Genomic DNA, 72,089 nt, shown 5'->3' with positions numbered 1-72,089 from the left:
ATTTGAGAGATCGGTGATCTCTTTCTCAGTTACTTCTGTTTTATTTTTAATGTCCTTAATGAATAAAGAGAATGTACAAAGTTTATGAAATAAATAAAGAATGTGCTTTAGTTGAGGGGTCAACTTAGCAATAAATTTGACAAGTTTAACTTTGCCAATAGCTATAGCCTTTTGTACCTCTTCTATCATCTTAGCAGTGAGCTCCTTGTCCTTCAATTTGCTCAAATATTTCGATGCATCTACTCCAGATGTCTCTAGCTTGGTTAGGAGTTCATCCAATTGAACATGGATGGCTGCATCAGTTGTCACTGTAGCTTCAGGTAGCATATCAGTTAAGAGTGCTTTCACCTTCTGAAGTACTTTATTTTTCTTTTGAATAGCCATTTGCTTCTCTTGTTCGGCTTTGGCTTTGCAGAGTTCACTGAAATCAATGAGTGCTTGCCCTTTTAATTTAGATATATCTACATTTGGCAACACTATTGGTTTTGACAAATCAACTTTGAAACTATGTTTCTTCATTTTCTTTTCTTTACCTTTCACCGATTGAACTAAGACAATGGCTTGTGAGGCTTGATGACCCTCGGTAGGTTGCTCGGTAGAGGCAACACTTTGGTCGGTTACTTTAGCCTCTGAAGTGTCCTTTGGTGCCTCTGTACTTGGTGTCTCGGTTGCAACATTTTCAGGTCTGGAAGGAGCTTGTGAGGTCTGCTCTTGAGAAGTACCTTCTCCTGTTGTAGACTTGTGACCTTATGTGCCTTGTTCCATATCTTGAGGGGCCTCGGTTGAGATGGGTTGATTGACCGAAGGATAGGGCTGAACTTGTTCCAAAACTGACTCACTGGATACAAGTTGGGCATAAACGTTCCCTTCCATCATTTCCTATTCAAGTGCCTTTGTATCCATGATATCTTCATCTTCTTGTATGGTGTCAGCAGGGTCTTGTTCGGTGACATCAGGATCTTGCTCGGTGACATCAACTATTTCAACTTCAGCTTGCTCACCAGCATCCTTGATGCAAAAGATTTCCTACCATTTTTCCTTGGTCTCTTTCTCTACAGCTAGATAAAGTCCATTCATCAATTTTAAAGTTTTTTGCTTGACTAGGAAGTTTTTGTGGTAGTTTGTCAGATTTTCTTTGATTTCATCTACCGACATGTTTGGAAAGAGATGTACCAGACTTCTTTCTCTAATCTATTTTTCCGAGTCCATTGCATATTTCCACCTGTTATCAATATGCACATACAATTCTTTTGGAAGAGAATTAGATACTTCCAATGGGACCAATCGGAATTTCAGAAGTGTGCAGATGACAGCTTCTTCTATTTGTCTCTTTTTGGCATCATTTATGGATTCATACTTAACATATCTGAATGATCCAAATCCACCATATTGCTTCAGATTAGAACAAAAATTTTCAACACTATGTACATTTACCTTCTTGCTCTTGACAATCTGATATTTACTTGCATCTTCAGATTCGGTGTCACTGGACTCTTTTGCCAAAATGAGTCTCCGAGTAGATTTCTTGTAAGTTTTTGTTACCTTGGGTGTGGCAACACTCTTTGTTTTCTTACTCGGTGAAGCTGTAGATGCTCTTGTATTAGGTCACTTTGCTGGAGGATTTGGTGATACCTTTGATGTATCCAGCTTCTTCCTTTTCAATACTTTTCCCTTAGGCAATTCGGTGCTCAATGTTATAGCTGCCTCTTGGGCTTCAGATTCCCCTTCGGTAATGGCTATAGTGCCTTTGACAGGTGTGGAGGAAGAATCTTCTCCAAATTTCTTCGTCAATGCCTTTATCATCTTTGTTGCTTTCCTTGTAGCTTTGGGTACTACAATGCTCATTTTTACTTTTTCCTTCACTTCTTCATATGTTCCATACCTCAGCTCGGTAGCATGCCTTGGTAAAGTGAGGAATGCATCTATCTATTGTTGTGTGATGTCAAAATCAATCGCATAATCCATAGGTGGCAAAGATTGAGTTCTTGGTTCCATAGCATTCACATAGCAATAGTCAGTGTCCACTTCAAAACATATGTCATCCTTGTATTTTTCCACTAGCTGGGGTGGAATTCTATGCCTGTTATGCATCTTCTCTTAAAACTTGCTGAAATAATCATCCATAATATCATTAAAGTTATCACCTAGACGTTTGATGTAGTCATTTATTTGATGGGTGATTGGTCGGTGTAGTTCCCAAACAACTTTACTGACTGATGGAAAGAATTTTTCAAAATAGAAAAACATGCAAACTAACAGTGATCCAAACTTCGGTGTATTGGTCGAATTGTTCTTCTTCGGCTTCCTTATGGTGTTCAGATTCTCAAATGGGTTTTTCAGCAATACCTCACATAAATCAATTTTCATGCCTTTCTTCACAATTTTATATGCTAGGTCAACTGTTGCACAGGCTACATTGTTTTCCCTTGCCGATTGGAAGAAATAGTAACCTATTACTCTAATGGAAAACTTTAGCTTTGCATCAGTGACATTGTTCAATTTCAGTCCCCTGTAATTAGATTCTACTCTGGTTAAACTGATCAATTCTTTCTGTGATATCATTTTCTAAGCTCGGGCATGATCATAAATAGGGTAACCGGTGATCAAATGAATAATTTCCTTGGTGATCTTAAACGGTTGCTCTTCTAGCCACATGAAGTTATCATGAACTCTGCTCAGAACAAACTTGACCCACTGGGGTTTGAATACACGGGGATAGGTTAGGGCTTCAGTCAATCTCTTTATCTTAATGTGCTCATACTTGCTATCCATTTTACCATTGGTGCATAATTCATCATATGTATCTTTGATTTCAACATGACCTAGTTCTTCAACTCGACATTTAGTAAAAAATCTCACATCCTCGACTAATAAAACTCTATCCGGAATGAGTGAAAATGCAGTTTTGTCATCCGATTCAGATGCAATTTTTGGAGTTAAAGAGTATTTCAGTGAGGGCTTTTCAACATTCTTAACAATAACGGGATCTTGGATCTTAGGTGTCGTTGTAGATTTCAGATAATAATTAACACAAGATCCTTAGGGTTTGAATATTTTCAAATGGTAGACGCTTCACACTTAGCAGATAATAACAACTTGATATGATCGGTAAACCAACTTAACAATGTGTTGAGATTGATGTAAATACCTTTGAATTTTGCTTCGGAGGAGGTTTGATCACCTTGGAATCGCTTGCTCAGCTCTCTTGAAAACTTGGTAAGTTTAAAATGACCGCGTAAATGTTTTAAGTACACAATATACCTTATCGAGCTCCGTGCAGTTTGGTTTAAAACATTAAATGCACTCGGTTCCACTAAACTTTCTTTCTTTTTTGCGCTTTAACCGAGTAACCAGACTTTCTTCATTTACCGACTTGACAAGCTTCCTGTATTTACCGACTTGACAGTCTTCCTGTATAGTGCTCCAAAACACTTTGATAGAATTTCAAACTTTCTAATGCATCTTTAACTATGCAGATTTTGAATTCAATGCATGATAAAATAGGAACTGTTAAGACTTAATCTTTGAGAGAATGCAGTCCCTTCATTCCTTTACTGATTAATTTGGAATAGGTGCACCTAACTCGGTAGGTAAGGTGCTTTCTTCATTTGACAAAATTTCCTTCTTTTTCCAAATCATCTGGAGTTTGCTTTTTATCTCTTCAATATCTCCTCTTGGTTGATCTCTGCAATCTCCAACCAAGTGTCCAACTTTGTGACAATGAAAACATGCCATACCAGGATTTCTCCATGACCTTCAGTTTTTCATTCCAAACCTTATAAAACAGTTGGCACTTATATGTCCATATCTTCCACAACATTCACACCATATCCTTGTATTGTAATCCCATGGTACTGCAGAATACTGTCGGTAAGGATCTGTGTGAGTTTGGTAGCCTCTAGGATTTGCTCGGTGTGCAGACCACATATAGTTCTTTTGCTTATACCAACACTTCTCGGTACTATATCCATATCTATTGCAGTTTTTACAAAATCCTTTGAATTTTGCCTTCTGATAATTGCTAGCAGACTTTGTCCTACATTGGTTAGATGTGTGACCATAATTATTGCAATTGTGACAATAACCATTAAAATTTGTGACATTCGGTTGCTTACCTTTTCTGATTTGGCACATGTTAGCAGTATGACCTTGATTTCCATAGTAGTTGCAAATGGGCTTCTTTCTTTTGATGATCTTCTTGTTTCTAGCTTGCTTTGATGATTCTCCTCTCTCAATAGTATGAATTCCCTTCTCGGTAGAGTCTTTTCCTTTGTAATCGAGTCCTGCAACTTTGTTGGGTCTTCTTGTATTTAGTTGCTCATCCAACATCTTTGATTCTTCATAACTCTTCTTTAGTGTTTCCTTGGATTTCTTCTCTATCTCAAGTTCATTTGTCAACCTTGATACTTCAAGTTTCAATGTTTGATTCTCATCATCTTTCAGATTTGCTTCATGATGTGCATAACCCAATTGATCTGACAAATTTTGTTGAATACCAGTTAACCTTATGTTTTCATCATTCTTTTTAGATACTAATGCTTCAAGTTGTTGTTTCTCTCTTTCTAGATCTCTTACTTTATCCTCAGTTGTCCTCAATGCATCAAGATTTTCAGTCATCTGTGTGCTAAAATGTACATGTTCTCTTTTCATTGCTTTTAGTTGATCAGTCAGTGCTTTGTTCTTTTCTTTCAGTTGTCCAATCATTTCTTCAGTTTCTTCAAATATATTGTTCTCAAATGATGTTTCAATTTGTTTCACTAACTCTTGAGAGTCCTGCAAATCATCAGACAATCTTCTTCTAACTTTTAGAGATTTTTGCATTTGTCTTTGCATGTCTGCAATCACCTGATTAGCATGATCCAACTCTTCTTGCAGATACACAATCCTCCGAGATTGTTTATAGCCTTCCATTGATAAGATCTTTCTCTTTAGGTTGTTAAACCCTTTTCCAAGATTCAGGCTCTGATACCAATTGTTAGGCCCAATATGGAAAGCTAATGTACTGAGAGGGGAGGGGTGAATCAGTACTTCAAATCCTCTCTTCAACAATATCTTTACTGTTATGCATAAACCAAAAACTATTGTAACATAACATAAAGCTAAAACAAATAAATAACAATCATACATGATTCACTCCATAACACATATATTTTGGTTACGCAGAAACTCTTGGTTAGAGACAAAAACTACGGTGGGGATGGCACCCACAACTTCACTACTGCAATAATAAAGGTTGCTCGGTTAGAGCTACATGTTTAGCTATTTCTGATAGCTTACCCTATTAGGAGTATCAAGATCTGTTAGATCTACCTTGCTAAAGGATTTTACAACACTTAATCTAAATGCTGCACTTGGTTAGAGGCTTTACAATTTATAGACATTGTTAGAGTCTTTTACCCTGTTAAAGGTTTCTCTTACAACTTCAAAATATTACAATAAAATCATTACAAATATCTGCAACTTTACATCTGAAATGTTATAGCAGATTCTATGTGCTCAAATAAGATTACCTTGCTTATAGCATACCTCGGTAACCCATAAAGTAACTCGGTAAACCCTTTTGTTTACTCTGTTCTTTGACTGTTCTTTGAAATGCTTCTCAGTTGGTAACCCATAAAGTAACTCGGTAAACCCTTTTGTTTACTCTGTTCTTTGACTGTTCTTTGAAATGCTTCTCAGTGACCTCTGTGTCTCTGTAACAGTCATAACACTTAGTGCTTTCTTATGTATCACACATGTCTTGCTTCATACACTTATATTGGATCCTTATTTCATGCTGTATAAATAGACCTCTTATGACGGTGATCTGATTCATTGCTTCGATCTTACAAACATGATTTATCAAATGAATAACTATACAAAATATTTCATTGGTTAAATGACCTCGAAATCATACAAAATCTTGAAGTGCAATTTCCAATGTGATAACGGTTCTATGTTCCTCGATCTTGTAACACGTTTCCATATGTATGTCCAGGTTCAATGAATCTGGTAACACGTTTCACTCGGTGTATCATCTTTGCTGCTCGGTAGACTGCTTGGTGTATACTGGGCTCTGTGACTACTTTCTTCTATAACCAACTCTTCTGTGCATACCAACTGAATATTTCGGTAGAGGTAACCGACTAGAGTATATAGAATAACTTTGGATATAAAACTAATGGCAACTTGATAAGTAGTAACAAACTACGCATTTATATATCATATATCATTTATTGGCAAACATACTATAATGCTTATAAAATAGTATTATCTATTGAAAGTGTCAAGGTTCTAAGATAAAAGTATGTAGAAATTAAAACATAAAATTCTATAAAAGAGTCATAAAACAGGCTCATCAAAGTCCTTTAGGCATGTTTCCAAAACCCACTGAGTGGCGATGTTGCAAGAGCATCGAGTCACTGTGGGCTTTCTATTTTGCTTATTTTGGTTGTGGTAGTTATTGAAATGGAAAGGAACGGTTACTGAAGGTAGGCTCGATTTGAGGAGAGGGAATTCATGTAGGGGGAAGAGTTCATGAGGGGTTGGAAGACTTGGAGGTCATTCAGATCAAACAACACAAAGAAGAGGTGGACGCCAGACTGAGAGGAGGATTGAATGGGACAAGAATCACTTGGTTTTGGCAGAATGATTTGGGTGAAATAAAAAAAAACACAAGGAAAGCAAGGAGAATCATAGACGACAAAGAGAAGAGAGCGGTTGCATGGAGATAGAGTCAGCAATTCACAAATGTGGGTAGAGATGACATGATCGGTAAGGAGATTATCATCTAACGAGGGGGTGTCATTGAACTCTGTAGAAAGTAACACATAGGAGAACTAGTTTTGTTTTACTTGTCTTGTTTGAATCAAGATTGTTGTAATTACTCTTTTAAATGTTGTAGAAATATATTGATCATTATGTTGTTTGTTTCCATGTTTCATTGTTGGTCTCAAAACTTATGATGTGCAGGTAGTTAGTTGCTCTATTTAGATCCAAAATTAGAGACAAAAATAGTTTGCACTGTTTATTGTTTGGAAAATGTTGTTGGCATCATCTTGTCTCAGAGCGTCTATGTGAGGGTGTGAGTTCAACTTACATCAAGTGATATTAATTTCTTGCAATCCTGGATGAGTAGGAGCATTTGATTGATAAGATTCTAATAAAAATAATTGGGTCACAAATCCATTATTAGATGGTGTGAAGACTTTTAATGCAAACCTCTTAGCTCTACCATCTTTCTAATTGAAATCTCATGAATAGTTCTGGAAAGTTCATCTCAATTATTCTCAAAGTAGTAAACCACTATACTCCTAGAAAAATGTCTATTGCACCCATGGCAATATCATACATTCGGCAATCAAGATGATAATCTCTAATGGATAATTTAATGTTGCCATATTTTCTCTACTAATTAACAATACCTCCATCTACAATCAAGACTTGAAAATCTACAGTTAGATATATAAAATTTAGTTTAGAGGAGTAGCCAACATCTTGTTGATGAAATTATGAGTACCACCCAAGTCAATCAACATTTAGCCTGTAGATTTGTTGGGTTTTGGCCTTCTCTTCTAAACCTTCATCGTTGGGTGAGTGATTCTTGGAAGGCTCTTGTTGCTTATGACATTGAGCTTTTCCCTTGTGCTAAAGGTTTTTCTGTTGCTTCCTTTACCTCTACTCATGATCGTGATTTGATTTTGGGAAAGCTATGGACTTGGGGGGATCACTCTCTCTCTATTAAGCCCTGGACTCCTTCCTTCAACCCCCTTACTGAATCTCTCTCTATTCGTCCGGTTTGGGTCCGCCTCCCCAATCTCCCTCTCCATTTCTAGGAGCCTTCTTGTTTTGAGGTCATTGGTAACTCCATTGGCAGCTTCTTGAAGGTTGATGATGCCAAGGTCTTCATGGGTCATTCTACCTTTGCTCGCCTATTAATTGATGTCGACATATCTCTGGCCCTCCCCAGGGATGTGGTTCTTATGGTTGGGGATAGGGCATGGACTCAACCATTGGATTATGAGGGCCTCCCCTTTCACAATTGAAGGTGTTTCTCAATGGGTCACCTTGCTTCAGACTATTCTCTCTCTCATCGTAGAGGTGTTGCTACTTGGTGGAAGGATGCTACGAAAGACCACTTGACAATTAATGCTTCAGACCCTATTTTGGTTGAATCCTCTCAAGACGAGGTTCCCCTTCCTACTAATGAAGCATTTGTTGATGTTACTGTGGCCGTGGACTCTTTCGCCCCCTTGGTTCCTACATTTGTTGCTCCTACTCCACACCTTCACTCTTCTCCTAATAATTATGCTCTTGCTATTGTTCTATAGCAACAGCCTGTTGTTGCTCTGTTGCAGCAGTCTAGCAGTGACTCTGCGGGGTCTTCCTCGCCTGATTCTTCTTTGAAAGTTCCTAATGATAGTGTTGCCTAGACGGTTGTTTATCGTAGGCGGAAGGGAAAATCTATCCCCCTTTCCCAACACCCCCCCCCCCATTGTCAAGTTTTGGGTTTTTCTCCCCTCTCTTGAGTTGGGTTGGGTTGTTGATGGTTTGACAGGTTGGTTTGGCCTATCCGCCTTTGTTCTTTTGGGGTTTGCACCCCTGCTTGGTCTATTTAAATTTGATAGCCATTGACTATGTAAAGGGTCAGCGCCCTAGTTAACATTGTTTTTTTAATTAAAAACATTGTTACTCTTTACTTCTTTAAGAAATCCACTACCTTGAGTGTTTGTGAATCTCTAAAACTTGAGAGTGCATGACAAGAAATGATGGGATGTGAACCATGTTGTCCCTCATCTAACTCCCTATCACCATCTAATAGTTGTTCCTCATCTTCTACTCACTCAAACCTTTAATATAGAACAATTTCTTTTCACACCGATAACTTTAATAAACCCACCTCCTCCCCCCTCCCTGCTCCCCCCTCCCCTCCCTGCCCCCCTCATCCCCCCCTCTACCTTCTTGAAAAAAGATATAAAATCCTGGCAAATCTTTCGGAAAAAAATATTAATTTATATTGACGAATCTTCCCTTTTTTGAAAAAAATATTAATTTTATTGGTAAACTTTTTTAAATCACTAGAAATTTGTAAAAAATCTTGATGGATCTTTGACAAAAAATAGAAAAATACATTAATTACCATGGTGAATCCTTCCTTTAAGAAAATAAATAAATTATTACAGAAAATTAAGTGCATGAGGGTGGCAATGATTGACTAGTTTAAGCTTTAAGGTGTAGTACTCATGTCTATAATTCCTTAATTCTTTAATGTTTTATACCAAATGTTGAATATTTTAAATCAGCCCTAAATTCTTTTTTTACACCATTGATTATATTTATAATCTAATGTTTGGGTTCTATTTTGGACCCCATGAGCATTGGAGCTCTATAGGTACATTTTGACCCACAAAATTTAACCCCAACAATTATATTATAAATCTCCAAAGACAGATATAATTTTGGGTTCAATGGATATTAGAGCTCCATGTGTACATTTTAACCCATGGAATGTCATTATATTATAAATTAAATCAATGGTGGTGATTAAAAATCAGTGATATGGTCCTAAAGTAATTAATAATTATATAATATGATTGGTGAATTAGGCAAACTTGATATAATTAGGTATCGAATATTATGGTAAATTTTTTAGCATTAAAGTTTAATTAAAAAAAAAATTCTAGCAATTTAACTAGGACCCAAATCAAATTTTGCTAAATTGTGGCGATTCAGGTTGCCTTATAGCTTGTACTATAAGCCAATTTTAAATCCCCAATTTCAATTATTACCCGATTGGCAAATATTAGCCACTAAAAAATTATTTCTTTTCACAAAATTTATGTCTTTGACTATATTTTTCATCACAATTGAAACATAACCCTTTTTCTCTCTTATCCTCAATTTGTTGTGGAGTCAACCTAGTAGGTTGAGGCAATGATCGTGCAAGAGGGCTCTTATCTTTTATGTTTACAATCCCTTGTCACCTATTGGCCAAAAACTTCTCAAGTTGTCTTGCCATAACCATTTTGCCTTACATAAATTGTGGTTTGAACAAGTGTACCTCATATTTTATGTGGTCCTTTAAACCTCTTAGATATGAGTCCTTAAATTTTCTTTTGTAACATTCTCTATTCTTAGACTAAGGGCTCAAAATTGGTGAGCATAGTTCTTGATTGTAATTCTTTCTTTTAATTTAGTGAATTGGCAAAAGTAGTCCATAAAATTTTCTCCATAACAAATAGTAAGTTCTTGAAAATTTGACCATGTGACCACACAACCCTTCTTTCTCTTCTCATCGAATAACCAACAATACCAAATAAATTGGTCTAGTTCCAAGTATAAGGATGCCATATCCACCTTTTGTTGAGTTGGAACATGATGAAGATCAAAAAACTACTCCATTTGGCAAATCCAATTGGTTGGATCCATGTCAATATCATTTAGTTGCTTATAGATTTGATTGTGTAACTTTTTTTATGCTAAAAAAAAGTTACACAATCAAATTCAAATCCAGAAGTAACTAAATGATATTAGCATGGATTATGGAAATTCGATAACATTAACAGATCCATGTCATCAAACTTTCCCATATCCAACTTTGGAATGAATTGCCTAGGCATATGATGATTAAAGAGTTGGTCCTTGAAATCTAGATTTGTCCCCTAAAATTTATGTCCATTAAAAGCATTATCTTTCACCTTATTAGGAACATCCCTTCAAAAAGCATGTCCAACTTCCTTGAAAATTCACTAATGTCAACTCCGTCCTCACTAATGAAATTGCTTCATTCATCTCCATTTTCACTGATGATATCCTTCAGCCATCTCCTTTATTGATGAAAATTCACTCTTGGTCTCATTTATTTCCCTATTAGGGCTAATATCCTCAATTTATGTACATCATTCTTGTATATAAATTTTTTAGTTGTGGTGGCATTCTTTTTGCCTTTTATTAAAGGCCTTGTCAAGATGAAATAATTTTGCAATATATCATAAAAATAAAATCTAAAATTATCTTAAAATATATTGTAACTTAATGGGGCAAAAATAACACTTATGTAGAAAAATTTCCAAGCTATGAGTATATTTGCATCCTTAAGATTGAATTTGTTGGAAACCCTAATTTTGTAATAATTTTCCTATTTCTACTCCAATTTTTTTGAATTTTATTGTACTCGCCAATAAGCCTAAAAAATCAAGCAGAAATTCACTCAAATTTAGGAGATATAGGCTTCACACAAAAAAAAGGGCAAAAGCCCTAATTCTACAATAAATCACTCAATTCTACTCCAATTCTTCTAGAATTGGGACTAAAGATGCTTCAATATGTTCTTAAAAGACCCTCCAAAATTATAACAAAAAATTCCCAAATTTTGAAAGATATGTGATTTCCAAAATTACCTCCAAAATTGAAAAAAAAATGACTTGCCTTCACAATGCCAAGATCATGCTCTAATAACACTTATTATGAAATAACTTGCACAAATATGAAGATAATATGAAATATGTTGAATCTACATTATAATAGTTGAGAATAACAAGCCACTTTGAGGGAGAAAACCACCAAATATCTCCAATGAGAACACAATTCAAAATCTGATGATGAAATGAAACTAGCTACCTCTTATATATATCTTATTTATGCCTAGGATATCAACCGAGCTGACTTAGATAACCAAATACAATATGTAGGTCATCCTAACTAACTAAATGACAATATAATAATAATATTATGACTTAATTAATAGTTAAGGTAGCCACAAGATAACTACTCATAATCCTATGTATACTCCAAGATTGAGGCAATAGGACACAAACACGATAAATAGTGGCCAAAGAGAAATAAGAATTGTCCAACACAAAAATAAAGATTTAATAATAGAACCTCCAATTCATTCAATCAAGTGATAGATCCTATGTTGTTAATGGTAAACTTGACAGAGAAACTTGTAGTAGTACATATGGAGCTTCTCGGAAAGAATCTTATGAAATACAATAATCGATGAAGGTATTATCAAGAGTAAATGTAAAGTTCCTACATATACCTGAAAGAGTCTAGGAAAACCAACTATCTAGCCATCAAATTTTCAACTAGCAAGTGAAAATCAATAAGGAATGAAGGTGTTATGGGTTTTAAGGTCAAAATGGTATTGATTTGAACCCAGCCATGATTTTTGTAGTCACTTCCTTACTTAAAAGAATCTATGATGCATTGTTGGTTCACAAATGGTTAATAATAGCCAAAGTCGACCATAACTGAAACATGAATAAAATGTCAAAAAAGAGGTGAAGGAAAAATATAATTGATCTAAGGAACCAAGCAATGTGTAAGAAAGTAGCTTCATCGTAGTAAATTTTAAACTCAAAAGAAACATGGTCTAAGGAACAAAGAGGCCCTATTGAGATGAATTATAAGGGCATTCTAGATTTACGACCTTGCTTCAAAGATCAAAATTCATTAAGCGGCAACATGAATGCGATAAGATCCAATTCTTAGAAATTGGAGAGGAGCGAGACAAGGAGAATGCACAAGGTGATATTTTGATGCCACCAACTTTTTTTTTTTCCACCTAAACATATGGAATACAATATAGGGAGTGTGAAACTAGATGATACAATAATCAATGAAGTCTTTAAGAATCCCCCTCTCAAAAAATTGTATAAAATCCTGGCAAATATTTAATTTTTTAAAAAGAAAAAATAATTTTTATTGGCAAATAATTCCATTTTTAATGAAAAGTATTAATTTTATTGGCGAATTTTTTATATCAAACTTTTTTGATAAAAAATATTGGAAAATAAAAAGAGTATGCATTAATTACTATTTTAAATTCTTTCATTTAAAAAAATAGTTTTGATAGAAAAGTAGAGACCTAAAGATGGAAATCATTAATGAGTTTAAGGCCCATAGACTCTACTTTATTTAGTTTCTAACATTAATTTAAAATAATCTAATAGCCCTCTTTGTATTTTGTGAGATAAAATGTACCAACAATTTTCATTGAGGTCAACAATTCAAAATAAATTTCAACTCTCATAGCATTACAACTTGTAGGTACAATTTATCTCATGGAATACAATGAAGGTTACTAGATTATATTCTAAATCAATGGTGGCAACTAAAGATTGTTGATATAACCCTAAAGTAACTAATAATTATGATATATTATTAGTAAATTAATTTAGATTTCTACAATAAATTATAAAGCGTTGGCAAATCTGGTCCAATCATGTATCAAATATTGTGGCGAATCTTTGAGTTAAAAAAATTAATAAAATAAATCTCTGGCGATTTAAATGACACTAAACTAAAAATTTATAAAAAAGTGGCAATTTGAGTCGCCTTAAAAGTTGAACTTAGTCAAATTTTGATTCCCAAATTTCAAAAAATAGCCAATTGGAGAATATTAACCACTAAAAATTTTGTAGGGGTTGCACACCCACATAGTTGTTTGTGTGGACTCGACAATTGAATGATAGGGATAATCGATTCCTTCCACTGGAGTTGGTGAGAGAGACGAGAAGGTTCGTCGTTAACTCCTCGAGTGATAATCCTACTATGATGTGGAGTGGATCGAATCCCCTGCATGCCCCTTGCCATTCTATAAGCTATCAAGTTGATTAATTTAGTGGGTGGAGGAGATAGTGGAGCCTACTAACAAAGTTCATAGGATTGAAGATATAAAAAATTAGGAACATACAACCATAAAAGTAAATTTAGGAGAAGGTGACACAAAAATAACAATGGTTGGGGATGGTTGGAAACCTATGTTGGAAGTAGTCGTGTTCAAAAATTTCTTGGTATATAAAAGATAACTCTACATTAACATGCATGGATGTAATGGAGTGTCATCAAAGTTGTGTGTCCACATAATCCCCCTAACAAGTAGAGCATAATCAATGAGAAAAAGCATATAAAATTAATCAAAATTATGTAAACAAAGTACAAGAAGAAATCAACAAAATGCTCGAACCATGAATTATCGTCAAAGTAGAAACAAATGATTGGGTTTCACCTAGAGTTATTTCATTGAAGAAAGATTCAAAATTAATCAAAATATGTGTAGATTTATTAAATATTAATGCAATAAGGATCAATGATCCATTTCTAATTTTGCTTACAAACTTCATTCCTAGAAAAGTGAAAGGACAAGAAAATCTATTCGATTATGGGTGGGTTCTTGGCATACAATCAAGTGGGTTCTTGGCATACAATAAGACATACTCGAGATCGAGGACAAACTATATGCTTATAATACAATGTTGTTTGGTCTATGTAGTGTTCCTACTATATTTTAGAGATTTATCTTTCAAATATTTGACAAAATATATGTAGAGAACTTCAAGGTATTCATGGACAACTAGTCTATTTAAAGCAGCCAAGAGACACAACTAAAGGATTTAGCATAATGCATGGGACGATGCAAATCAACACATTTAGCCTTAAATCCAAAGAAATATTGTTTTATGATACTACATACTTCTCTGCCACATTATTTGTAATATTAGATTGAAAAAAAAAACTAACAAGCTAAGAATAATTGTAGAAATGAAAGGCCCAAAGCATATCAGGGGAATAAGATAATTATTTTTTTGTGAGAGCTACTATCATCAATTCATCACAAATTTTGATCAAATCTCACACCTACTGGATATGTTCACAAGGAAAGGAATATCATCCATGTGATTAAAAGAACATAAATAAGCATTTTAATGAATTACAGGTATGACTCATTAGTTCTCCTATCTTGGCCTATCCAAATGGGATAAAAGAATTTATGTGCATGTGGATGCTTCTAACTTTGCCATTTAGCCAACATTGAGACAAGTAGAGCCTTAAGGACTCATTCATCTATTTTATTTACACGTAGATTGTTATCAAATACAACATGAAACTATAGCACTATGGAGAAAGAAACTATTGGCATGGTTTATGTAATACAAAATTTGACACTATTTCTTGGCTACACCATCTACCTTTTAGTAGACCATCAATTGTTGATGTACCTAATGAACAAACCAAACATTTAACGCCAAATAGATAGTTATAGTTATTCTTACTTCAAGAATTTATATCTCAAATCATTGTAGGGCTAAGAAAAAGACACATCATCAAAGATTAACTTTCAAAGATTGAATCAAGAGAACCTCTGCATAGTATGAAGGAAGAATTTCCTAATGCCCACTTGTTCTAAATAACAACAGTACCAACATGGCATAGAAACATTTCCTAAACACATGCCACCAAATGAGAAGAAAATTAACAATTAAAGCCAGGAAATTTAAACTAATCAATCTTTATGATTGTCGTATAAGATGGACCCTTAGCCCATTTCGAGCAGATGTTTAATGTAGGAAAAGATAAGTGGTGTACGAGAAGAACATGGAGGAATTGTAGGTAACTATATGGCCCCTAATGCACACATGTAAGGTTCTTTGGTGGGCCTATGTTGGTTGAATCTTCACACAAGTGCTAGGGAATGGTTAGTCAGATGTAATACATGCTAACAAGTGGAAAACCCACCAGAGAGTGATTATGCCAATATCACCATCTCAACTGCAAGAATTGTTTGAATGATACAAGTTAGATTGATAAGTTGTCTAAAAATTAATCAAATATGTCAATGAAGATAAGCATTGAATAAAAAATATATATTTATAAACATTAAGTCATCAAGTTTGAGATTCCAATAGAAATAACTAGCGATAAAGGGCACTTTGTCAATCATGTAATTCAGCTAATGAAAAGTATAAACCGTAACGATCTCAAAAATCATGAAGGCATAAATAAAGTAAATTGGTCTATTAAAATTTTGGGTTAGAATTTATAGGTACTTGTATCAATGATTGTTATTATGGAGCTTATTCATGTTGCATATGTCAATACAAAATTGAATTTAAAAGGGAATAAACAGGAAAATGATGGAAGAAATATAAAAAATAAATGGGACCTCAATGAAAAAGGTAAAAGAGGAAAAGGCAAAGGAACACTCAAGAAGAAAAACAAACATTAAAAAGAAATCATATCATATAACAAATAAGGGAAAATATTAAAAGATCAAAACTTTCTTCACCATACAACACACAAAAAGGACAATCAATAGTGAAGGTTTAATTAATGCATCAAACTTCTTGTAGCCCAATGTACATATTTTCAACCTTGTCCTTGCCAACATTCTAACTTGTTTTAAATAACCTACAATCATCATATTACTTCTTAATCTTGTTTTTGTTTGTGTTTAAAAAAGCAGTGTTAACTAGGACACCGACCCTTCTACATAGTCAGAGACTCAAAAAAAACCTTGTCTAACCATCTGCGACCCATACCCAACACAAAGAGGGGCATTTTAATTAATGTGTCAAACTTCTTGTAGCCCAATGTACAGCTTTTCAACCTTATCATATTACTTCTTCTTAATCTTGTTTTTGTTTGTGTTTAAAAAAGCAGTGCATAGTCAGAGACTCAAAAAAAACTTGTCTAACCATCTACGACCCATAACCAACAAAAAGAGGGGCATGGGGGGACATGGACTTCCCCTTCTGCCTAAGACAAACAATAGTCCAGGCGGTATTGTCATTGGAACCAACATCAAGAAGTGAGGATCCCACCGGGTTATCAATAGTTGAGCTCTCAGAGAATATTTGCAGTCTTGTTTTTGTTTTTATTATTATGACTAGTAACTATTTTTCTACAATTGTGACAATTGACAATTATTTATATTGTTATTGTACCACTAACAAATTTGATTGATGTTAATGTAATGTTGTAAATTGCATCCCATGCAATTTCACATTACATCAGTTTTCCCTTTAGTTGCAATTAAGACAGTAATGCATCCTAAACCTTTTATACACATCACCACCTAACATGCATGATTCCTTGACCGTTAGGTCTGAACAGTGCTTGGACGAATGTGTCGCCAAGATGCCTGAGCGCTGCGCTAGTGTCCCGCAAATATCTGCAACTAAGTTAGTCATTGGGATGTTACACTTGCTGAATTCGGCAGTGTAACGTCTATATAAGCCTGCATCGACTTTGGGGGTCACTGCCTGTCAATAAGCTTGTTCATTTTTCCTCCTTTTCTCTCTCTAGGATCTTTTGAACAATATCGAACTTCATTCTTGCTATTCTTTGTTTTCCTGAACACCTTCTACACACTAGCACTCCATTTTTGCATCCTTCCACTCAGCAGCTTCTATCATCTTGTTATTCTGCCATTGTCTTGATATCCAATAAAGCTTCATCATCTTAAGGACTATTGTTGTTCTTCGTCACTAGCAGGCTCCATTGCTTCTGGTTTTTGAGGGTGGTAACTCCTTGGGTTTTTCATTTCATTTACTGTCTTATTATCAGCATATTATTGTTCATCTATGATTTATGCCATTTTCTATGGTGTTGTATAAGGCTATCTGTGGAGGTGGGAACACCAAAACGAGGGTTTAACCAAGGCAAACCTCTTTACACGGTCACCCAACCTTTTTGCTTTGGTCTTATGTGTGCAGGTTCAAGTGGAGAAGATCACCACCCTTGCTGAAACTTCAGAAGCATCTCTGCCTCCAGAACGGCATACAGATCGTTATATGTAATAACGATCCACAAACCTACTAGTTACTAGTGCCTCTGTAGTCTTGAATAACCTGCAAAAATGGGGGCTTGCATACCCCTTCTATATCTACAGTCGGCAAACTTTTCATCTCAGGGTCATCTCCCATGTATAGATAGAATAAAATAAGTGCATTATTGAAATTAAACCATTGTGCTTGTGCTCTCCTAAATAAACCTCTTTCAAAGCAAATTACTAACTGCCAAAACAGCAGTAAATAATGATTTTATATAGAAATTGAAATTTTTTCTTGAATACAGAAGTGGCAGCACTAATAATATTAAATGATTAACAGGCAGAAAAAGAAAACCTCAAAAAAGAAGCATTTAACTGTAATTAGTTGAGGTATAACCATGTAACAACAAATTAAAATCTCAGAATTTGGGCGTTCTTTGGCAACTTCTGAATTCCAGAAAGTTAAATTAATTTCTTGTAAGGCATGTCAACCACCTTCAAAGTCCAAACCACTTCAATCCAAACTAAGTCTAAATTCATAACATAGAAAAAATGCTCTCCATCCATGTCTTGCCCTGTAATGTTAGCAAAAAGTGCCATCATTAAGACCTATCAAGATAGACAAGTTACTTAAACTGGTCCACAATTAGCACTAGTCAAATCATCCTCCTTTGCTTACGAACCTACTAATTATTAATGCTTTGTAGTCTTGAATGACATGCAAAATGAAGGCTTGCATTACCATAACTGCAATCGGGAAAATTATCATATTGGGGGCATCTTCCATGTATAGGTAGAATAAAATAAGTGCATTATTGAATTTATATCATTTCGCTTGTGCTCTCATTCATATACTTCTTTCAAAGCAAATTACTAACTGCCAAAACATCAGTAAATAATGATTATACATAGAAACTGAAATTACTTATTGAATACAAGAGCGGGAGCATTAATAATATCAAATGATTAACAGGCAAAAAAAGGTACAATGTTATCCATCAACGAGGCTCATCTAGCATGATCCGGGCAGGGCATAAGTTCAAAATTCAATACTAAAAAAAGACTGCATGCAGCTTCAGCAAACTGCAATAGAAACCCTAAAAAATCATGTAACTGTGACTAGTTGAGGTATAACCATATAACCATTTAACAACACAATTAGAATCTCAGATTTCAGGCATTCTTTGGCAACTTTTGCATACCAGAAAGTTAAATTGATTTCTTGAAATGTATGTCAACCACCTTCAAAGTCCAAACCATTTAAATCCGAACTAGGTTCAAAATCTCATCATAGAAAAAATTGCCCTCCATCCATATATCACCTTGTAATGTTAGCCAAAAAATGCCATCATTAAGGCCTAGCAAGATAGACAAGTTGCTAAAACTGGTCCACAACTAGCATTAGTCAAATCGTCTTCCTTTGCTTAGTCTCTGTAGATGGTAGTTAACAGTACCCCAGGGCTTCTTTTTCTTCCCACACTGTTCCACATGGAAGAGCTTAAGTAAGACAACAATGAAAAATATCCGACGCTTCCAGCAACGAAGATATCCTTTCATATAAACTCTGAATGAAGCCCATATCATCAATACATAATCAGTCAAGACATAATGGCTTTATGAATAGAATATAAAAACTAGTACCTGTGCATCCACACATGCCATCAAAAGGTTCTTTTCCTTCACGCATTTATCATCATCATTTGAATTTGATGCTATGCATGACAGAAATGATACCATTTCTACTGTACAAGGGGGTCGGTTTTGGCCAAATTTTTTTGCATTTATGAACAAACTTTTTGCTTTTCGACCCATATACTGTAAATATGGTATGCACAGGTGATAAATAATGCTTCTTGTGTGACTAATGTTTCCTGCAATAAAGTACATGTGTTATTATGTCAAAAAAGCGATCCATGCACAAAGCCCCCTCAACCCAAAAAAACAAAATTAATACCCGTGCCCATTGCTGATTTCCATCCACCAAAAGAGGGGACAAAGAGAATAAGAGGACGAGGAGCAGTTTGTGAGATATCAATCGTATGATATTTTCAACTTCTAAGCATGTTGCTCAATATACCCCTGTAGTATGCATAACGTAACATTTCTTTTTTGGGTATCTCTCAATATAAATCGTGTTTCATATTGTGTCTATGATTATCATCCTATCAAATGGTCTATGGAATCAATAAATTGTTATTCTACTTTTTAGAATTTCAGTTTCTTCTAGTTTGTTTATGTTATATTTTGGTATTTTTGATTTATTTGTGTTTTTTAAATTCAAATATTAATTTTATCTATTATTTAATCACCATTCCACTCATCCGAAGAATCCCAATAAAATTTGCAGTCCCCAAAACCCAAACCCCCATCTCCAAAATTTTGAGAAACACTGGTCTTTCCAAATAATTAATCCATATCGCTTAGATTTCACAAAGAAAGTAACTCATTAATGCTTAAAAACAAGATTGGGATAAAATTAAAATCATCATAAAACAAAACTCTATAGAGGATATTATTCCTGCCAGATTTAATTGATCATACAACAACAATAGGACTGTGAATTTATAATAAATCTGACCTAAAGCCAACAAATAAGGAAAAAGGTAATTGTAATTTACACAAAAAGATGCCTGCATGCCACTTGTTAGCTGATGTCATTTGTAGAATAAATGTCTACTCACTTCCCCTGTTTTCACAAGGGATAAAAATCTACAACGCACTCCTGAATTTGATGACAAAAATGTATATCCACTGCATGGCCTACGAGTTTGCAAATTGGTGACCAAGGGAATAGACAGATGCCAAATTCCAACCGCAACCAAACTTATTGTCGCACAGGATTGGTAAATGTACACCAATGCTGTGGTTGTCTTGGTGATTTAGGAATACTCCAAACCAAAGTTGGAAAACTCTGCAAGTTCCCCCGACTTGCAAATACTAGTGAGTTTATATATGGCCAGCGGACTATTTGCAAACTGATTCCTGTCAGATAACTTGCCAGTTTCTCAGCAAGACTTGGGGAGTTTCAATCTCAGACTCCAAGTTTCAGACTCAGACTCTGTTGCAGAAGGAAAACATGGAAGGGGTTTCAAAATCCTTTTTCCTTCATTCTCATCTTCAGCAGATGTGAGTAGGTATGTTTGCCGTTGCACCAAAAGCTCAAGCTATCAACGCCCACTACAAACACTAGACTTACCCAGATCCACAAGAGGCGGTTAAGCCATGTCGTGAACCCCGAAGGAGGTGCTGACCACCAAGTCAACAATCTCCCCCTCAGCACCGATTGAGGGTTCCGCACCGACGGAATGAAGGAGACCTCCCGGGATTCGAACCCGTGACCCAAGGCTCTGATACCAATTGTAGGTATGTTTGCCGTTGCGCCAAAAGCTCGAGCTATCAACGCCCACTACAAACGCCAGACTTACCCAGATCCACGGGAAGCAGTTAAGCCATGCCGCAAACCCCGAAGGAGGTGCTGACCACCAAGTCAACACTTAGCACTCATGTTCTCTAAATACATTCTGTATGCTTCTCATGCATTAATTTCTGTTTTTTGGGTGATTATGTTTTTTTTTGGCCGAGTTTGTGAAGTTTATTGCAAGTCCCACGTCCAAAAAATATTGGGCAGTTGAACCTGAGTTTTCCTACTATGATCTGAACATGAGTTCAAAATGAGATGGATGCCTTTCTTTAAACAACTCATTTGCGTCAAGTTCGCTCTAAAGGTCAGCTTGCATAATCCCTCTTGTGATCTAAGTTACCCTACGTGGGTACCATATGCCAGTATGCTTAATTGGGTTTGGTATATCCATTCAAAATTGGGCTGGGTATATGTCCATACAAATATATATATAACATTCTTCATATATATATATATATATGAAGAGCACTCAGTTATATTGAGAGGGGGATGAATCAATATAACAACCACCTTTTACTTTTCAAAACTTAATGAATCACAATTGCAATACATCAAAGCTTAAACATCCACAGCAATAACATAAATGCAAGATCAAGCAATTAAGAACACACGATTTATGTGGAAACCCTTGCAGTAGAAAACAACAGCAAAATAGTGCTTTTGTATTAGAAACCCCTTACAATGTTCATAGGCACCAATCCCCTTTAGATGATTCATAGCCACCAACCCACTGAAGACACCAAAACCCCACAACTGAGCACCAACCCAGCAAGAGACACCAATCTCTTTTAATGAGAGGCACCAACCTCTAATAACAAAAATTAGGTTTCTTAAAAATATAACTCCTTCAAAAACTGCCTTAAATCTGCTTTAAATGGCTGCTCCAAATATCTTCAAGATCTGCCTTAAAACTCTCTCAAAGGTCTGCTTATAATATATCAAAAATTCTGCAATATTTCTACTCGAGATCTTGCAATAACTCTCCTTAAGATCTGCTCACAAATCTGAATTAAATCTGCACTTTTCTTCTTTAGATCTGCTCTGAAAATAAGAATGATCTTCAATGAATTTTTTTATTAAATGAACCTGTTGTGACCTTTTTCACACATCGCCCCATAGCAGATGGGGACCCTCTCTTTTCCTGCTTTCTAGGGTTTTGTTAGTGCCCTGTGACCTTTTGCTGCAGTTTCACCAAGCCTTGTCCAGTTTAGAGTATTTGAGGCCCTGACGATTGAAAGTTAGCCTTTGAAAATTATGTGATTCCAAAGTGCGAATGCCACCAGAGTGCTTAGAAAGGCCAAAGGACGAAGATCGCAATTGATTTGGACGAATTTGGACAACTTTTTATTTTTAGAAAGTTTGTTTTTTTGCTTTTTCCTATTTTTGAGGAAGTTTCGTTTTTGGCATTTTTAGCCCGATCCCCGGTATGGCTATTTTTTGAAAATTTTCCCTATTTTTTTGGGATGTCTGCTTTTATGCTTTTCAGGATGCAAACCTAGGGTTTACACTTACACCACTGACCAGCTTTGACCGGAACTCGAAAATTCCAAGTTTTGACCTAAAAAAGCTAAATCCCTAGATTTTAGGCTTTTTGCTTTTTTGGGATGCGAACCTAGGGTTTACACTTGCACCACTGACCAGCTTCGACCGGGACTCAAAAATTCCAAGTTTTGACCTAAAAAGCTAAATCCCTAGATTTTAGGCTTTTTTTTTGCTTTTTCTGAATGGGAACCTAGGGTTTGCACTGATACCATTGACCAGCTTCGATCGGAACTCAAAAATTCCATGTTTTGACCTAAAAAGCCAAATCCCTAGATTTTAGGGGGCGTGATGCCTTAGATGATCCACCTAAGCATGGATTTCAAATTTCAAGTTAATCAGGTTAAATTTGATTACGCTGTGAAATTTTGAATTTTTTTTAAGAAATTTGGCTAAGTCTAGAATGTCATCCTGATCCTGAAATTTGACTAAGTCTGGAAAATTGGAGAATCCTCCAAAAACTAGATTTTGCATTATAAGTCCTAGAGACCTGAAACCACTCTCAAACATCCTGACAATATATATGAAATATAACTTTTTCTTATACTTAAATGTTATATTTCATATATAGTCCGCCCTCTTGAGAGCCTCCAAAAGTCCGACCATGTTGGAGATGTCTAAAAGTCCGCCATGTTGGGAGGTAGACCAAAAGTCCACCATGTTGAGAGGTGTCTAAAGTCCACCATGCATGTTGGAGAGGCTATGAAGAGGGAGTATAGAACTCCGCCCTCAAGGAGACCTTCCTAAAGTCCGCCTTGAGAAGCTTCAAAACTCCGCCATGTCTTGTGGACTCTCCAAAGTCCGCCCAAACTTGTTGGAGAGGCTATGAAGAGGGAGCATAGAACTCCGCCCTCAAGGAGACCTTCCTAAAGTCCGCCTTGAGAGGCTTCAAAACTCCGCCATGTCTTGTGGACTCTCCAAAGTCTGCCCAAACTTGGTGAGGATGGTAAGGACATCAAAACTCCGCCCAAGCATGTCAATTGGTGGTCATGCCTCTTAAACTCCGCCCTATGCCTTGTGGAGTGAGAAAAGAAGATGTGGGAGCTTTGTCCAAATTCCGCCCTCCAAGCATTGAGAGTCCTTAGAAGTCCGCCCTACCCTAGCAACATGATGGAGAGGTCTAGAAGTCCGCCTATGAGGAGCAACCTCCAAAGTCTGCTATAGGTTGGGAAGATTTTTGAAGAGCAACCTCCAGAGTCCACCCAAGGTCTTCAAAGTGGTGGGAGCCTAGCCTAAAGTCCGCCACACATGTTAGGGAGAGCCATGAGGAGAGGCCTCCAAAGTCCGCCATGTCTTAGGACTCTCTAAACTCCGCCATGTGGGAACCAAGTCCAAAGTCCGCCCAAGGTAAGGAGACTCACCAAAACTCTGCCCATGGTGCTGGTCATCCAAAACTCCGCCCAAGGTGCTGCTGAGTGAATGGTCTTGAAACTCCGCCCTATCCTGCCATGTTGGTGGCCAACCCTTCAAAGTCCGCCATGTTTTGGAAGAGGCCATGATGGCCAACACTCTAAAGTCCGCCATGTGTGTGGGGTGCCCAAGGGGTGAAGTCCAAAGTCCACCCTATGCCTTAGCCAAAAATTCGCCTTGATTGAGCTTTGCTCAAAGTCCGCCCTCCATGTTGAAGGGACCCTTCAAAACTCCGCCCAAGGAAGTAGATGCTAAGTATGATGTTGAAGAGCCTTCTCAAACTCCGCCATGCCTTGGAGAGGTAAGGAAAGTCTGCCCAAGTTTGAGGAAGATGAAGGTAAGCCTCCAAAAGTTCGCCTACACATAAAAGTCAAATAGAATCAACGAAAATACAAAGTGATGTCATGAAAATCCTTCAAGATTTCGAACTTAAATCCAAAATGGAAAGTTTTTTTAAAGAGAATATTGGAAGATTAATAAATATTTCGAACTTATAGCCAAATTGGAAAGTTTTGGAAGATATTTTCTTCGAGTTTGGAAACATGACAACACTTTCCAAAAGAATAAAGTTAAAATTGGAAACATGATTTGGAAGATTTTAAGGGTTTCTGATTGAGGATTTAACTTTATTTACAAATACTTCATTGTAAACTTCATTTTTACACCACGTTCGAAAATATTAAGGAGAGCATAGTAAAATACTTTCAGTTTGGAGTTCATCTGGAGAAAGTTTTGGATATTGCTGGAAGTTGGATAAACTTTTTTGACAAAAGTTTCACAGATTTTTGGAGAAAGACAACCAATATAAGGATGAATTATTGAATCTCTCCTGAATTTTTGAGTATTTTTGAAGGTGAAATTAAATTCATGATGCAGATTTATGTATTTTCTGAGTTTTTCCGGAGTTTGAGAAATGATTTTTAGTGAATTCGTTCAAATTTCTAAGGGAGGAAAATCATTTTTTTGGCTAAGTATAAGAAATTTTCGGAGTTATAACACTTGGTGTTGGATTGTGATCACAGTTATCTTGACGGTTGGAGAATTTACATGTGAAAATCCCATTCTCATGGCTAAGTATGAAAATGAAGTGAAATTTTCCAAACACTTAGCCGTTCGCAGCCTCGATTTTCTTTAATCCAAGATAGATTTCTAACTTATTTTCCTTTGGTTTTACAGGTCGCAGGAGGAAATAGAAGCAGGATCATCATAGAGATCGCAGTTGGAGTTTCAAGCCAAATGAAAGATTGAGGACAAGTTCACAAGCAAGGTTCATCCGGGCGTGAAGATAGCCAAAATTTGGCTAAGTATGGGAAATGTTTCACAAAGAAAATTCCAATTTCCTCAATTATGATGAAGGCATGTCAGGGTATCGAGAAGAAGGACATGATCACAGCGAATGCCTGAACAACTTGATCCCATCATTTCATATTTGCAAGGGGTTATCTAGAGCTTTTACCCTCCTCCCACGCAACATAAATTGGCAACTGAAGGCAGGATCATCACAGAAAACACAAATGGAGTTTCGAGCCAAATTCAAAATTGAAGACGGGACCACGAGCAAGGTTCGTCCGAGTATATAGAGAAGGCCAAAATTTGGCTAAATATGAGAAAAAACTTCACGAGGGGATTTCTCCTCCAAATTTGAGGCACTTGAAAGAATCTCAAGGCATCAAGAAAGAAAAGTTCTCAGACTTGGTGAAAATATGGAAAAGTTAGATAAACTTCCAACTTCTTGAAGAATTTCATCTCCTGAAGGAATTAAAAAAAGACAAGCTCCCAAGCAGAATCAAATGGCGACAAGAAGGAATCAAATTTCCATACTTAGACGATTTCTTGACACAAATTGGAGAATTCAAGAAAGACATCCAACACGTTGAGGTGGCGCCTCGTCATTTTCCAACCAATCAGATCGCTCCAAGTCAGCATGTCCAGGTTCAATGAACCTGACTTATCCAAAAGCTTCTAGAAGGGCACACTTCACAATGCAACAACCTTCTATTTTCATTGATGGTTCATATTTAGCAAGAAGGACAAGTGTCCCAAATGTAATTGGCTAATCTGGGCCCTTGATCACTGTTTGATCTCGGCCGTTCATTTATTCTTGAAAACTATATAAGCCTACCTCCTCTCATTTGGAGAGTGTGAGGTTTTTGATGTATTGTTGCTTAAGGTCATTTCCAGATAATATATTGCATGTGCGCTGCTTTGTAATCTCTATTATTTGAATGATTTGCATGGTTTCAATTGCCTCAACACTTAGTTAAAATTAATCTAGATTTGCTTTCATTGTTGTTAATTTGAATGAAGGATTTGATGAGTATCGATTGATGGTGTATCTCTGCTCATACTTTTGGTAAATGGATGATTTCCATTCTACCGTGCAAAGTTAGTCTGAGCCCATCCCCTGTGCATCCCAACATCTCGATCATAAGCACAACCCATTGAAGATTGCACAGGCCTTGAGTAGTTGTCCCTAGTGTGGTGAAGCAAGGTTTGGTTTCTCGAGAGCACCCAGTTGATACCGTCTCCAGAATTCAGAGGATTAGATTAGCCTCTCCGAACCCAATCTCTTTTTCCCTTTCTTTTGAAAGTCTAAATCCCAGAAAATTCCCAAAAAAAAGAAGAGCCTAAAATTGTCAAATCCATCTAAGTTCAGCAGTTCAGGATACTTGTCAAACGTAAGTCCCCCTTGAAATTTCAGCATACACTACCCAAGAAGCTATTCCACTAAAGTCGCTTGTTCACACATATAGACCTTGGAATCAATAGTGATTTTTCAGGAGAGGATAGAATGCCTTCGGGTATCCTATCCTAATGTTTGGTAGATGATAAAACAGACACCAACAGAACCCCAAAAGATCTTCCTTTAATAAACCTCTTCACCAATGGTTACCTCTCTTCATACTGGTCAGACAAAGATCAGATTTAAATATTTCATTTTATTTTTATTTGCATACCCAAAGTGGGTGCAGGGGGCTTGGCCACAAGCAAAAGAATTTTTATTTAATTTATTTGCAGCCATCAAGCTATTGGATGTGAATGGGTCTTCAAGATCAAGTATAAGGCAAACAGTAACATTGATAAGTACAAGGCCCGACCTGTGGCTGATGGCTATCCTCAGAAAGAAGGCATTGACCATGATGAAACTCTCGCCCCCAAATCAAATCAAGACTATCCGTATGGTCTTAGTGATAGCAGCTCAATTTGGTTGGAAAATTCATCATATAGATGCCAAGAGAGCCTTTCTTAATGGAGATCTACAAGAAGAAGTCTACGACTCAACCAAAGGGATATGTTGCACCTGCTAGCAGCACAAAGTATACAGACTTATCAAATCCCTCCACGGTCTTAAGCAGGCTCCACCAAGCCTGGTATAACGAGATTGACGAGCATCTGCTTAATAATGTATTCATCAGGAATCCTTATGATCCCAATCTCTACCTCAAAGAGCAAGGGGGACGGAGCTTGTAGTTGTTGTGATTGTATATGTTGACAATCTAGTCATCACAGGGAGTTCAACACAGATGATTGATGCTACAAAGAATGGTCTCAAACGATCATCCGACATGACATCACGCGCTTCTGCATTATTGTCTTGGACTTAAAGTGTGGCACCAAAAGAATCATATTTATGTATCTCGGATGAAATATGCCAAAACATTGCTTGAGAAAGTCAGAATGGAAGATTGCAAACCTATGTCAACACCCATGGAGACAAATTTGCAACTTTCCCGCCATGATCCATCAGCTCACATGAATGCTGCCCTTTATCGTCAGTTAGTTGGGAGTCTTATTTACCTAGCTTATACCAGGCCAGATATCAGCTATGTTGTCAGCTATCTTTCTAGGTTTATGCAGGAACCTAAGGTTGTTCATCAGAAAGAAGCAAAGCGTGTTTTGAGATACATTCGAGATGATACAAGCAAAGCATATGATCTCAAATACAAGCAAAATGCAGATTTTTCTGTGTGGATACACAAATGCAATCTATGCAGGTTCAGTGGATGACAGAAAGTCTTATTCAGGCTTCATTTTCTTTTTGGGATCTGGTCCGATATCTTGGGCGAGCAAAAAGTAGATCATTGTTGCTCGCTCTTCCATAGACAAAATATCACATGTCATATTTTGACAGGCATGAGTGTTCTTGAGACGGATCCTACCACTTTGTTTTGCGACAATTAGAGTGTACTGAAGCTTATCCACATTCCTGTTTTTCATGAGCATAACAAGCATATTGACATACAATGTCACTTTATTCATGAGCATATTCAGCAACAGAATATCCAGCTCCAATTTTGTTCAACTCAAGAGCAGTGTGCTGACATATTCACCAAATCTCTTGCAGCTATGAAGTTCGAAGCTTTTCAAACTTTCTTGCTCTGTTCTCTTGGGCATATGACGTAATAAGGGGGGGATTATTGTTAGTATTATAATTACATCAGTATGATTTTTGATTAGTTGTTCAATTCCTATTGTAGTTGATCGGTTGTTTAAAGCAAAATCATCTATTTGTATATATTTGCTGCCCTTCCTAATAATCAATTATTGCCTGGTTTTGTTTTATTTGTTGCCTGCTCAATATTACCTTTCTTGCTTTTGAGGTGTTATTTTGTGGATTCTTTTCACTTAGTTGATGTATTTTGTTTTGCTTTGTTAACACACGTCATTCTTACTCAGTTCTAGAAAGCTAAACTCAAAAACGCATTCTTATCTCTCCCCTCTTTTTCTTTCTTCATTTGTTGATCAATTGTTTATTTAGATTAGAAGTAAAGTGAGGAACACTGCTACCCCAATTACGAGGCCTCTCTATACCATCTCTTTTGATCCTATTATATTCTCTCCATCACTCAACTCTCTCACACCACACTCTTCCACATATTGTCAAGTATATCAAAAGATTTGGTATTTGTCTATCTGAGCAAGGTGAATGAGTATAGAGCCAAGCTTGTGGCTCTGGGTGAAGACTATTAGAAGGATGATAAGCAGATGTACACCTTGGTTTTAGAGAATCTATTGGCACAACACAGTATTTTCTTAACTCTCATGACGAATAACCAGACTATAGAATAGATCATGGGAGGCACTTAAGACAGGTACTGGTGGAAGAACACATTTTGAAACAGTTGAATCTACTTGATTCATCATCTCCACAAGCCCTTATATCTGCATTAGAGGGCCTAGCTTATCATAACAAGAAAACCTTTTATAAAGAAGAATGAGAAGAACAAGAAGCAAAAGAAAGGATGAGGCAAAGTGGAGAACTGTTGTCAATCTTCTAAGAAAGTTGATAAGCATGAGAAGTCACAGTTTAAGGGCATTTGTTTTGATTGTAAGTACGCAAGTCATTGAAAATCAAGTCAAGTTTGTCTCACAAAATAGATGAAAGTTGGTAAATGAGTGGATGGATTTCTTGTGGTATGTGCAGAATCTACTTCTAGTGATGGTGCATGCTACTAGAATGACAACAGTGTTACTGCTACTAATAGGGCATCATATTGGGTTCTTGATAGAAGTGCCCATAAGCAAATTGGCCATGATGAGATTACTTTTATTTCCTAGAAACAAGGAAGCAATAGTCAGAATGTTGTTGTTGATGATGGTGATGCTACTGGCATGACAACGGTGTTACTGCTACTAATAAGGCATCATATTGAGTTCTTGATAGAAGTGCCCATAAGAAAATTGGCCATGATGGGGGTACCTTTATTTCCTGGAAAAAAGTAACAGTCAGAATGTTGTTGTTGATGATGTTCACTCAATACCAACGCTTAGCGTGTGGCTAGTGAGGTTCAAAAATAGCTTCAAGAAAATGTTTTGTATGCTTCTAGAACAGCAAAATAGCTTTTGTCAATCTAATAGCTTAAAGGGTATTAAACAGAGTTTCTGCGAAACATGTATTGGATTCAATATCCAAAGAAAAAATCATTTGTTATTGTAGCTAGTATTTTGAAAGATAGCAATTGTATCGTTGATAGATTTTGTGGCTACTGAAAATTAAACACTAATTGCCTCAGTGGATAATGCAAGCTATTTGTGGCATGAAAGGTTGGTAAACCTCAACTGCTAGAGTATTGCTTCCTTGAAGAGGTATGATATGGTGCAAAGTATTTCACATGTCACTACATCCAAGGTTGTTTGTGAAGGGTGATTGTGTGGGAAGCATCATTGGGAACTTATTGATAAGAACACTAAATGGAGAGCAGTATAGAAACTTGAACTGGTGGGTAGTGATTTGATGGGTCCACAACCAATAATTTCCATGGTACTGTGAAGTATGTTTTAGTCTTGGTTGATGACTCTACTAGAAAAATGGGTTTATTTTTTGAAGATAATGGATGGCTTCTACCTTTAAAGCTTCAAGGTGGAAGCGAAGAACCAATCTGATAAGAAGATCATCAAGTTGCAGACAAATAATAGCATGTCAAGGCACCCACAGATTTCCTTGAGCAACATGGTATTGTGAGGGAATTAATGGTGCCTCATGCTCCACAACAGAATAAATTAGTTGAGAGAAAGAATTGTATGCTCATGAAGGCAGCCAAGAGCATGCTGGAAGCTCAAAAAACGTCTTAATTTTATTTGGCAGAAGTTGTGAACTGTGCTTGTTATATTATTAACCAAGTGCTAACAAAGGCTGTGGAGGAGTTAACTCTAGAGGATAAATGGAGGGGAAGCCATGCTTGTCTCACTTCAAAGTCTTTGGATGTGTTGCATATGAACACATTCTCAATGAGAACAAGAAGAAACTTGACGTGAAGAGTCACAAGTGCATATTTGTCAATTCCTATGAAAAAACCGAAGCCCAAGGACTATGGGGCCCAGATCCAATGCTAAAAAGATGACCCATTCACAAAGATGTATTTAATTAAGGGAAGAGAGGACTAGAAGATAAGTATACTACAAAACCCAATCTACGCAGGGAAGCAGTAAGCAATAATGCAAGAAGATAATGTTTGTCTCATGAAGAATTAGACTTGGAAATTGTGTCAACTAACAAAAGGTAAGGTCATTGGTTGCAAGTTGATCTACAGGACCAAGTTCACCTTTGAAAAGGAAGATGAGAAGCACAAAGCTTGACTTGGAGCCAAGAGGTACTCACAAATGTAAGACATTGACTACAATGAGACAGCTGAACTAGTTGTAATGATCACTACAGTGAGAAAAGTTCTTGCAGTTGCAGCAAAGTATAAGTGGCAAGTGCATCAAATGGATGTATAGAGTGTGATCCTTCACGGCAATTTGAAGGAAGAGACCTTCAAGCATCAGTTGGATGTTAAAGAAACTATTCAGGAACTATTAACCATGTGGAGTTTATTCTAACAAGGGACAATATAAGTTTTATTACTAAAATAAACATGCAGTTAGCCTCATAGTTTGAGATGACAGATTTGAGGTTGCTTCACTAATTTCTGGCTTTGCAAGTTCGGCAAAAGTATGACAACTTTGTTGTCTTTTAATCTAAAAATACCAAACAATTGTTGACAAGATTCCAATCAGAGGGTGTGATAGTTGCCAAAATCCCTGTGATCCTACTAATAAGTTGACAAAGGATGCAGGGACAAAAGAGGTAGATCCTACAAAATATCAAAGCCTAGTGGGAGATTTGTTGTATCTTACCCATAATCAGCCTGATGTCTCTTTTGTTGTTGGATAGGTGGTCAGATTTATGCAGGAACCAAAAAGTAGTCACATAAAAGCTACAAGGCATAGCTTGAGATATGTTTAGAGAACCCTATATTTTGGCCTTAGATTTCAGGAGAGGAGATCAATCCATTCTCTATGGCTACACATTCAAATTGTGTAAGATATCCTAATTACAGGAGGTTTACTTGTTATCTCTTCATGTTGGAAGATCCAATAATCTCGTGGTCAGCTAAGAAGCTAAATAATGTTTCAAGCATTGAATGAAACGGTATATTTTTGTGAGATTCTTGATCACTTGCATGTACTAAAATACATGCTAATGATTCATTGTGCCTATCAAAGTGGCCTTCATATTGCAAGTAATCCATTTTTTTTGTGTGAGGACTAAGCAAATCGAGCTCAAATACCATAAGGATTGTGAACCATTGGAGCTTAAAAAGATTTTGATTGGCTATGTTGGGACATAGGGCCAAGAGGCAAATATTTTCATAAAGCCTTTGGTGGATAGCAAGTTCATCAATTTTCAGCAGCAATTATGTCTCAAAGAGTTTCCCATGAAGGAGAGATTGTCATCATGACATTCTCTTGCTTGTCAATGTACTGTCTATGTACATTGAACGTGTTGCAAATCCTCCAATTTCACATTAAGGGGGAATGTTGGAATGCTAAAATCACATTGTGTAGATTTATTCCATACATCACATTGCGTTGTAATAATGCAATGTGCTAATTTTTAGTGTGTGGATTCATCTTGCTTGTGTTGTACCTCGTAGGTCACTAGTTTACTAATGCTATTTAAAGAATTCAATTGTACAACCAAAATATCAAGAATGAATGAAGTTAAAGGATACAAAATGAATCCAATTGATTTATGTGTCTATGTTTTCACCTTTTTCCTTCAGTCGCTATTTTTGGGCAACCTAAGAATTGTAAACCTTGTGCGAGTTGTTAATAAATTGAGTATGTACTAATTATAAGCCTATTTTTTTAACTTAGCTTTTAACAAAGCTTCTAGAACAAAAGGTCTGACACTAAAAAAGTGGGCCACCTTATTGCAATGTAGGAATGAGCATGTGGACCACCAAGCTATGGGTTGTATACCTAGGTCCTGTGTCACAAGGTAGGTCATGTTCAGCAACAATAAAATTTGGATGAAATTTAGTAGGAACAAAATTTTGAAAAAAACTCGTTATTAAATTCACTTTACATAAAGTTGATTTTTTAAAAAATATATCCACAAATTTATCAAAATACGTAATACTATATTTGTTTAATTATATTTAAATTTATTAAATTTTTATATATTAATAAATAAAAATCTAGTAGAGAATTTGGGGTTGATCCCACAATGTGTTAGTTAAGTTGTGGCGTTGTTGATGGTGCCACTAAGGTTCAAATCCCCCCTTGGCCAATTGTGAATTGTTGCAGCATTAATGCCGATTGTTTCACAAGTGTTAAGGCATGTGCCAGACCCTCGTTGGGCTAGTGTTCTTGCGGGCACACTTGGCACCTGTTGGGCGCTCACGAGCTTGTGCCCCTGTTGGGCGCTCACGGGCTCTATGCCACTGCTGGGTTGTCATGCTCGTGGGTCTAGGTTGTTGTTGCGTTAATGTCAAGGATGAGGTTCCCTATTTGTAGCCTCACTTGGATATGGACCCGGCTAAAAACTTTTCAACAATCAAAAAAAACTAGTAGAGAATAGTGCATCTATAAGAATAGAGAAAAAAAATCACAATGCACTTCCTTCCCAAACCCTTGGCATTCAAATGGATTGGTTTCACAATGCATGACGAACAACCAGTGTAGCTTTAGGGAGGTGCTAAACAATGGCGCCCAAAAACTCAAGGATGAAGGCTTGCTATTACAGCAGCCCAAATCCATTTCGACTGGCATTCACATGGCCTCTTCTCCCCTTGGCGTGACTAGCTTCTTGAATAGTCCCATCCCTATCCATCACCCTAACCATGTTCCAGAGATTCGCATGGACAGCATTATTTGTGATGGACAGACTTATCTACAAGATCATAAGTTGTGTGACCTCCATTCTTGGATCAACAAAAATTGGAAAGAAGGTATGGATTAAGAAATCTGCATTTACCCCTATGCCAAGGATTTTTTTATTATTATGCATAAAACCTTGGTTCCCTGCATTTGATCTACAAACTGAGTCCTTTGCTTCTACTTATCTCTAGGTGTATTTACGTCGTCTTCCCCTACAATTTTTGGGAATTGGAAAGTTTGTGAGCCATTGGTAACAACCGAGGTAAGTATTTCTGCACTTCAAAAGAAACAATCAATTATGAATGTTCTAACTCTGCACGTTTATGTGTGAAAATGGATCTTTCCAAAGAACTTCTCGTAGAGGTTTCTTTGAAGGTGGGCAATAGATGTTGGAGACAACCTGTTGATTATGAAAAAATTACTTTCAAGTGTAGAAAATGCTTCTCAACTGATCAGGCTACAATTCAATATCAAAAGTTGCAAGCACTTGAGGGGAGAACTCATGCTCCAAGTGACGGGCCTACCTAGTGGATAGGGGTAGAGTCCCACCACTATGTCATTCCACCACATGTTCTAAGCGATTCAGCTTCTCCTCAAGCTATTCTAGATGACGCTTCAAAACCAAAGACACCTCCTTCACTTGATTTGCAAGACCCAGCTAATGGGTTTCTAAAAGTGGCCTCTACCGGTATCTCGGATGCCTCTTCAATCTTAATGAAACAAAAATCACAAAGTCAGAAAAATCAGAGGTCTCTCCTCTTTCTTCAATGTCTTTGAAGCTTGTTCCTCTATGTGGCTTGGAAGATAGCTCTAAAGGTAAAGTTAAAAGATACCCAGCACAATGCCTACAGATTCGGGAGTCTCACCAATCTCAATAATGATTCTTGTGACTGTTGATAATGAAGATAAGTTAAAAGAAAAAATTAAACAGGACCCAGATTTTTTTCCTTAAAACAGATCAAGAATAGATAGAAGTAAAGTGGAAGAAGTCCCCCCCCACTTTAAAACTCAAACATCAAATGACGTTAAGATCATTGAAGAAAGAGAAAAATCCCAGAGAAATGTGTAAGACTAATGCAGCCTTATTTATGGGTTGATGCAATAATAACAGAGTGTGGACCCCATGTCCACAACTTACCAAACATTAAAAATTATTCAATATTCTGAAATATTAAAATTTTAATTTAGTAAACGTTAAAAGTAAAAAATAAATAAAATAATATTATATTAAATAAATAGTATTTAAGATGAAGTTTTTTTTTTTAAATCAATTATAAATTATAAGTTTATTACTACAACATAAAAAATAAAAAATAAAAATCTAAATTAAAAAAAAAAATTAACAAAACAACAGGTTGAACTTCAACTAGCACACACTGCAAAATCATAGATGGAGATAAAGCTGAGTTGGAAGGTTCACAGGCAAAGGTTGCAGAGGTCAAATTGGATGTATTGAAAATTAAAACCCAGAAGTTTTTACACCTTTCATGTCGCATTCAACCAACCAACTAGGATGTTTTAATGCCTTAAATTGCTTCTCACAACTCCTCACATCAGGCTACCTTCAAAACTTATAGGCGTCACTCCTCTCAATCTGACCACAACATCATTTTATTGCAGTTGTGTTTTACGATTGACTTGGTGTATTTTATGACAAAAATCTAAAAACCCTAACATGCAAATGCTTTATTCACATTTTTTAATTAAAAAACCTTTGCCTATTTCCTGCACAAATTTCATACATTTTTTATAAATTTGCTGAATTTTGAACTTGAAGCCAAAACCTTGTCAAACCTTGTGACATAGCCTAGGTCAGACCCTTTAATTGTACCCCACTATCAATACTTCACAAAATCACGTGTCTGTATTTTGTCCTATAGAAACCTTATTCCTATGTGGGAATTAAACCTAAGTGAATCCATCTTCTCACCATTACACCACAACCCTTTTGACAACGATCCTTGGATTTCTCACAACTGTACATTGTGCAAGAATACTTTCAAAGAACTTAATGGATGTTGTTCTTTCAAACAATTGTCTCTCTATAGCTAAAAATCACCTAGAAATATTTGTAATCAAGTGAATCAAAAAAATTAAAAGGCCAAGGAAAACTAAATGGAATTTTTCTCACAATTTTCTTTCAAAATTTTACTTTGCCAATTGATAAATATTCTTAACACACTAACCGACATTTGTTACAAAACTTATTTAAGTTTTCTATACCAGCTAAAGCAGCTCATACTTAGTTAATGGTGAAGATCCCTATCTCAGTTCCCTTCACCTCAAAATAAACAGTGTACCTAAGAGATATATCCCCTATGTTTATAATTGAGGAATAGGGGAGAATTTCTCATACCATCTTCAACAATGCATGAAATAAGGGTATATTTTCAGAACATTCCCACCATTTAAGGAAGCCTCGTTTAAGAAGCATCACATGGATGTCCTAACATCTTTGGCATCCCTTAGCAACATCAAGACATCAGGAAGTCCTCCATGACTGTCATACATAAGACAGCAAAAAAGAAAACACTCAAAACTAAAAAAATATTATATGAAAAGCCCCTCAACCTAATGCGACCCCTACAATGGCCTAAACTCTATGCTCATTTCATTTGATTTTGCAACAAATAACAGAGCAAGAAGAAAAGAAGAAAGAAGACAAGAAAAAAGAGTACATGCAGATCAGCCCATCATCTCTCTACGTACTATCCACTTTTCACTCTGTAATGTTTGTATTGTACAAAATGTTAAAAACATTTTTTATCCTTAAAAGTGTGATATCATTATTTCAATAAAAATGTGTTAAATAAATTAAATTATTCTTTTAGGTTTTTTATTGTTTTGTGATCTATAAATACTTACTGGCAATTATTTAGCTCACTTCAAATGAGCTTTAGAATATTACTATTGTCTGTTTTGATTTACAATGGGCAACTACTTTGCTGCTTTTACTTTTATAATTCGATGGCTACAAAGTAGATAGCTTTTTTTGTTTGTGCGTCAAAAAATTGCTTTATTTTTTTGCATTTGCAATGTGTTCAAAAGCATAGAAAGACTGTTGTTTTTGAATTCATATTGCTATTTTTCTTTGGTCCATTTAGTCGTTTTTGTTTTCAGGGCCAATATGAATTATTTAAGTGACAATGAGGATGAATACAAAATGAGCAGTGAACCTTAGGGGGCCAAAGGGGAAAGAGGTGAATGCAGTTAAGCCACCAAATCATCGAGTTCTGTTCCAAGTGCCTTTTTAATTGTCCTTCAAAGATGTTGGTTGACCCAATCGCCAAAGGCTATTCAACAAGCTAAAGAAATAATGTCGATTTCTAGTAATACTTGCACAAATATAAGGCCTGTAATACAGGGAAGAGATGGAATTAGAAATGCAGCGTTTGAGCCTTGAATGAATGGCAACCTTCTGACAATTAATGCACACCTCAGACATTCATCTAGTAATGAGGTTGGGCTCTGTAATAAGCTCACACAAAAGAAGACAGATGTGACCAGATTTTACAATTGGGGCATCTACACTTGTAGACATATGTTTGCACCTCCCAACAATTCTTAATGTTGAGATGGATACATTGGATCGAAAAGGAAAAAGGTCACAGGTTCAGCAATAGCTTCAAACCCAATTACATGTCCATTCCATGTAAACGCTAGAGAGGAGGCAAATCATGCCGTTAGCAAATTCCTTTTTTTCCAATGGTATATTCCATTTCATGTTGCTTAGTCTCCTTATTCCAAGGAGGCTTTTGTTGAGATGCAAACAGTAAATCTATTTAATGTGCCTCCTAGTGAACCAAAATTACTAAACAAAATCCTGGGAAAAATTTATTCCACAACAAATTTATTGATGAAGGAGATGGTTATTGATTATTTCTTTTTAGACAATTATTACTCAACAACCTGATCCTCAATGAAATAATCTACAATTAATACACTTTATTTGAGGAAGGCATGTACTGTAAATTTATTAATTTATTCCACAATTAATCTATCAAGTATTTATGAAGTGCACATCAAATATTTTGGTTTGTGGTTTTGTTTGTGTATTTAGGAGTTTGAGGAATTTGCTACGTTAAAGTAAAGATCAATAGTTGAGACAGTGGTACTGCATGGGCACACAGGGCGAAGCAGACTCTTGCCTTGTGAAAACAGACTATAAACCCTGCAAAACCACACAGAATGTGTTGCATGATGTCATGTAATCTTGGTAAAGTCGTGTAAGGTCCAGTATATGCCTTGGAACATGGATATATGAAGCAACTGGTCGGAAGCTGGTAAGTAAATAGTGGCAAACAACATGTCAACTATGTCAGACTGTGCAAACTGCCAGAAGCAGTCAGAGCATTAACAGACACAAAGGGGAGCTGAAGCATCATAGCATCATGGAACTTCAGGTAGAGACAAGAAGTGTGGAAGAGACCCTCCACAGTTTCCATACATGTGGGAGATCCAAGGTCAATGCATCAGCATAAAAGTGGAAGAGTTCCTTTTGTAAAGATTGTTGGAATCTTTGTTGAAGTCGTCGTGGAGTTCTTGGTAATGTGAAGAACTGAAGTTGGTAGTCATAGGCGTAACTGACTTCGAATAAGTGGGGTCGATTGGTAATTGATGCAGAAGCATCCCCGGTTCTTGGCAATCTTGCATCAACCAAAAACATTTCTTTTCTGTTTGTTTTCTATTTTGCAGTTTCAGCATTCCTTTCTGCATTTTCTTGCATTGGCTCACTGGATCTTGCGGAGCTGGATTTTGCTTGAGGACATGATCATCTTCCTTATTCCTAAACCGTGGAGCATTTGGATCATTTTCCGGCAAGTTATCGATTCCCGATTCCGACACAGTTTTCTAGCACCGAAACCGCTTGGACCTATTTGCTATTGGCGAATCTTGCGGATCCTTTCTATAGCTTGCGGAGCTTCAGTTTGTTGATTCCAATGTTCCTTGGCGTGTGGCCAACCTTCCCTTTGATCCGCACTTCATCCTTTGGATTTTCCGAAGGAATCTCTTTGGCAAAGGCCAACCTAGTGTTTTACACGTTTGATCTTGATCTTTGGCATTTGATCCCTCTTGGGTCGACCGGATCCCTCTAGACCATATAAATCAATGTAATTTAGCATCATAAATCAGTTAGGAAGAATATAGAAGACATATCTTAAGAATTAGAGGTCCGGAGTTGACCGATTCTATAATTGAACATGTATGTAGCAAACCAGTGAGCCGAATCTTGTATCTCGGATGTTACCGGTTATCTGTAATCAATTTTCATGATCTAATTCATTCAGTTCTGCATTGCCTCCATCATATCCTCTTGTTTCCGTTGTGTTTACTCTTGCTGCCCAATCCAGATTGATCTCTTTGAGGTCCCTCCTAACCGGTGACTGCACCAGTAATGCAGAGAGCTTTTGCAAATAGGTTGAATATTGCAGATCGGATAGCATAACTAGTTGGGATCCATACATTTTGGAGTGGCCCAAATCATGTAATTCTCCTACATATAATGGACGCTATCTTTCCAGAACTTTGATGTTCTTCCTTATTTAGTGTTTTCATTGTGCAACTTTGGGAAACAGTTCGCTAGTTCATTTGATCTGCTAGTTGTTTGCATCAAATTCATCTTTTATTACCTTTTTACATTATTTTTAATGATTTATATTTTAATATTCATATATTATTTTGATAGTCATCCCCCCACTATCCCTAAAATCAAAGAAATTTTCATTGTCCCCAAAACATGTCCCTTCTCCCAAAAACTTGGAGAAACCACTGAAAATAAATAGATTCAAATTGAAGGTCACAATCCCAGGGACCTCCAGCATTTTGATTCAACACTAACATCAAAAATTCAAGGTTTACCTCTTAGTTCAGTGCTTTAACAAGAAAAAAATGTTGAGTGGGATTTGAAACCTAAAACAATTACGAGAAGTTTGCATATGCAATGTTTCCCAAGGACGTCTTCCCCTATAAAATTTGCCACTTCTAAAGACAGGGATGTCCCTGAGACGACAAGACACCAGGGAAACATTCCTCCACCATGCCTCAACCGCCACCATTAAGAGACATCCCCAAGATCTCTCTCTCAGAAAGATGGCATATCCAGGGTGTCACCCTTAATGAGGAAATTGAGGGGACATCAGGATGTAACTCAGCCACATCCCTCAAACGTCCTAGAAACCTGCAAATCTTCTGCACATCTAGCAATTCATAAAAACGATTTTTTAGAAAATAAGCATCCTTTGAAATTTGGGCCACTAACCCTAACCTTAAGAGTCTAATGGCTACACCCTAAACACTAAAAAAGCTATAAAAATTGTGTATCCCTCATCATTTAGAACAATCAGAGCCTATAGCTTCACTGCTAGTTCTCTAAAGAATGAAGATTTGATTAGAAACATTGAGAACATGATGTTGAAGAAAACATAGTGATAAAATTATAAAAAATGGCATGCATCACACATGGTTTGCAAGATTGTGTGCAACCCCAAGGGATTAGTCTCGCCTCAGCTCACCCCTTCCTGACCTCAACTTGGCAGTTTGTAAACCCAAGGTAAGGCAGCTTGGCCACTGGGCTAAGTTGTGAGGATACCCCTGGGTTAGAAAAAAACGAAAGTAGCATGCACCATGAAGGCCCATCTACTATCCCCAAATCCCCATGTGGGGCACTGCCCTCAATCCTGTTGGGAGCTCTCCTCCCAAGCCCCCACCAACTACTATCCCCAAGTCAAGGTCCTTTGTTCCCTTGCCCCTAAAACTCATCCCCTCATTCCGAAACTTTGTGGAACTGTGTGGATATATTAATTTTAAGTCACCAAAAACTAACCATGCCCTTCCACAATATAGTGCTCCGGTTGTGAGATATTGAATCTACCAAAACAAACATCCAGTTCTCAATATCAATCATTAGAAATTTTGAAGTGACAAGGCACTCAATTGAGTTGCTATGAAAGGTAGTTACTTAGAACTTTATTTTGTTAGAATTCTAATTGTTCCCTCTTGATTTATTTACATTGTTCTTTGATTTATACCTATGTTACCCCGAGTTTTTGGGACAGGGACGGCAGGGGACAATAGGATGCGTTTCCAGGACGGCAAAGGGGACGGCGGGAGGACGGCAAAGGGGACGGCTATATAAAATATAGGGAAAATTTAAAATATATAGGAAAATTCTAAATGTTCATATGAAAACATGGATAAAGCATGCATATATACATTATATTCATATGAAAACATGGATATAGCATGTGTATGATACTATGAAAACATTTTAGAATGTAAATTTTGAACATACAACATTGTCAATACTCGATATGCAATTATGCATTCATAATTCAGAATTTCAATTCATTCACATTGTCAATATGCATATCATAATAGATATTAAAGAAATAACATACAAAGTGTCAAAATGCCCAAAGACTACATTGCTGCCATATAGTTTCATTGTCAATTACGATATGAAAATCAAAATAGTGCTAATGAATTAATATTTTATTATTTTGATTTCCTATTTATAATTTATAATTTATTATTTATTAATTTTAAGTTTTTAAATGTTTAACAATTAATTTAACAATTTAATATTTTCTATTTATAATATGAATTAATTTTAAACGTTTGCTATGAATTAAATTTTAATAAATTTAAAATTTAATTAATGTTGCCTTTTAATTTTTTAAATAACAATTTGGATTAATTAGAAAAAAAAAAATTTAAAATTGAAAATACGAAATTTTTTATTTTTTTTAATACTTAGATGTGGGGGACGTCTCGCCGTCCCCGGGACGGATTGGGGACATCCCAGTCGTCCCCAGCTATCCCCGAGACGTACGGACGTCCCCCACAACTAGGGCAAACGTCCCCCCATTTCGGGGACATCCCCTCTAAATTCCTAGCAATTTGGGGACGGGGGGAAACGTCCCTTGGCCATCCCCAAGTCCCCGAAACGTCCCAAGGACTGGGACGGGGGTTTTCAGGTCGGGGACGCGTCCTCGAGTTACATAGATTTATACTTTTTGAGGGTTGCTTTGGGCATAGAAAGTCAAAATTATGATGGGTTTGATTCACTTTACAACCTGAAATTATACTATGTTGTTGCAAAGAAACACATTTCTAGTTATTCAAATTTGACATCTTTCCTTTTTGTCCTGGTTTTAAGAAATGCATATATCATGGAGAACCAAATATCTAAATAGTAAAATACCCCAATCTTCATAAATCCCATCAGTCCATGCATAAAATGTATCACATGGATGAAAAATTGGTCTAGTACTAGCAAAACTCACAAGTACTCGTGAGACAACAAATGACCAAGCGAGATACCAATGAGTTTTTGTAAAACTCATGATTTAATGGAAAAAATCATGCTTTTTTGGTTAATAACTCGTCCATTCTTGCTTGCAATTAAAAACTTGCATCAATTTCTTGCCTGTACTTCAAACAACACAATTTTCACTCCATTTTCACACACAATTGACAACTTAGGACACAAGGTTTGGCAATGATAGTTTGTATGGTTTTGAAGGCCTTAGTTTGGGCTTGGGTGAGCTGCCTCTTGACCCCGTTGGGGGCATTACCCTCAAAGCCCCATGAGGAGCTCTACCCCTCAACCCCATTGGGATATCCACTTGTGAATCCCCATTAGTTGTTTGGATCTCTTGTCAGATTAGAAACTTGATTACAATAAGGGGGGGAGAAGGGATTGGGATATATAACTCTTGAATGTGCTAACCTAGACATTATTATTGCACAGCTTGCCAAAAATTTCTTTAGATGAGGTAAATTGTACATATGAAATGGCTATTGGAAGTGTAATTGTAACTCATTTAGAGGTTGAACTCATTTTTGGTCTACATGTATTGAACCCTAATTTCGAGTTATATATGATGGAAATCCCTAATATGCTCTACAAATTTAGTAATAAGTGTGTTTTTTAAGAATATTTTTTTAAAATTATGTATTTCAAAATGTTCGATAAAATTGTCAAGTTATTGCCAAGTTCTAAGTTTCAAAAAATTTTGGGCTTGCCGAGTTTTTGTCAAGCCCCCATTTTTTAAATTTTTTGAGCTTGCTAAGTTTTTCAATTATGATGTATCATGAGCCAATGTGCCATAATCTTCAATATACTCAAAATAGAAATAAAAATATCCTTAAGATCAAGTTTTGACTAGAGGAGTTTGAGATGGTAGCTTTTACAAGCTACTTGCTGATCCAAACTAGTAGATATGGCAAGATTCCATAATGGGGGAGTGACCTTCCTATTTTGTAGAATCAATTTCTAAACCTATAGTGGAATCAACAATTGATTCCATGCATGCAAGGACAAGAGTATTGAAGAGTACCAAGACAAATTTATTGCCAAAGGATTTTCTCATAAAGAGGCAGTTGACATTGGTGAGAATCTTACTCCAATTGCCAAAGGGTTCTCTCAAAAAAGGGAGTTGTAATGTCCCCTTTTGGGATTGCCCTAAATCTTACCCTAGATTACTATTCTCAATTGATAAGGGAGGGTTATAGAGAGGGTGCCTTTATCTTTGTAAAGGGAAAACAGTTTGCTGGTCCCTTTATTGTTTTCTGTTCTGCTAAAGTATTCTCCCTTTTAATTCTTTTTTCATTCAGATCAGAGTGTAGATCGAACTTCTGTATATATCCGCGTATTAATCTATTTGTATGTGTTTTCTATCTGCATAAGGAATTCACTGGTGATCATACCTAGATGCTGTTATAAGCAATCAGTCAGTTTCAGTGTGGTTTTCTGAAGGTCTTATGTCTTTGAGTTTGATCCGCCTGTGACGTTGATGTAATTCTGAGTGCAGTCTATTTCTCTCCAACTGATTCATGTGTTATGGATGTATATGAAATTAAGTATGACTGTCATACATATTGCTGTCTATATTAATATTACTACTGAATTCTGTATAAGAACATTATCAGGCTTCATATATTGAGCATGCATATTAACCACATCTCCAACCAAGAACAAAGATGTTAGTGTCTGTAACTTAATAACAGTTTTGATATTATCTGATCAGATCAATGGTGATCTCACTGGACTCTTGGATTCCTTTCCTTTATATCTCTCAATGTGAGGGAGGGGTCACACCTCTTCATCATGTGTGTGTTAGACAGTTCAAATAACCGGAAGACAACTGGGAGGGGGGCGTGAATCAGTTGTCACCAGATTACTGGAACGTTAAGCAATTAAAACTTTAATACCGGAATGCATAAACCAATTACCAAAATAGCAGATAAACCAATTAAAAGCATAAACAACAATTAAAGAATAAATACCATCCACATGACACCAAGATTTGTACTAGGAAAACCCGGTAAAGGGAAAAACTACGGTAGGAAACCTACCCACAGTCAGATAATACTTCTACAGTAAGTATGTGATTACAATTGAGGGGCCTGCACTTGCAAGAAGGCCAACAACCTAGAGCGCACTACTTATCACAAAAGGAGTCTCACTGACTACATCAAAATCCAAACTACAATCCGGAGGAAAGAATGAACTGCAAAGATAGCATCTCCTATGCCTAAATACAGTTCCGGTTAAGCTCAATACCTAAGGACTAAATCCTCTTACATAAACCCAACTCGATCACCAATGATCGACCAAATCCTCTGCCTGAATGATTATTACATTATTCGCACATATTACATTCCATATCCCTTACACATATGATCTACAATGAGATCTTACATCATATATATACAAACCCTCGGCCACAAACAATAAGGTCGGCCGCCAGACAATAAAACAATTACATAATTACAAAACATGTCCGCCTAAGACCAAACAAATAATATCCAACCCATAAGACATCCCAGGAGCACATTGAGAGGTCCAATCCACACGTTACATTAAACTGGCCCATAACCTAGATAATATTAGGACCCAATATAGGTCCACACACGGTAAAGCAATGAACCCAATCAGCTAAGTCTCGAACACGATCACCATCAACATCCTGAAACTCCACTAGAATCCTGTTGTGATGTATTCACACATCGCCCCATTGCAAAAGGGAACCCCTACTTTTTGCTTTCCAGGTTTTTAGGGTTTGTCTGTTAGCCTTTGCTTGCTGAGTGTTACCAGAGGGATCACCTGGATAGCAAGCTCTGCTTGAGCTAGGTTGAGTCTTTGGGGCCCCAGAATTAGGGTTTCTTTGAGAGTCTTCCTTAGGGCCTGGTTTTGCTCTTGTTGCTAATTGTGTCTTACTGTGAGTGAGTATCCTCTTTGAAGGTCCAAGTTAGGTCAAGTTGGTGAGTGATGAAGTCTGAAATGTCATCCTGATCTTCAAATGCCCTGAAATTTGGCTAAGTTTGGAATGTCCTGATCCTGAAATTTGACTAAGTCTAGAAAACTGAAGAATCCTCCAAAAACTAGATTTTGCAATATAACTCCTGGAAGTCTGAAACCACTCTCAAACATCCCATAAAATGATCCTGACGGAGAGACCAAAATGTCAAAATTCGCTCCTGACCCTTCCAAAGGGTCCAAAGCGAATTTCGCTCCTGACCCTTCCAAAGGGTCCAGAGCGAAATTCTCCATAAGACATTCTACTTTGACCAAAACCTAGAACTAATGCATTCCTAGGCTTGAATGAAGATAAAAACACTTGTTTGAATGAGGAAATGTGAAAATGAAGTCAGGATTTGAGCCCAAGGATGATTTTCGCTCCTGATCCTTCCAAAGGGTCCAAAGCAAAATTCATTTTTCTCCACTTTGCTCTTTGACATGACCAAGTTTGTTGACTTCTGGGAGAGGAGATTTGAGGTGACAAAATGATGGAAATTAGCCTAAAGTAGGAATTTCGCTCCTGACCCTTCCAAAGGGTCCAAAGCGAAATTCTTGAAAACCTCATTTTCTCCCTTGTTTAGACCAACGTTCTAGTTTTGAGGTGATGGGATGTGAAAATGTGAAAGATTTTGGCCAAGATTAGGAATTTCGCTCCTAAGCCTTCCAAAGGGTCTAGAGCGAAATTCTTGAAAACACTCATTTTTCCTTTAGCCAGAGTCAAGACCAAGGTGGAAATGAAAGGAGAGGGATCTATGTTTGCCTCCCAAAGAGGATGAGAGTTGGAAAAGTCAAGGATCAAACCCAAAACATGATTTTCGCTCCTGACCCTTCCAAAGGGTCCAAAGCGAAAATCTTTGTAGCTCTTATTTTCTTCCTTATTTTGGCTAAGCTTTGGCATGATAGGGGATGAATTGGTATGTTCTTGCCTTGAGAGGGAGTTGGATGATTTTGAAGATCAAGATTTTAGCCTAAGAGTAATTTTCGCTCCTAAGCCTTCCAAAGGGTCCAGAGCGAAATTCACTATAAACCTCATTTGCTACTTGATTTGGGCATCAATCCTTGTTCCTTAGGTGGAAAATGATCTAAGTTTGCTTCTTGAGGTGGTTTGAAGTTTGAAAAGTGAGTGATCAAGCCTAAACTAAGATTTTCGCTCCTGACCCTTCCAAAGGTTCCAGAGCAAAAATCCTCCTAAGGCTCATTTCCTCCCTAGTTTGACCAAATTTTGATTTGCAAGGCATCTTGAAAGGAAGGATGGACATCTTTTGCCATTGGAAATGTTTGAAAGCATTGAAAAGTGAATGATTTTGAGCCAAATAGTGAATTTCGCTCCTGACCCTTCCAAAGGGTCCAGAGCGAAATTCTAAAATCCACCTATTCCTCTCACATTTGTGCCAAGCCAGGCCTAGACAAAGATGATAGAAGCCCTTGAGATTGCCCTTGAATGGATTTTTGTCTCCAAAAATGATGATTTTGGGCTAAAGGAAGAAATTCGCTCCTAACCCTTCCAATGGGTCCAGAGCGAAAAACACTAAAACCATCCTTTTCTCCAAATTTTGTGCTAAGTCAGGCCTAGACTAGGGTGAGAAAAACTATTTGGAATGCCTTGGAAAGATGTTTGATCATCAAAAGTGTGAATTTTGAGCTAAAATGAGAATTTCGCTCCTGACCCTTCCAGAGGGTCCAGGGCGAAATTCTTATGGGGCCTGTCCCTAGGGAGAATCTTGAGCAATCTTCATTTTAATATCTTTTGTTGATGATTTAAGGTGTAAAATACTATGTTGAAATGAATTTATTATGTGTCCTTAATCATCTTTTGGTTTGTCTTGTAGTTGAAAGAAGACCAAATCAAGGACGACCACCTCCAGTCCAGCATCATCAAGGATGACCTCTTCCAGACCAGCATTTGAAGGAAAGTACATCATCCATCCTACACATCGAAGACAAAGGAGGTCAAAGCAAGGGTCCGTTGAAGAAGCAGATAGTTTCAAGAAGAGTTAATTAAAATTATCTTCTCAGCGTCATCAAATTGAGCATCTACCAAGTTACAAGTGTCAGACAAGGTGGCATCCCAGTCATCACTCCTCCAGTCGGATTGGTCCACCTCAACATGTCCAGATTCAATGTACCTGACTCATTGGGGATGGCACAAACTTCGATGTACCTACCCCGGCTATCCATTGGTCGAATATTTCAGAGAAGACATGTGTCCAAATAATGCAATTATTTCATTGGCTAGAATTGAGTTTGTTGTAACAAACCCTAATTAGGGTTTTTATTGTAAAATCTCGGCCATTGATCTCAAATTGATCTGAGCCATTGAATTGTATTGAGAGCACTATATAAGCCCTGGCTCCTCATTTGTAAAGGGGAATAGTTAGTCAATAGTTGATAGTAGATGAATAGTTAGCTAATAGTGAATAGTTAGCTGATAGAATAGCAATTAGAGTAAATTAGGAGGACAAGGCAAGAAATTGTTGCCAGTGATTATAAACAAACTCCATTTTCATTGAAGTTATGGTGAAGTGTGTTGTTTCGTTGCAATATGCATGGTCTCTTGTTGAATCTTCATTTTAGTTGATAGATAATTAAATTGAATGAAAGGAGTTGTTGAATGCACCTGTGTGGAATCCGTCTAGTCCATACCACTAGCCTCTTACTGATTGTAAGTGCGCCCTGCGTGGTCAACTGGCATAAAATGAGCTTAATCTTAAGTCGTTACACGTCTATTGTTCATGCATTATCTTGAATGGTGATCAGTGTCTGATGGTGTACGATTTGAACGTATTGGAAGCATCCCTTAGAAGATCGCACTAAGTTGATGTTGGATTGTTCAAGCCTGATGGTGAGACTCAGCCCAGTAGGATTACACCTAGTCGTTCATCCATCTTCTCGCATTCTAGGTAGTAGAGTAGACTTCCTAAACCCTGCATCTTTTGCCATTTGTTTGTCTTCCAGTTAGTAAATAGGACTTGTGATTCCAACAAATCAGACGTTCAAGTCATCGAGTGTAAGTCCCCTTGTGATTCCAGCAAAATCACATCATACCACGAAGAGCTTATCCACGAGTAGAGATCCTACATAACAGAACCTTGGAGTTGCCACGACTGATCCTTCGGTGATATCTTCAGCAGTCGGGAAACTTTACTCAAGAGAGGATAAGGTACCCTGGGTATTTTATTCTGTGTTCGCATGTGCATAAAAAACACATCAACAAATCCACACCAACACCACTTATGCATAACATCAAAGATATTCAACAAAGCTCTGCCAATGAAACCCTCGTCGGAACAACAAACCAAGCTTACCAACATACAGGATAGCATCCGATCATCAGATCAAAACCAACTGACTGAACATGAATCTGAGTAGCATGAATAAGCCAATTCCATAACCCAAACATGTCGGACCATACCAGATCATGATGATCCAATCCAACCAGAAACCAAACAACCTACCGGGACCAGAAGGATACCGGTAAAGCAACCAAAACAACTAGTGTTGACATCAATGACAAAACATCAATGCAACACATAATCAATTCCTCCAAATGGCCAACAATCTCCCCCTTTGGCATTGATGGCAAAACTAGATGTGAAAAACATCCAAGTGCCAAGAAATGCCAAACAAGTCTCCCCCAATGGAAGACAGCCAAAAATCTCCGATACAAAGATATAGCAATGAAGTTCTGAAAGAAAGACCAAACTCCCCCTGTGAATAATATCTTTGTAAAGCTCTGTTTTTCACTTATATCTCTCCCCCTTTGACATCAATGCCAGAAATCTGACAAAAATATCAAAGCAAAAACAAAAACTACTGAATCACAAGGCTAACTATTCCCCCTGAGCAGTAGCATCCCCACATCAATGTTATTCTTTTCGGATTGAATGATATCTTTGATAATGCATACCGGATTGATGCCAAATAACATCAATCAGTTCTCTGTCGGAGGGGCAGAAACCCCTAATCTGTCTCTCAAGTACTCAAATGATCCTTTAGGCAAAGGTTTAGTGAAAATGTTTGCAGTCTGCTCTTTAATGTTCACATAAACCAGTCTAACCTCATTTTCTTCCACCTTCTCCTTCAAAAAGTTATACTTGATAGATATGTGCTTTGTCTTAGAGTGAAATACGGATTCTTTGATATGTCAATAGCAGCAGAGTTATCATAGTGAATAACTACCGGTCCAGTGCAATGTACTTTAATGTCCTTCAACATTTGCTTCATCCATAAGACTTGTGTACAGTTAGTACCAGCAACAACAAACTCAACTTCAGCAGCAAATAAAGAAGAACATGATTGTTTCTCGTTGATCCATGGAACCAACTTCTTTCCAAAAAAGAAAGTTCCACTAGAAATACTTTTCCAGTCCTCAACATCACCTACCCAATTTGCATCTGTATATGCACATAAAGTAAAGTCCTCATCCTTAGGGTACCACAACCATATTTAGATGTACCTTGCAAGTATCTAAAAATTCTTTTCACCGCACTCTCATGATTTTCTCTAGGATCACTTTGATATCTAAATGCAATGCAAACAGCGTTCATTATATCAGGCCTAGTCTGAGTCAAATATAGGAGACCTCCAATCATAGACTTGTATCTTGTAGGATTTACCGTTGCAAATTCATCTTTCCTTGACAATTTCTCACTTGTAACCATAGGAGTACTTACCAATTTAGAGTTTACCATACCAAATTTCTTCAACAATTCCCTAGCATACTTAGTTTGACAGATGAAAATACCTTTATCAGTCTGAGTAATCTGCAAACCTAAGAAAATTTTCATTTCCCCAATCATAGACATTTCAAATTCTTTCTCCATATTCTTAGAAAATTTCATGCACAACTTATCTTCACCTTCAAAAATAATGTCATCAACAAAAACTTCAATATTCAATATATAATCATCAATGACTTTATAATATAGATTACTGTCAACATTACCTTTAGTGAAACCAAGCTTCAAAAGACATTTGTCCAACCTTGCATACCAAGCTCTAGGTGCCTGTTTCAATCCATATAAAGCTTTCCTTAACCTACAAACCATGTTTTTATCATCTAAAAGTGAAAAACCATCAGGTTGCTCAATATAAACTTCCTCATCAGGATCTCCATTCAAAAAGGCACACTTAACATCGATCTGATAAACCTTGTCGTTCTTATGTGCAGCATAGGCAAGAAATAATCTTACAATTTCAATCCTAGCTACAGGTGCAAAAGTTTCACCATAATCAATTCCTTCCTTCTAAGAATATCCTTTACAAACCAATCTAGCTTTATTCCTTACAACTTGTCCATCTTCATTTAATTTATTCCTAAAAACCCATCTAGTTCCAATAACATTCTTATTTTTAAGTCGGGGAACTAAAGTCCATGTGTTATTCTTCTCTATTTGATCTAATTCTTCTTCCATAGCTTTCATCCAACATTCATCTTTACATGTTTCAATTACTGATACCGATTCAACTTGAGAAATTAAATATACCTCATTAGTTGCCAATCTCCTTCTTGTCATCACTCCATTGTTCTTGTCCCCAATGATCTGATCTTCTAAATAATTCATCCTTACATACCTAGGAGTCTTCTGACTCTTTGTTCCTCTTCCCGGTTCTTCAGTTACTGTTGAATTTTCTGATACTGCTGAAGTAACTGGTTCAACATTTTGTTCCGGTAAAGGTGTTACCTATTCAGTTATGATCATTTCCACTGCCGATTCTTGCTCGTAAACTCTGATTTGACTTCTATTCAGCTCATCCACCTTGACATTAGCGCTTTCCACAATTATCTGCAATCTCTTGTTATAACATCTATATGCTTTGCTTTCATTAGAGTTACCAAGAAATATTCCTTCATCACATCTAGTATCAAATTTGCCAATGATATTATCTCTTCTAATATAACATTTACTACCAAAGATTCTAAAATACTTAACTATAGGTGTATTGCCAAACCATAATTCATAAGTGTTGTGACCTTTTCACACATCGCCCCATTGCTAACGGGGACCCCCTCTTTTCCTGTTTCCAACATTGTTAGGTTAGGGTTTTGGCTACTTAGAGGGCAATTCTGTGTTTCTTGTGCCCAAGTCTCGGAGTTTTGATCATACCTAGTGTCGTTTAGGGTTTTTTGAAGTTATAGGATCAAGCGCGTAAAATTGAGATTTCTAAATAATCCTAGTTTTGTCTAATTGTTAACTCTTTTTGGAGCATTAACGCGTTTTTAAATGTCCTCGTCGGTGATTTTAAGTGCTAAGGTGTTTTCAAACCTTTTGGAGTTGTTTTCTCGCTCCTAGAGAATTATTCAGGTCACTTTCGCACTTTATCCCGATAGTTTTCCTTGTGTTACGCTCCAATTTCTGATGAAGTTGCCTAAGTCCAATTGAGTTTTATTAAGTTTCGAAGTTTCTAAGTAATTCTGAGTGGAAAAATCATCATTTTCCGGAGTAAAATCCATATTTTAAGGGTTAAAAGGTCAAAATTCCACACTAGAGGTGCTTTTCCCTCATATTCCTAACTACCCATGGTTTTCCCCACTCAAAATCCAGACTGGACATGGATTTCCCTTGAAATCCATACTTGCTCCATTTTTCCACCACTGTGAATCCATACTAGGGTCGTTTTTCCCCTGGAAGCATTACAATTTGACTAAGTGTCAACATTTATCCTGACTACCCACGATTTTCCACCAGGGAGGTATGGATAGGTTGTTGATGATGTTTGCATTCCCCACCTGGGTCGATTTTCCAGCAGGTCTTTGTGACAAGTTTTTGAAGATTTTGTCCGGATTTTAATCTAGACTCAGTGATTTTCCATTGAGAATGCATTTTATGATTTTGAGTCCGGATTTTCATCCAAACTGAGGTCGTTTTTCCACCAGAGGGGTATTTTTGGGTGATGACTTAGTTTTGAGGGGAGTTTTTCATTCCACACTCATATCGATTTTCCCCTAGCCCCATTTTGTGCACATTTAATCATTTTTTGAGTCCGGATTTTCATCCAAACTAGGATCGATTTTCCTCTAAGGGGATATTTGGCGATTTTTAAAGTGATTTTGTGACGATATTTTAATCCTTACTAAGATTGATTTTCCCCAATTGGCCCATTTTTTATTTAAATTGAAATATTTTAATAAATGAGCCTCATTTTAATGTTTTTAATAAAAGGCAATGATTATTTAAAAGATGAAAGCAATTAATAAATGATTTGCAATGAGCATTTAATGTTTTTAACCTTCTAGAAGCAAATTAGTTTCACCCAAGCAAGTATAAGAACAAGTGTTTTATCCCACATTGCTTGTGTGGTGAAAATTGGTGATGAAAGTAAGTTTAAAGGGAGGAGTCCAGCATTATTTTATTATTAAGTTTGCTAAGAACAAGTGTTTTATCCCACATTGCTTGTGTGGTGAAAATTGGTGATGAAAGTAAGTTTAAAGGGAGGAGTCCAGCATTATTTTATTATTAAGTTTGCCAGGTGGATTCCATGCAAGGGTGATTTTCTCCATAGTTGGCGATTTTGGAGCAAGTGTTGAAGTGAAGTGTTAGATTGAAGACTTATTCCTTCGTCCATTGCAGCTAGCTGGACAATCCACTCCATTGCTACCATTGAAGCTTATTGACTCCATTGTTTCCAATTTTCGATTTTGGGGGGGGGGTGGGGTAGCAATTTTTTCTATTTTGGCAACTTTGATCATTTTAGAGGGCTCCTACCTCTAAGTTGGCGATTTTCCTTGTGGTTGCCATTTTTGTTGCTGATTTAGACTGGTTTTGCTGCCATCAAGACCCCCCATGCCACGATTTTGATGATATCCACCATTTTTGGTGTATTTGGCGATTTTGGTGAAGGGTAGCAATTTTGGTATTGGCGAACTTTGGCGATTTTCCTTGATACCGCCATCATTGCTTGCTGTTCTCAGACCTCCATTGTTGGCAGATTGATGTACATTGAAGATCATTTTCAGATTTGTGGAGGATGGCGCCACAGCTGGGAAAGTTCGATTTTTATTTGGCAAGTGTTTGGAGCATATTTTGGTGGATTCCTTGCATGCTTGATACCGCCATTGTTCCCTACTTGCTGTCATTTGCCTCAGATCTGAGTTTTAACTCCATTGCTTCAGGTTTTGACCTCCATTGTTGGTTGTACAATCATTTTTCAGACTTAACTTTTATTGCCCAACTAGCTACAACTTTAGCGATTTGTATTTGGAGACATTTTGGAGGCACTTTGGGATCATTTTCAGACCATTGGAAGGCTGTCCCAGGTCTGCAACTATGTTAATGGCTGCTTGTCCTCAGAAATTTATCTTTTACCAGCCTTACCTATGTTCCCAAAGATTGGTTATTTTCATCATCAAGACTGATTTTTATCAAGTTTGTGCATATTTTTGAAAGATTGCAACATGTTTTGAGAGGTTAATTCATTTAGTTGCAGGTTGTCTTCAGATTTGTGACCTCCATTATTGACTGCAGAAGGTGTCTTCAGACATAATTTTTTGTGAAAACACAACCTTTCACACCTTTCCCTAGTCACTTTTAATCCGGTATACTCCTTTGCACTATGATTTGCACGAAATTTCTAAGTATAAGGAGGTGTTGATTTCATGAGGGTTTCATACCCTAGTCTTGTCACATTTTGTGTTTAAATTGTTAAGATCTACCTAGAGTGTGGACTATTTTTCTGACTTCATGCTCTAAGTCTGGAATTCTATTAAGAATGTTGTATTTTTTCCTAAGTTCTAACTTCAAGCTCCGTACAAGTGCGATGTCAAAGTCCGGATTTAAGGAAAGAGAACAGCAAAAGATAATGGAGACTGGATTCTATCTAGAGTCTAAGATGTCATCCAGATGGAAGGAGATTACGGATACAAACATGCATTTCCTGAGCTTGGACCTGATACGACAGCGGATGTTCGGAGTCGGAAATCAAATTCCTTCCCCAGCATATGTAAACATTATGAAAAGTGGTATTTTTCAAGCCGCTGGATTTCCACAGTCCATACAATGCAGTGAGCTTATCCTGGAGTGTGCACGATGTTATGATTCTCGCTCACGAATGATCAAGACTCCTAAGGGCGTTGTCATTGCCTACCTTGCTAAGGATGTGATTGCTGAGGTGTTTGGAATTCCACACGGAGCGGATATGAAGGATGCAACTAAGGATGAATATGAAGAGTGGCACACGAAGAAGATGGATGCGTGTAAGAGTATGATAAACAAAGAGTGGATGATCGAGCCTAGGCTTCATCATTCCAAGGCTCCCAAGACACTCATGTGCACAAACTTCAAAGAGGAATATAGTGACTTAGTATTCTTACTTAACAAAGTGATGGGGACGCCGCAGGGTGCAATATTTGATGGATGGATGTTCTACTTCGTCCAGGATTGTCTTAGAGGGACATTGATAAATTGGTCTAGAATCATAAGTGACAATCTGGACTTTTAGCCGAGGAATGTAGAGCGGTCCAAGTCATTCGCCATGACTTCCTACTTGGTATACCTGCTTGCACGGTTTGTTTCATACAAAGGATTGATATGCAAAGGTGAAGTCGGGAATGGGCAAGGACAATTCAGGAGTCATGAGTGTTATCCCCAGTTGAACATGCATAGAATTGAAGACTATAAGAGAGTGAATGATGTATTCACCATGTACATCACGCGGATGCTACAAGGCGGAATCCATAGAAGATTGTCCAAGGAGGCAACAGAGCTAATAGAGAAGTATGGATCGTGGTATATTCAGTTTCCCACTTTCACGTACCTTAGGATTCATAGGTTTCAATCCGAACCCTACAGGCTTCCTAGGTATCCTTTCGACAAAATGATCTTGTTGGAAGTGGTGAGAGCTTCTAGAGTTTGATTCCATTCAGAGAGAGAAGCATAGGACAGGAATGGCATTCCCTATTTCAGTTGGGAATATGTTGGAGGTTTGTTAGTCTACCTTAGCCGCCAGCACTGCGAGTGAGGAGCTTGCATTCTATCGATTTGCAACCTTCAAGAAAAGAAAAAGATTCGATCCCAGCAAGAAAGTTGAAAGGATCAGGGGAGAGAAGTGCATCCACAAGGTAGACAGAGAAGATTATTGGGCCAACCTAATGGACGAGCAGGCAATGAAGAGACGAATGTGGTCCAGAATGTCATTGGATTTCATGAGGAAGTGTGGACTTTTCCTCATTCCTGATCAGGTGTTAGATGACAAGGATCATACGCATCCACAGTATGAGAATGAAATGAAGAAGGCAATCTTATTGCCTAATTGGTCAGAATCAGAAGAGATTGATCTAAATGTATTGATGAGAGAGGTCTTGAGTTTCTCCCGTACATGGGTAGATATTCAGATGAATAAGTTAGTTGATATGGGTGTTTCCTTCACTTATGAAAAGATGAAGTCGAAAGAGTCTACTTCTGAAGATGATCTGAGGACTATCAATGATGTCAGGATTCATGCAAACGAAGAGAGTCAAGCTCCCAAGGGAAGGAAAAACACGCCAGGAGGAGTCAAGGCCAGAGGAGAGAAGATTGAGGAGGTCAAGAAGAAGAAACAAAAGACTATCATTCCTCCACCTATCATTCCTTCACCACCTCTCAGTGTCTCATCAATTAAGGAAACTGAAATAACATAACAGAATAAAGAAACCCAGCAATATTCCAACACAGTGATACTACAAGAGAATATTCAGGAGTTACATGCCACAGCGACATCTGCTCCACCAAATGAGAATGATGATCAGTTGGGATCCCCTACTATCCTTTTGGAGGTTAGTTTGGGAAATGAGATATATGATTTGACCAAGAGTAATCCTGATGATGATGATGATGTTATCTCGGCATTGAGAGGACTTGATAGAGATATGTGTCTCGATGATGGTATGGAGATGGTTGCTATTTCTGATTGGCTGATGAGAAGTATGGAAAAGAGTAAGAAAATGATAGAGGTACAACCTATTGATAGCATTGATGATTACCTAGCTAGGAGCAATAAGGAGAAAGAACCAAAGAGAGCTGAGATTTTGTCGCACATAGCTAGAGATGAGACAAATGCGGATTGCGCAGGTTGTTGTTCCTATTGGAGGTGTGACAATAGACATTGCTACTCCTATGGATTTCCAGACTACTTCAGTTGCCCTTGGCCGTACATCAAGAGAGCAAGAGTTTCAGGAGGTTGGTGATAACCTTAAAGCGATCAACACAAGGTTCGATAGAGAAATTGAAGAGAAAGAGAAGTACAGAGAAGAGAATATCACACTTAGAGAGTATATTGCGGGGATAAGGCGTGAGAATCCCACCCTTATTTCCCCTATTGCAGGATCATGGACTACATTCACACTATGAGGCAACGAGAGATACACTCTCCGAGGTGGAAAAGTGGATTGAGTGCAAGAAAATAGGCAAATGATTTCCTTACTCAGTTTGTCCAGGCATATGATAGGACAACAGGGCTCGTATTTAGAATCCAGTATTTGGAGGATGTTTGGGAAGAATTCCGGCCTATTCAAGAGAAGACTATTCCATGCCTCAAAGCTTTGAAGAAGATTCCTAACTCCACTTTGATCAGCAAGAGCATTGTGCATAGTGGAGACAAATACGATTTCCATGGCTGGTATTGTTCATTGGTCATGAAGAGATCAACTTATGAGAACGCCCAGTTGAGTTGTATGGAGATGGAAGGATTGATTAAGGACATTCCGGTAAAGATCCTTGCCTCAATTGAGGAATTATTGGGTGTCGATGTTAGTGATGCTAGTGGTTTACACTTAGCCGAATTAAGAGACAAGATGAAACTTATGTATTTTTGTCAGTTGGACTCTTTGAAGAAGAGTCAGATAGATGACTTGGTCTCTTTGTTGATTCATGTTCATAGTTCGCAGAAACTCATGCCAGATTGGGAGAACACTTTGGACGCTTGCTCGGATTCATTGGACGTGATTCATTTGCAGCAAGATACCTTACCTAGCATTTCCATGGAGGAGTTAGATTCTGTATTGGCTAGATTCTTGGAGTTTGCTAGGAGAGAGAGAGATGCATGGAGGAATCTTCTAGAAGATTCCTTATTTGATCACTAGGTATCTTTTTATTGGGCCATATGTTGCTGGCACCATTTTTTATGTAAACCCTAATTAGGCCAATTCTAGGGTTTTGCATGATATTGGTCGTTGATCTTGTATCAATCTTGGCCATCCATTTTGTAAGAGACTCTATATATACCTCCTTGTCTCTCATTTGTAAGAGAGTTTTTGTAGAATTGTTGGTATATGTTGCAGCTATTTGAATCATAATCATTGTTCAATTGTTGGTGATTTTGCTCTTCAAATGTTGTCTTTGCATTCATGGTTCTCAATTCCTCCAAGTTAGATTAGAATTTTAGATTAGAATTTGTTTTCATGTTTATTAGATTGAGTGGAAGATTTGTTGAATACATTTGTGTGGAATCATTAATCCATACCACTAGTCTCTTGCCACTAGTAAGTGCGCCTTGTGTGGTCAACTGGAAATTTGTGTAAGCTTAACTTCAATTATTATGTATCCCTTGACAAGCGTCAACTTGGATAGTGTCAACGTTTGATGGTAAAGTTTGAAAATCCATAAGTATGCCTTAGACGATTGCACTAAGCTTGTGTCAATACCTATTTGTGAGACCTTGCCTAGTTTGATTCCACTAGATTTGTTCATCATTTCCTACATTCCTAGGCCTAGAATAGACTTCCTGAATCCTATTCTTTTTGCCCATTTTTTTTAGTAAGAATTAAGCCCAGAGCTACATTGCTAAATCCTAAGTTGTTAGCACACCTATTCCGCATATTTCATGATCAAAGAAGATAATCCTAACATTTGCATAAGTCCCCAAGTGAACACAACAATTCACATCAACCATTGAGTTACCCACTCGTCAAGACCTAAAATGTAGAAACCTTGGAATCATTTTAGTTGATCTTACCCTTAGCATCTGAGATGATTGTGTTCAAGAGAGGGTAAATTACTTTGGTATTTTATTCTGAAATGTTATGTGCATAAAACACACATCAACAATAAGGTGTCTTATCAGTTTCTCCTTTGATATGTACTATGTTGAATGTATAGACTGTTGTGCTTACTGCTTCTCTCCAATAGATATGAGGTAGACTAGCTTCCATCATCATTGTTCTAGCAACATCCAAGATAGTTTTGTTCTTCCTTTCCACAACTCCATTTTGCTGAGGTGTTTGGGGAGCAAAAAATTGTCTCCTTATACCATGCTTCTCACAAAAGTTATTAAACTCACCGGATGTGAATTCTCCACCATGATTTGACCTTAAACATTTAACCTTCAATCATGTCTCTGTCTCAACTTTAGCTTTAAAGATTTTAAATTTTTCAAAAGCCTCAGATTTCTCCCTTTAAAAAGTAACCCACATCATTCTAGAATAATCATCAATGATTAGCATAAAATATCTATCACCTTGAAAACTTTTATCTCTAGCAAGGCCACACAAATCAGTATGAATAAGATCAAGTACATCATTAGATTTGTCTTGTATACTCTTAAGGGAGGTTCTAACATGTTTTCCCATTTGACATTCTTTACATTCCGGATTATAAGGCTTCACAATCTTAGGTATATCTCTAACTGCCTTAGTTGAACTGATCTTTACAATGCAATCAAAATTCACATGACATAGGCCTTTATGCCATAGCCAACTCTCATCAATTTGTGCAATCAAACATGTTTTCTCACCAGAATTCAAATGAAATATATTACTTTTTGTCTGAGTACCAGTTGCAATCTCCAATCCAAATCTATTAATGATTTTGCATTTTCCATCCTTGAACTGTAATTGAAATCCCTTATCCACCAATTGTCCTACACTCAAAAGATTATGCCTTAAACCTTCAACATAATAAACATTATCAGTATTGTGCTTACCATCCAATGATATAGTTCCTTTTCCCTTGATCATACATGCTTTGTCATCTCCAAATCTAATTAGACCGCCATCAAATTCTTGCAAAGATAGAAACTTCCTTTTATCTCCAGTCATATGATGTGAACATCCACTGTCAATTACCCATTCATCCTTATCTTCAATTTTAGCAGCAAGTGCCTTCTCTTCAGGTACATTCTCTTCCAGTGCCGGAACATCTTCCTTGATAGCCAAGAACACCCATTCCTTTCCATTGTCGAAACCACTAGCAAAGTCTTGTGTCAGTTCATCATTAGAATCAGTCACACCTTCCTCATCCACTATGTAGCATTATTTATCTCTGTTTTTCCTGTACTTATACTTGTTCTGATATCCAGGGTTAGGCTTAAAAGATCTAGCTCTTTCTTCAAATCTTGAATTCCTTTCAAGACATCTAGATGCAAAATGACCTATCTTATTACATGCAAAACATTTAAAAGGTGATTTTCCTTCATACTTACTTCCTACCGGTCCTTTAGGTACTCTTCTAGCAAATAGGGCTTCAAATTGCTCAAATTCTTCATCTTCTCTCTTCATATCATCCAATTCCCTTGCATATAAAGTTTTCCAATCTTGCTTGCCGGTTGATGATGTTGATGCTTGAAAAGCAGGTTCAGACTTCACAGCTCCAGAAGGTCTAAATTCTTCAAGCTCAAAAGCAAATAATTTCCCAACCAAGGTATCTCTATTGACAAAAGTATTAGCCATTGTTCTCAATTCATTAATTGCAGTAGCCTTCATCTTGTAAGCCGGTGGTAAAGCTCTCAGAACTTTAGAAACTATCTCATCTTCACTCAGAGTTCCACCACAACATTGAATTCTCATAACAATATCATTTACCCTTTCCATGAATACAGTAATCCTTTCATCTTCTTCCATCTTCAAGTTTTCATATCTCACCCGGTAACCATCAAGTTCAACAATCTTCACAGTAGGGTCACCTTCTTTAAGAGTCTCCAACTTGTCCCATACAGCCTTTGCAGATGATTTGTCAGTTAATATCATTATTTGTTGATCAGAAAGTGCACACAAGAGGGCTTCTCTTGCTCTACAATCATTCTCAAGCTCCTTATCCAAGTTTGTCAGAGGAGGATTGCCAGATGTCGGATTATAAGGTGTAGCACCATTCTCTGCGATCTCCCAAATCTCCTTACTGAGACCTCTCAGATGAGTCTCCATCTGAATCTTCCATACTCTGTAATTTGTTCCATCAAGCCTAGGAATATCTCTCCGAAAGATAGCAGCAGATGAACTAGATGAACTTGAACTGTTAGTCACCATAGGATCTTCCTCAATCGGTTGAGCTTCTGCAAAGAGGACCAGAGCTCTGATACCAATTGTTAGACAGTTCAAATAACCGAAAGACAACTGAGAGGGGGGGGGTGAATCAGTTGTCACCAGATTACAGTAACCTTAAGCAATTAAAACTTTAATACCGAAACCCAAAAGATCAATAACAGAATGCATAAATCAATTACCGAAATAGCAGATAAACCAATTAAGCATAAACAACAATTAGAGAATAAATACCATCCACGTTACACCAAGATTTGTACGTGGAAAACCCGGTAAAGGGAAAAACCACGGTGGAAAACCCGGTAAAGGGAAAAACCACGATGGGAAGCCTACCTACAGTCAGATAATACTTCTGCAGTAAGTATGTGATTACAACTGAGGGACCTGCACTTGCAAGAAAGCCAACAGCCTAGAACGCACTGCTCATCACAAAAGGAGTCTCACTGACTACATAAAAATCCAGACTACAATCCGGAGAAAAGAATGAACTGCAAAGATAGCATCTCCTATCCCTGAATACAGTTCCGATTAAAATCAATACCTGAGGACTAAATCCTCTTACATAAACCCAACTCAATCACCAATGATCGACCAAATCCTCTGTCTGAATGATTATTACATTATTCGCACATATTACATTCCATATCCCTTACACATATGATCTACAATGAGATCTTCCATCATATATATACAAACCCTCGACCACAAACAATAAGGTCGGCCACCAGACAATAAAACAATTACATAATTACAAAACATGTCGGCCTGAGACCAAACAAATAATATCCAACCCATACGACATCCTGGAAACACATCGAGAGGTCCACACGTTACATTAAGCCGGTCCATAACCTAGATAATACCGGGACCCAATATAGGTCCACACACGGTAAAGCAATGAACCCAATCAACTAAGTCTCGAACACAATCACCATTGGCATCCTGAAACTCCACTAGAAGCTGCACCAACACCACTTATGCATAACATCAAAGATCTTCAACAAAGCTTTGCCGATGAAACCCTTGCCGGAACAAGAAACCAAGCTTACTAGCATACGGGATAGCATCTGATCATCAAATCAAAACCAACTGACTAAACATGAATCTGAGAAGCATGAATAAGCCAATTCCATAACCCAAACATACTGGACCATACCGGATCTTGATGATCCAATCCAACCAGAAACCAAACAACCTACCGGGACCAGAAGGATACCTGTAAAGCAACCAAGCTAGTGTTGAAATCAATGACAAAACATCAATGCAACACATAATCAATTCCTCCAAATGGCCAACAGTGTGCCCTTTGGCAAAAGGCACACCCTTTCACCATCACCACCCTTTGAAAGAGTGCAACTCTTAATTATTTCTGCCCCTTTGAAAGGGACACAACCTTTCACTATCAGATTTGCACTTTTATTTAAATTAGATCTGCACCTCCGATTCCCCAAATTATCCCCTCAAATGAGGTTCTCTTCTCCTTTTTAAATCTCATGTTTGAGGGAGACAATTTTTCATTTCATTTCTTTGACCATTCATTAACTTAATTAAAATTTAATAATATTTAATTGTATTCTTTTATATTTTAATTTTTATTTTATTATTATCATTTATCATTAAATTGTATTTCAAAGTGGGGACATTACAGGAGTCAATCTTTTTGAGGTTTTTGCTTCAATTGCCAGAGGTTTTGAGGACCATGGGCCAGATACTTATGAATTTAGATTGAAGGCGGCCTTGTATGGGCTAATACATGTACCATGAGTTTAGTATTTTAAAATAGATAAGTTTTCACTAAGTTAGGTTTTCCCAAGTGTAATACAACCCATGGGTTGAAAGAACATTTGAAAGCCTTGGAAAGCTTTTGCCAAGAGGTTAGTATGCAAGTGAACATCACCAAGACCAAAGTCGTGATTTTTTCAATTACTAGAAAACAAAAACAAATTAGCTTTCTCTTTAAAGGTAGTCCATTGGAAATGGTGAAAGAATACAATTATCTTGGAAGTTGGGATTGATTTTCACTACAAGCTTAGTTGGAACTCTTGTAAAGCAAAAAAGATACAAGGAAGATGGAGAGCTTCTCGTCTACTTCAAAAACTTTGGGATTGGAAAACCAAGAAAACCCTTTTCGGTTTGTCAATCGCTAGTTGTTCTTTATGGCTATGGTATTTGGGGAACTAGCATGTTAAGTTGCAGTTAAGGACAATTGGAAAGTGTAGACACCTAAAAATGACAATACTAACACGTTAATTATTCCTCTTTATTTATTAAATAATTCTTTAATTATTTAATTAATCTAATGATTATTCTTCTAAACTAATTTAATCATCACATTTCATCATATTCTAATTATTCAATTTCCCTCCAATCATCTAACCATGCAAACCTTATTTTTTTTATATTAAATAATTTTATTATTTAATTAATTGCGAATTAATACCTTTAATTAAATAATCTTTATTATTTAATTACATTCAATTTCTAATAATTAAATAATTTAAAGAATTTATTTAATTATCTAACTTATTATTTTCTAATTCAAAAAAATCCCCAAATTCTAATTTCACTTAATTTCAATAAAATGCGCATTTCATTTCATGATTTTAAAAATCCAAATTCAAATCAAATGCAAACCAAATTTGAATTTCAAGCTAATTCCCTACAGCACATGTCAAAATCCTAACTGGCATTGACTTTCAGTCTAACTATCAATCACCTTTTTCTGACTCGACAATCAATTCGGTCAACTTCCCAATCAATTCAGTTATCTCCTCAGTTAACTCATCAATCAGTTTTTTAGAATAGACTCATCTATTCAGACTGATCAATCTATCCAATTCATTGATCAATCAATTCAGTTGACTCATTAATCAAATGAGTTCAACTCTCAATCAGTTATGTCTCAACCAATATCAACCGTTGATCGATTATGTTATTGAATGCATCTCAACTGTTGAATTCCTCTATTCGAAATCTATAAATTGAGTTTCAATCCTTCATTTTCAATAATCACGATCTTCGAATTCTTGTGTCATATTGCAAGTTAACAAGCGCAACTCTAAGAGCCAGCATATCGCAAAAAAGAGAAGAACAATGTAAGTGACTTGTGTCGCTACAATAGGGAGTTTTTGATTGAATTTATTTATAACCTTATTGTTTCGATTGCATGCTTTCATTGATATTATGAAATTCGTTAATTAGATAGGATTCGTGATTTCCTTTTATTCTGATTAACAATGATAAATTTTCCCGTAATACAGAAAGAATCCAAAAGCATCTAATCATGAGTAGTCTCAAAGTCAAATCCACAATCCCTTATGAGATCCTTTTGGCTGAAGCGGGAACTTTTCTGTTGGAGGCATCCACAATAACCCCACTACTAAGTTATTGAAAGAAGGTTGAAAACATGGATGCCCATCGCTGGCCCAAAATTGAAAATACTTGTGGTGGAGGAGCTAGGCCGTAGGAAGAAAACTTGGATGAAGCAAAACAACAAATGGTTAAGCAAATGGCACATCAATTAGCATGAATGTCCTAACACCAATAATGAAATAAAAAAATATGTGATGGAAAAATTCAAGACTGCTACATGGACAAAGCAAATTGGATGAAAAAAAGCTTACTACATCAAAAAATTTAACCCAACTTGGGAAAAGGTGAAAAAACATATTTAGTGGCAGTTATTAAAGGAAAATCAGGGCTGTTAACTACACAGTTGAGGACTGGATCACATCATCTTTGGTGTGTAACCAGTAAATGGACTGTACATAAGGAGTATGGGAAGAAAAAACTTGCACATTTTGTAGTCAGAGGGCACTCGAGATGGAATGGCACTTTATCATGGTATGCACAGCTTATCAAGATATCCGCACCCAATATGATAATAGCTTGAAAGTTGACAGCCTGCACGAGTTATTTGAAGAAGCAAGGATTAATATAACTGCTAACCTCCTAGTCAAGATCCATAGTAGGAGATCAGATATCAAAAGGAGTTTGAAGATAACTTAGGACAATTCTTGGCCCCTTAGACTACTTAGTCTCAAGGACATCATTAAAATCATTCATTAATTCATTCAATGCATATTTTCATAATCCATTTGATACATCCAGTCCACTTATCTAAGCCACATATACAAATGAGCTTTGATACCATGTCAAATTTTCAGACAATACGTTCTACACTCACAAAATCAACCCCTACATGGTAGGAAACTTAAACTTGATCAGAATTCTAAGTACAAGAATCTCAAAAAAAAAAAAAACATCACACTGACAAGAAAACAGGGAATACAAATATTGAACTCTGAAACCTGCAACTGCCTTCTCATTAAATCTGAACAGAAATACACTGTACTAGCTCAAAACTTGGACTTTAATTTTTCTGTGTTTTTTTTATCTCAGATTTAGGAATCTCAATTTAAAGTTTGTTTTTGCTATTTTGTAACCTGCCTTTCTTTTGAGCTAGTGCACTGTATTTCTTTCAGATTCAACGAGAAGATGGTTGCAGGTTTGTGAATTAAGTAATGTATTCGCTAGCTGCTTTTTAATGTGATGTGTTTGTATATTTTAGAACTCGGAATCAGCAGTTACGACAGGAGTTACCAAGTTAAGGTTTCCAAGTGTTTAAGGTTTAACTTTCTGACTGCAGAATCATAACCATAATCTGAAACTTTAACATTCATAAATACAATTTCAAGATTTATGTTATTGAGTATATGAAATCTGAAAATTTTAAAGTTGATGGCTTTTTACGGTCTATTAGTCTCTCTATCATGAGTAAGTTCTATCTGTTAAGTTTCTCTATATTTTCTATCATGTTTTTAAACATCTGAATAACAATGTATATTTATGTTTGTTAAAATCAATCCTGCATGTGACACCATTTATGTTTTCATTCAAAGATATGCAACAACTCTATGTCCTAAAGGAATGTGTTTTATCACATCCACTAGAATCCTCCAATCCATGGTGACGTGCACTGATCTACAGAGGTCTCTGAGACGCAGAGATTACATACAATAACCAGAGGAATGATCTCAGCGCTAGGATTTGAAATAGAGAAAACAAAGAACTTGGTCTGTAATTCTCCACACGTGTGGCTAGGGTATGGAATAGAGATAACAGAGAACTTGATATATAATTCTGTACAAAGATTTCTAGGGTTCAAAACAAAAAAAGCAAAGGATTTGGTCTGTAATTATCCACAAAAGTGGATAGGGTTCAAAATAATGAGCTTGTAATTAGGTTCAAATCAAATAGCTCAAGATTAGAGTTCAAAAATAATTGAAATATCGATCTATTACGATAAAAAATAACGTTGCGGCTGGTTGGTTTCTCTTTTTTTCCTCTTAAAATAATACTGCAAGAACAAATATGTAAAACAATGCAATAGATTAAAAACCAAAAAGGAAAAAGAAAATGCAACCAGGGTACATTTTCCAGAGAAGAAGAAAGGATGTATCACGCTCACCAAGCTTCCACAGACGTTCCTCGCGGCAGGGTTTGTTTGCAGGCTCGATTGCAAACAATGGGATGATCGACCCAGCAACAAGAATACAAACCCAAAACTGCTCCCGTAGAAAAACAATGAGACACCGAGCAAATGATGCAGTGTTACTTCAAAATGGATAATTAATGCTGAGAGGAATTTACAATGGCACTGAGAGAAAAAATAATTAATGTTTTTAATAATGTTCACAAGGTGAAATAGTCTACCGGGATAGAAGCCATATAAATACCAGTCTATTTGATTTTTGATTTTTTTCATCGATTTTTAAATCTTCATCAAGTAATTTGTAATTTTTGTTATTTTTTTAATAAATTATTTAGGGAGATCATATTTAGAGTTTTGATGTAATTAATTCAAATATTTTTTATAAGTTGGACATTTCATGACATAAAGTTAATTTGTTTATACCATTTTCATAATACAATAATAGCATTTGTTATCTACCTACTTTTCTTTAGGTATCACTCACCTTCCTATTTCACATCTAGGCTTATGTGAACTAGTTCTAAGCTAAATTATTAGCACTTTGGCTTCTAAATTTATTTTAGCTCCTATTCAATTCTTTTGTGCATGGTCATATGTGTAATTGAAATGCTTGATATAGTTATTCTCTTTTTCCTCCCAAGGCCTTATCCACATGATTTCCTTGAATTTTCCTTATACATGATCTTTGATTGTCCCTTTGTTGTTTGAGCACTCTTTTATGATAATGCCACACTTATTCATCTAATTGTTATTTTGTTACATCCACGTGATTATCCTTCTATATAATTTCTCTTCTACTACCATTTTGGGCAAACATGGGAGCTCCATGTTCTCTAGCCTCTTTGGATAACTTAGTAGTCGAACCATAGTCGATGCCTCCACAGGAAAGGCACTAGCTTTAGTCAACATAATCACATATGGAACATATGATTTTATTTTGAGGCTACTCGTGATTAAATATTTTTGTAATCTCTCTATCTATCTCCACTTCAATATTGATGTATTGTTGTCCTGGACTTCACACCCATATAGCACCATTGATACCACCAACAATCCAAAAGAGGTTTTTTAGTTTTTCAATCCCACAATTAAGCACTTTTGCATATGTTTTGTAATGAGTATAAGGCTTTCCATCTTCCTTGTGTCTTGTATGCTTTACATGTCTCCTTGAGCTTATTGTGGAAGTCAAGGCCAAGATATTTATAATCATTAAGCACTTGCAAGGAGTTGCCTTCAAAGACAAATTCCATCTAAACTTTCTTTCTCTTCAAGGTAAAGATCATAACTTTAGTTTTGTTATTATTCACTTGCATCCCCGCCTCTTGGAAAAACAATTGAAGTGTTCCTACAACATATCCATAATGCATTAAAAATTGATGAACATACAAGATCATAGATTGTGCCTAATTCCAATATCGAAACGCGTAAAGATAGACTAATCCAAATCAATATATTTCAATTATATCCATCTCCTCTTGGAGTGTTCAATACATATATAGTTAATATTCACAAGGTTTATTTCAATATGCAACTAGTTACAACTTTATAAAAAATGAGAGAATGAGAAGGACAAGTGTTGAGGAATGAGGAAGAACTCTCCAAGTCAATCATGATTCAAGACCTTTAATCCCCAACGGTGGTTTGGAATGTCACGCAACCATGTGGAACCCTAAGGTTCACCTCACTATGCTCATGGAGATAGTCAGACGACCCATGCAGTCATACATAGCATACAAGGGGTAGTGATGGACTTACACAATGCCAAGCATGGAGCATACACTCAACGTGAACAACTCAACCAAGAAAGAATCATAATGCAATAATAAGTTAAGAAATACCATCAACAATGCATCATTATCATCATAGAGCAACAACCAAATAAGAAAGGTGTCGAGCAACAATAAGTAAACACCAAAGGGATAGGACGCATTGATGATTGGCAACACTAAGGACAAGAAGGCACCATCAAATATCAACACCAAATTTGCCTTGCAATATATGTCACAATGCAATAACCAAAATGAGCAGCAACAATAAATCTATTGGGTGCTATTGAAACTACCAAGACCTAGATACTAGAGTGTTAGTGTAAGGAGTGTCATTGTGTGTTCTCAAAGGGATGGAACCACATGGAAACAAGTAGTGCTCTCATACAGACAAGGAGACTCAATCATGCCAAATTAATGCCCCACAGGTGGTTAGGCCTTCCCAGTACATCCTTAGCCTTGTACTAGCGCTCAAGGCATGCAAGGGGCATCCAATTATCTTATCATTAATTTTTTTACCCCAACCCAAGTTTTAATTATGTTATCACTTATCTTACTCCCACTCTCCATTGGGTTACCCTAGCAGCAACTTTGGGCATCAACCCCTAATAAGAGCAACCCCCATGACCCACTCTAGTACCTAGCCCTAAAGTTCATCCCATTTACACAAATGAGGAAAAAATCAAGTTCAAATCCACAATGAATATCATAACAATTTCCATCTCAATCACATGACACATTTGCCCAATGAATCCTCAATTTACACATATACTCACAATTGCCCAATTGGCCAAAATATCATGAGGATGGATTCAACACGATCCCAAATTGGAAATCTCATACATAAATATATCATTCCATATTATAAAATCAATTCATAATTATCAAAATCCACTTTTTACTCAAATCACAAATTTGAACCAAAACCATCTCATGGCCTTCCACCATTGGTGGACCTCAAAAATCTCAAATTTTAAAACTACTAAAAAACAAAAAAGAAAGAATGCTCATTTGATTCTCATAAACCCAACACCCTAAAAACACTCTCAATTTAATATTTCAACCATTTTATACAAAATTGGGCAACATAACACCATATGAAACCGTGTTTTCAAAATTTGAATCAATCAAATTATGCAATCACTAAAATGAGAAAGCTTAAATGGAAGATATGTTTGAAATCATCTAACAATACATTTACAACAAGTTTAAAACAATCACATTGCAAAACAAGGGAGAAATTGAGTTCTTAACTCTAATCTTGCTCAAAACTTCAAAATGAAAATGTGGTGCACATACCGCAAAAGAGGACAAATCCTTTAGACATTCAGTAGCATTCATCAACAAAATTTAATCAAGCCTCTACCCACAAGATTTCTCCAAGTAGATCTCCCACAATGAACAATCCAAAATTCAAGTGTGGGGTTTTTTAGAGCACAAATGGAAAAAATAAAACTAAGTGCTGAAAAATGGACACTAATTCACAATATAAATTCACTTTTAGAAGTGGAATAGTAAAATAAGTTGAAACTTGAATCAATAATAAAATCGCCAGTTAACCCCATAAACTAAATCGTGCTGAATTCAACATTTTGAATGCAAGTAGGACATATTATGCACTAAAATATTTAATCACCTCGATAATATTAAATATCATTAATAAGCACATTAAATGATAATAATTCGCACGTGGTTGTTAAAGGTCTCGCACAATTATGCATCAAGTTATATTGGACATGCCAAAATGGTAACTAGAGGTGTGAACACATATGATCAAGTAAATTGTCCAAATTAAGAACAATGGGTGTGGTAGGGTAACATTAATGGCCAATGTGTTATCTCTTGTAACCACCATTAGGGAAATGAGCATGCTCGGACCTATGGATCTAGGTGGAGTTGATGCCTTACACCTACATCACTCAATTACACAATATTATTGTACATGTATAATATAGCAAAAACACGTATATAATCATTCCCCAATTGACAGACACATAATAATATAGTTAGTACATCACAATATAACCCTCTCAAACTAAATATGCTCAATTATTGCATCTAACATGAATAACGTCAATCACGACTATAGGCATTTCATCTCCTAAACAAAATAAAACAGCATAAAATATGATTTATTACTTTTTAATTAACTAATAAGTTAACATCACTTTTCAACTTAAACATCAATATATTCCAAAATGCAATAATTGAAATCACTTATTTAGTCTATCTCGATCATTAGAGGAGACATTGGTCTATATTACACCATATTGACAACCCCAAAAGGTGTCTAGTATCCAAATCAAGTGTGCAATAAACAACAACACAATGGTTCTCACAACCAGGCATAAGAAAGTAATCAAGCATCTTAATGCAACAACATAATCATCTAATCTCTTATAGTCTTCTTTGTAAGTGCAATTAGAAGCATAATGTCCAATTCTACAACAAGAAAAGCATTTCAGAGGTAACTTACCTTTGAACTTTCCAGTGCTTCGCTGCAATCTTCTCACAAAGTTTGCTTCAGCTTCATCTATATCTCCACTGCATTTTGGATCATCATGTCTTGAAACATTAAATACTTCTTCTTTCTTTTCTCCTTTCTCTTCCTCCATTTCTGAAATTTCAAATGTTACTAAAGTACCAATAAGATGATCAATGGTACACTTACTCAAATCATTGCTTTCTTGTATAGAACATCTTGTAGGCTTGTAGAATTTAGGCGAATTCAATAGGATTTTATGAACAAAATCACATTCTCTCCTTCCAATACGGAAAGTTTGTACCATCAAAGATTGAAACTTGGTAATGCATGTCTTGCAACATATTGAATCTACCTCAAGTGGTTAAGCTTACTCAAGAGGAACCTTGCTCTGATACCAATTGTTGGACCCAAGGCAGGACTGAGAAGGGGGGGTGAATCAGTCTAAAATAGAAAATCCATTCGACAATTATAAATAATTAAACATCAACACACATACAACATGAACACCAAGATTTTCTAGGTGAAAAACCCAAATAGGGAAAAACCATGGTGAGCACCTTCTCACAATTTATATATCCATTATGTATATCAAATTACAAAGAAAAGAGCTCACTACTCCAAACTTGCAAACCAAAGCTAACTACTCTTGGGGCAAGATACAAAAGAGGCTTACAAAACCTAAAGCTAACTGCAACAAGGCAAGATACAAAAATGATATGAAAAGATGGATCTCCTGGTCATGAAGTTGTCCTTGAACTCTGCATCAAGCAATCAACATAAACACACACAACTCAGACCTCAACTACCAACACTTTGTCTCATATCTCTATCACATTTTTAACACAACTTGCATATTCATTCAAACACAACTCTTCGTCTCTACTCTTCACCAAACCTCACTGATTATCTTTGCATCATATATCTACACTCCACACCTCATCACACTTTTCCACACACAACTCTATCATATTGACATCCTTATATATAAGATAGATCATCAAAGCTTGAACCAAGTTGACTTGAACCAAAATATACCTTCCGGACCAAAAAAACACACATGTTGATCCACTCTAGGAGAAAGAGGGGACCAAAACACATCTTCCAAAGATCAATTCACTGATCTGCAATCACTGAAACATAAATAACAGCATATCAACACACTACACATCCATATAAGCAATTAACGGTCAAAACATATCCTCCAATGCAAATAACTCTAATTTGTATCTCCACATGCTATGGTTAGACCCCATAACACATCAAACAATCTTCCACAAATCATATTCAGACCTAAGGATAGGTCTAACATCTAATATCACAAGCATCTACGAACAATGCCACAACACTTAGAGAACACACGAATATTTTCGGGCCACAAAACTATCATATCCACCACACCAAAACTATATCCAAGAAAGATAAGAATAACAAAAAACATTAGAAACACTTTTTGGACCCAAACACTTCCAAAATAGCCAATAGAACAACTACAACACCAACACAACAAGATATCTCTGCACCACAAACATTCTAGACCAACACCAATCTTGAACAACAAGTTTGACATCAATGACAACCACAACAACACATACTTCCAACAAGAAGAGCCTCCATTTAGGAAACTAGGGATGTAATCAAAATCTTGGTCTATTAGGCTTAGATCTATCAAATCCTATCTCTCCCTAATGTAATGGTCCCTAAGAAAAAATTAGTAGTTTAACTACATGTAATGGTGAAACCCTAATTTTTTATCCTTTAAAAATATAACATAAAAAAATATAAGATCCCCTTTTTAAAAGCCATACCACAATGTGAAAAGTTCAAACACTACATAATTTATGAATTCAAACACTAAGTTCTAGATATAAATTAAATTCATGAGTTCAAACACTAGTACTATGAGAGTTAAATGCTCATACCACATCAAGTGGTTCAGCTCGATCTTCAATAAAATTTAACTTTTTTCTCGTGATCTTCACTATCTAGTCTCCACTTCTAATGTCCATGTGAACGTGGAACTAAATGAAGAATTAGGCCGATATCAATTACTAGGTGGCTATACTGATATACCTTGTAGTCAATTTGATATTAGATAAAATGAATCCCACGTTGAACAATTTTGATTTGTTGGAAATATGTCATTTGTACTACAATTGAGCATGCATATGAAACAAAAAATTCCAAGGTAAGAATTTGTAAAATTATATAATTTTAAAATATGCATAAATTCAATTAATTTACACATGAATCAGTGAACATGTG

General features: G+C 36.6%; 1 protein-coding gene across 4 annotated transcripts; it reads right to left on the bottom strand.

Annotated features, from left to right (window-relative positions):
* Positions 1-18,479: 18,479 nt before the first annotated feature.
* Positions 18,480-65,780, bottom strand: LOC131043479 (uncharacterized). Of its 4 annotated transcripts, none has more exons than XM_057976680.2 (4): positions 65,553-65,775; positions 63,880-63,985; positions 19,178-19,407; positions 18,480-19,015 (listed from the first exon to the last, which is right to left on the bottom strand). In XM_057976680.2, exons 3-4 carry the CDS (start codon positions 19,346-19,348, stop codon positions 18,938-18,940), a joined length of 249 nt encoding a protein of 82 aa, XP_057832663.1. In that variant the 5' UTR covers positions 19,349-19,407; positions 63,880-63,985; positions 65,553-65,775; the 3' UTR covers positions 18,480-18,937. The 4 variants fall into 4 exon arrangements, with proteins under 4 accessions (XP_057832663.1, XP_057832665.1, XP_057832662.1 ...); XM_057976682.2 differs by lacking the exon at positions 63,880-63,985 and adding an exon at positions 35,908-36,051; XM_057976679.2 differs by lacking the exon at positions 63,880-63,985 and having other exon boundaries at positions 65,553-65,780.
* Between the last annotated feature and the right edge of the window lie 6,309 nt (positions 65,781-72,089).

The sequence above is a fragment of the Cryptomeria japonica genome, chromosome 11, assembly GCF_030272615.1.
Source record: "Cryptomeria japonica chromosome 11, Sugi_1.0, whole genome shotgun sequence".
Classification (NCBI taxonomy): domain Eukaryota; kingdom Viridiplantae; phylum Streptophyta; class Pinopsida; order Cupressales; family Cupressaceae; genus Cryptomeria; species Cryptomeria japonica.
This window is presented reverse-complemented; position numbering and strand designations above follow the sequence as displayed.

Coding starts and splice junctions, on each gene's coding strand:
- LOC131043479 (XM_057976679.2), bottom strand. CDS start 19,348: ATGGGTCGAAAAGCAAAAAGTTTGTTCATAAATGCAAAAAAATTTGGC. Junction 19,016..19,177: donor TGGCATGTGTGGATGCACAG/GTACTAGTTTTT, acceptor CATGTGGAACAG/TGTGGGAAGAAAAAGAAGCC.